General features: G+C 47.2%; 2 protein-coding genes and 1 non-coding gene across 11 annotated transcripts in view; all 3 read right to left on the bottom strand.

Moving 5' to 3' along the window:
• Positions 1-16673: 16673 nt before the first annotated feature.
• ASB1 (ankyrin repeat and SOCS box containing 1) lies at positions 16674-43887 on the bottom strand. Of its 4 annotated transcripts, none has more exons than XR_002735046.2 (6): positions 43477-43887; positions 36833-36979; positions 34533-34835; positions 24089-24474; positions 18102-22442; positions 16674-17141 (listed from the first exon to the last, which is right to left on the bottom strand). XR_002735046.2 is itself a non-coding variant. In XM_023228701.2 (5 exons), exons 1-5 carry the CDS (start codon positions 43806-43808, stop codon positions 22315-22317), a joined length of 1296 nt encoding a protein of 431 aa, XP_023084469.1. In that variant the 5' UTR covers positions 43809-43887; the 3' UTR covers positions 16674-22314. The 4 variants fall into 4 exon arrangements, 2 of the variants coding, with proteins under 2 accessions (XP_023084469.1, XP_023084471.1); XR_002735047.2 differs by having other exon boundaries at positions 22170-22442; XM_023228701.2 differs by having other exon boundaries at positions 16674-22442.
• A 12217-nt stretch (positions 43888-56104) lies between these two features.
• LOC111553797 lies at positions 56105-56207 on the bottom strand. The gene has a single exon (XR_002735065.1). It is a non-coding gene; the product is annotated as a U6 spliceosomal RNA (small nuclear RNA).
• A 12887-nt stretch (positions 56208-69094) lies between these two features.
• TRAF3IP1 (TRAF3 interacting protein 1) overlaps positions 69095-71318 on the bottom strand; it is an 82675-nt gene continuing 80451 nt past the window's right edge. For 4 of the 6 annotated variants that reach the window (XM_026446877.1, XM_026446878.1, XM_026446881.1 and 1 more), the window contains one exon: positions 70786-71187. In XM_026446877.1, the coding sequence (XP_026302662.1) occupies positions 71022-71187 (166 nt within the window). In that variant the 3' untranslated portion in view covers positions 70786-71021. Of the gene's footprint in view, positions 71245-71318 lie in introns of all 6 variants that reach the window. The other 2 variants (XM_026446879.1, XM_026446882.1) reach the window with 2 other exon arrangements.

The raw sequence follows: 71318 nt of genomic DNA, 5'->3' as shown, positions 1-71318 counted from the left end.
CCCGAAGTGTTGAGATTACAGGCGTGAGCCACTGCACCCAGCCAATTAATTTCATTTTTAATTGACAAATAATTACACATATTCATGGGGTACATGGTGATGTTTCAATACATATAATGTGATCAGATTAAATAACATACCCATCATATGTTTATCATTTTTTTGTGTTAATAATATTCAATATCTTGATGAATATTTTAAAGCAGCCATCATAAAAATGCTTCAACAAGGAACTGGAAACACACTGGACATAAATTTTTTTAAAAAAATAGAAAGCCTTGGCAAAGAAATAGAAATATGAAAAAGAAACAAATGGAAATATTAGAACTAAAGAATACAATAACCAAAACAAAGACAAAAACTCACTGAATAGGTTCCACAACAGAACGGGGAAGACAGAGGAAGGAATCCGTGAACTGAAAGAGAGAACAATACAATCAATCTAAACAACAGAGAAAAAAAAAAAAACTGACTGAAAAACAAATGAACAGAGCCTCAGGGACCTGTGGGATTATAACAAAAGATGTAACATTTATGTCATGAGAGTCCTGGGAAAAGAAGAGAAAAAGGGAGAGACTGAAAAAGTACTCAAAGAAATAATGGCTGAAATTTCTCAAATTTGGCAAAAAACACAAACTTATAGATACAAGAAGCTGAGCAAATGCTAAATAGGATAACTTTGAAGACATTCACATCAAAGATAATCACAATGAAACTCTCGAGAACTATGAACAAAGAAAAATCTTGAAAGCATTAAGAGATAATTGGCCAGGCGCGGTGGCTCATGCCTGTAATCCCAGCATTTTGGGAGGCCAAGGCAGGTGGATCACCTGAGGTGGGGAGTTCGAGACCAGCCTGACCAACATGGAGCAACCCCATCTCTACTAAAAATACAAAATTACCTGGGCATGGTGGCGCATGCCTGTAATCCCAGTTACTTGGGAGGCTAAGGCAGGAGAATTGCTCGAGGTGGAGGCTGTGGTGAGCCAAGATCATGCCATTGTACTCCAGCCTAGGCAAGAAGAGCAAAACTCTGTCTCAATCAAAAAAAAAAAAAGGGATAATCAACATCTTACCTATGTGAAAGCAGCAATTCAAATGACAGTAGATTGTTCATGAGAAACCATGGAAGCCAGAAGGAAATGGCACAAAACTTTTCAAATTCTGAAAGAAAAGAACTGTCAGTGAAGATATCCTTCAGAAATGAAGGGGGTGATCAAGACCTTCTTGGATTCAAAAAACTAAGAAAATTTGGCACCAGAAGACCTGGCCTAAAAGAATGCCTAAGGAGGCTCTTGAAATGGAAAGGAAATGATAAAAGAAGGAACCTTGAAACATCAGGAATGAAAACAGAACAATAAGAAGAGTAAAAACACAATGGGCAAATACAAGAAATCAGGCTTTAGGAAAACATTTTACAAAACATGTATGTTTTTTCAGACCATTGCAATGGTTACTATCAACAAGTGCATGGATAATGAGTACTTGGGAAATCACTAATTCTTTTTAGGTTGTCTGAAAAAGCTAATTTAGAAGGGGTTTATTTAGGTTTTATAAAGAAAAAAAATGTCTTCCTGATTACTTTGTTTGCTTTTCAAAATATCATCATCCTTATTTATGAGTCAGATTTCCCACAGAGAGCATTACATACTAATAAAAACTCGAATTTTATTCCTGAGCTTATTCCAAATACAGTTTCCAGATTTAGCAAATAAAAAATACAGGAGGCCCAGTTAAATTTAAATATTGCATGGGACATAATTATAATAAAACGTATGGTTTATCTGAAAGTCAAATTTAAGTGGGCATCATTTAATCCTACAGTATTTCCTATAGGATTTAAATCATCAGCAACTGTAGAACAGAAGCTCTTCCTGATTAGACAGAACAACTCTTCTGGAACCTCCTCCTCTCCCGACAAGCCCTGCCAAGGGACCGTCCATCCTACTATCATCAGCGTTGGACAATAAATAAAAGTCTATCTTCAGAAATGCCTCATTGCCATGATCCTGTGGTTTGAATGTATATGCCTCCCTACCAAAAATTCATATAGTGGAACCTAAGACCCAAAGTGATGATATTAAGAGGTTGGGTCTTTAGAAGGTGATTCAGTCATGAGGTCTCCCTCCCTTCCTTATAAAAGGGCTCCAGGGCTGAGCACAGTGGCTCATGCCTGTAATCTCAGCCAAGAGGCTGGGAGGCTGAGACAGGAGGACTGCTTGAGCCCAGGAGTTTGAGACCAGCCTTGGCAACATAGTTTTTTAATTATCCTGGTGTGGAGGCACATGCCGGTAGTCCCAGCTCCTCAGCAGGGCGGAGGTGGCGGGGATCACTTCAGCCTGGGAAGTCAAGGCTGCAGTGAGCTGTGACTGCACCACTGCACTCCAGCCTGGGTGACAGAGTGAGATTCTGTCTCCAGAAGAAAAAACAGGGGGGTGGCTCCAGCAAACTAGTTAAACCCTTTGCCCTTCCTCCCCCTCTGCCATGTGAGGACACAGAAATGAGGTGCCACAGTAGCAGCAGAGGCCAGGCCCTCACCAGCCACTGAACCTGTCAGTGCCTTGATCTTGAACTCCCCAGCCTCCAGGACTATGAAAAATAGCTTTCTATGATTTTTAATTACCCAGTCTCAGGGGCTGTGTTACAGCAGCAGGAATGGACCAAGACATATAGATGAGGATATTGTGGGGGCTTTTTTAAAGTTTTAACTCAGAAAGGTAAAACTTATCTGCTCCTAGTGACCGTAAGAAATAGAAGGCTTCAGGCAGAGATCAGTTACGGGTCTCTGCACACAAAGGACCCACCACACCCACCCCAGCACCTCCCTACCCTGGCTGTTGACCTACACTTGTTCACTGATCACCTCTGCCGGCCCTCCAGGCATGAAGATGACAAACCTGTACTCAGACGCTTCCCACAAATGTTTGTTGCTAGGCATGTCTAAGATTACAGGCCTCTGGTGAGAGATTGGGGTGGGGTCACCACTCAGCTGGGAGGGGAGGGAAAGGCTTCCTGACAGAAGCAGCATCTTAAGTGGGGCATCCAAGAGAGAGGAAGGGCCCGGCACAGCTGTGCAACGAGCAGGCCATGTGGTCAGGGGAAGTGCACAGCTCCCTATGGCTGGGGCCAGGAGCTGGGTGGCCACAGCAATGGGTTGGGCAAGTCCTCCATCCTGTTGTTACCTGGTTACTGGGACATCAGATGTGGTTTGCACACCTGGAATTCCGATTGGGTTTTACAAGCTGTGAAATGTGAGCTCTCAGTGCAGCACAACCTCTCCCGTCCAGGCCCCTTGGTCCTCTAGAGCCGCCCTGGAGCCCAGAGCTCACCACAGCTTGGCTCAGAGCCCAACTGCGCCTTCTGACACAGTGTGGATATCCCATTTGGGATTTCAAATCCATAAATGCACATTTTCTAAAAACCCCTTCCCAGGGATGCTGGATGGCCAGACTCCCAGATACAAGACCTGAAGGGAAAGCAGCCTGGGAGAGCCACAGGCAGCCCGGGGCACACGGATGGCTGGGTCTCTGCAATGGGCTCCTCTCAGCCTGGGGCACGCGGATGGCTGGGTCTCTGCAGTGGGCTCCCCAGAGGCTATTTTAGTCTACAACATAAATTCATTTTTGCTGAAAAACATCATTTACTCATTCCTTCACTGACTGGCATTGATAAAACACCCACAATGGGAAGGTTCTGAGAGCGACAAGGACGCACAGCAAACAAACAGGCTGCCTCATTCCAAACCCAGGCCGCTTGCTTCTGTAGAAAGCATCCGTTACTCTTCTAATCCACTCCATCTTAGTTCCTCAACCAGCAGGCTCCTCTTCCGCTCAGAAGGCACAGGGCACGGCATGAGAAAGGCCCTGGGCTTGGTCCTGGCACCGCCAGGGCAGGGGGGCCATCACAGCCAGCTGTGTCCCCTCACCTCCCCGAGCCTCAGTGTCTACAGTGAAAGCCGAGGCTGAGCTAGACTCCACTGGCCGCTCAGGGTCTGAAGGTCAAAGCTGGAATACATTGGAACTCAGGTTTCCAACTGATAATCTAATCTTCAGGGACCCACCTTGTGTATAAAGTTCTCTTTCCTGTAGGAAACAGTTAAAGAATAGCTTAAATACTCGAGGCCTTGATTCCGTTAGGCCTGAAACATCTCCCGACCTCCATCAACAGAAGTTGGAGTACCTCAAGTTCACAGAGTGCTTCTCTCCTAATTTTTTAAATGTACATGAAAGTGAGTCACACGAAAAAAGCCTGCTGGGACTGTCCAGGCCATGCACTATGTGGAAGAGGCAACTGTGTGACAGAAATCTTGCATTTCTGCAATGCCGAGAGACACACGGGTCCGCATTTTACCACCTCTGATGCCCGGTGCGCCACACCAGCAATGGCGGTGTCAGCTTTGATTGGCATAGTCAGTGATGTCATTTATCAACACTGGTTTCCTGGATGCAGTGAAGCGTGGGCCAGACATGATGCTCCGCGTCGGAGCTGCATTGTGTCATTTATCCCTCACAACATCCCACAAAGGACATTGCATTGGCAGCCCCACTTTGCAGATGAGGAAACAAGCTCAGTCAGCTACACTCAACTACACAACACTTCTAAGGCCCCTCAACTAGGGCATATTAGTGCTATAATCTTAGCCCCGCTGGCTCCGAAGCCTCAAGCTCTAACTAGGATGCCATAGCACCACCCTCATTCAGGGTCCTCGGTGGGGCGGGGAGCGGGGAGAGAGGAGGAGGAAAAGCCACGACGACCAGTGCACACTGAGCATCTCTTAAGACACAGGCGTCGTGAGGCGCCTGCCTGCTGGCCCATCCAGCTGTCCTAACAACCCTACCAGGCAGGCACTGTTATGCTCCCCATACTGAAATGAAATTAAGGAAACAATCCCATTTACAATAGCATTAAAAGGAATAAAATACTTAGAAATAAATTTAACAAAAAAGAGCAAGACATGCATCCCCAAAACTATAAAACATTACTGAAAGAAATTAAAGAAGACCTAAATAAACTGGAAGATATCTTGGGATAATGAATTATTAGACTTAATATTGTTAAGATGGAAATATTCCCCCAATCAATGGATTCAACACAATTACTATAAAAACCCAAGAAATTCACAAGCTGATTCTAAAATTCCTATGGTAATGTAAGAAACCCAAAATAGCCAAAATGATCTTGAAAAACAACAAACTTATAGTAATCATGCTTCATGGTTTCAAAACTTATTACAAAACAACAGTTACCAAGACAATGTTGCATTGCCGTAAGGTTAGAAATATATCAATAGAATTGAGAGTCCAAAATAAACTCTTATATTAATGGTCAACTGATGTTTTTTGTTTTGTTTTGTTTTTAAATGGAGTGTCCCTCTGTCGCCCAGGCTGGAGTGCAGTAGCGCACTCTTGGCTTACTACAACCTCCACCTCCTGGGTTCAAGCAATTCTCCTGCCTCAGTCTCCCAAGTAGCTGGGATTACAGGCACCCATCACCACCCTCGGCTAATTTTTGTATTTTCAGTAGAGATGGGGTTTCACCATGTTGGCCAGGCTGGTCTCAAACTCCTGACCTCAGGTGATCCACCTGGCTCGGCCTCCCAAAGTGCTGGGATTACAGGCTTGAGCCACCACACCCAGCCATAGTGAACTGATTTTTGACAAGCGTGCCAAGACAACTCAATGGGGGAAAGAATAGACTATTCAACAAAAATAGTTGCTGGGACAACTGGATATCTGCATACAAAAGAATGAAGTTAGGCCCCCTACCTTATACCATATATACACATTAACTCAGAGCGGATCAAAGACATAAAAAGTAACAACTAAGATACTAAAAGACTTGGAAGAAAGCATGGGAGTAAACCTTCATGATCTTGGATCAAGCAGTGGATTCTCAGATCTGACACCAAAAGCACAAGTAAAAGAGAAAAATAGACAAATTGGACTTCTGCAAAATTAAATGCTTTTGTGCTTCAAAGAACATCATGAAGAAAGTTAAAAGAATACCTACAGAATGGGAGAAAATATTTGCAAATCAAATATCTGATAAGAGAATCGTATCCAAAATATATAAAGACCTCTTCTAAGTCAAGAATAAAAAGACAACTCAATTTTAAAATGTGCAAAGGATCTAAACATACAGTTCTCAAAAAACATATGTAAACAGCCAAAGAGTACATGAAAAGATGTATGGTAGTATCACTCACTAGGGAAATGCAAATCAAAACCACAGTGAGATACCAATCCATCCCCACTAGGGTGACTAAAATAGAAAAGACAGACAATAACAAGTGTTAGCAAGAATGTAGGGCAATCAAAACCCTTGTGCATTGACAGTGGGAATATAAAACAGTTCAGCCACTAAGAAAACCAGTTCAGCAGTTCCTCAAAAATTAAACATTGAGTTAATGTATGACTCAGCAATTCCATTCCCAGGTATATACTGAAGAAAACTGAAAACATGTATCTACAGAAAACTATACCCATCATAGCAGCCTTATTCATAATAACCAAAAAATAGAAACAACCCAAATGTCCATGGATGGATAAATGGATAAACAAAATGTATTGTTTCCACACAGTAGAATATTATTTGGCCATGAAAAGGAAGGAAATTCTGACACATGCTACAACATAGGCAGACCTTAAAAACATCATGCTAAGTGAAAGAAGCCACTCACAAAAGGCCACATATTATATAATTCCATTTACATGAGTATAAATGGGATAGGTAAATCCATAAACACTGAAAGCAAATCAGTTGTTGCCAGGGCCTGGCAGGGACAGAACTGGGGAGTGAGTGCAAATAGGGATGAAGTTTTTTGTTGGAGGTGATGGAAATGTTCTGGAATTCAGACAGTGGTGATCAACGCACAACTTTGTGGATATGCTAAAAATTGTTACACTTTTAAATAGCACACTTTGGTGAACTTTATGGTGTGTGATTAGATCTCCACAAAGGCATGTAATTCTCTGCCACCTATGGCATGGCCTTGCTCAAGAACTCTGGAGGAGGTCCAGGCATGGTGGCTCACACCTGTAATCCAGCGCTTTGGGAGGCCAAGGCAGGAAGATCACTTGAGGCCAGGAGTTTGAGATGAACCTGAGCAACATAGTAAGATCCTGTCTCTGCTAAAGACAAAAAATTTAAAAATTAGCCAGATGTGGTGGTGAGCAACTACAGTCCTAGTTTTCTGGGAAGCTGAAGCAGGAGGATCGCTTGAGCCCAGAAGTTCAAGGCTGCAGTGAGCTATGATCGTGCCACTACATTCTAGCCTGGGTGGTAGAGTAAGACCCTGACTCAAAAAAAAAAAAAAAAAAAACAACTCTGGGGGTGGGAGGTGCTGTTCTGTGTGTCTTGTACTGTGGCTTCATCTTGTCCAAAATTCCTCAAAATATTTGTGTATCTCCTTTACCCCAGTGCAGTACTCACTTAGTGGACATTGATCCTTCTGAGGAATGGCTGGCAAAACCAAGACTGCCTTGATCCCCAACAGCTGTCACTTGTCCACTGACTCAAGTCCCATCACAATCCTCCCTCCCCCACCAGCCCACCCCTGACAGTGTAACTGGAGCAGTATTTCTGAAATACAGATTGGGCCGCATTACTCCCTTCCGTGAAGCCCTCCAGTTGTTCCCCATAACCAGTCCTAGTTAAATGGCCTCATAATAGAATCCACTGGGAAGGTTTCTAAAACTATTGAGGCTCAAGTTCAACTCCCAGAAATTCTGATTTTATGGCTGTGGTCAGCAGATAAGAGGCTCCCGGGGATGTCCACAGCCTAATTCACAGAAGCTGTGATTATGTTGTGCTAACTGGGGTTGCTGATGGAATTAGTGTGGCTATTCAGCTGCCTAGTGTCATCACAGGGTCCTGAAAAGTATAGGAGGGCGGCAGAGTGGAGGTCAGAGTGATGTGCTGTGAGGAGGACCCCCAGCCAGGACTTTGTTGCTGGCTGTGAAGATGGAGGAGGGGGCTACAAGGCAAAAAATGTGGGCAGACTCCAGAAGCTGGAGAAGGCAAAGAAATGGAGTCTCCCCTGGCGTTTCCAGAAAACACACAGCTCTGCCCACATCTTGATTTTGGCCCAGTGAGGCTCGTGTGGGGCTTCTGACCTACAGAACTATAAGATAACAAACCTGTGTTGTTTTAAGCCATAAAGCTTGTGTCATCTGTTAGTAACAATAGGAAACTAACACACGGTTGATCCAGACAATGCCCGGACATCAGGAGTTTTTTAATACACCTCAGTCACTGTGCAGCCAGAATTAAGAACCACTGACCAAGGGCAATATTCCTGAGCTTTCAGCATCCACAAACACAGACTTCTCATTTTAAATAGACATTTTTAATGATCACTCATTTTTATAAATAAAGCATTTTTTCATTATTGTCAACCACCTCACTTTCATGTCTGAGAGGGATGAAGGGATGACCTTTTTGCACTCTTCACCAAAGCATGTGTGTCTGGTTCAGTGATGGCTAAGTCCAGCTAAAGCACAGGTCTCACTGCCAGGCAGTTTCTTTGCTTATCCTTTTTTATTCCTTTCTTTAAACTAAATCCGAAAAGTTTAGCCTACAATTACAGGTTTTCAGAAATAACACCCATCTGTGAGACGTTCTGAACATTTGGATCAGACGTGAATGCTAAACCTTTGGAGCTACCCCTGAGGAAGACTTACAGCGCCATCAGACAGCACACCGGCCCCCCTTGCAGCCTGGGAGACTGGGACAGAGCGGACCAGGGGAATGGCAGCAGATGGATTCCTTGTTCACTCTCTGTAGCATTTCACTCTAGAAAATATTTTCTTCATGTTCTGCAGCCGCATTTGGACATGATTTTAAAAATATGTCAGTAACATCAATTTCTCCAACAAAAGGCAGGCAGTGAATTGGAAAAAACCCTTGTAAGAAATCGTGGTACTAGCCAGGCACGGTGGCTCACACCTGTAATCCCAGCACTTTGGGAGGCTGAGGCAGGTGGATCACTTGAGGCCAGGAGTTTGACACCAGCCTGGTCAACATGGCGAAACCCCATCTCTACTAAAAACACAAAAATTGGCCGGGCATGGTGGCTCACATCTGTCATCCCAGTTACTCAGGAGGCTGAGTATCACTTGAATCTGGGAGGCAGACGCTGCAGTGAACTGAGACTGCGCCACTGCGCTCCAACCTGGGTGACAGAGTGAGATCTGTCTCACACACACAAAAAAAATCCCGTTACCTGACATCACCACCAACTGTGGTCTCTCGCCTTGAAACAGAAGGTTCACACCACTCCAGGTACTGGATCCATCGATGAGGCACACCCCAGGAACAAGCCACATGGCTCTTACTGCTTATTTGATTGTTTGACTGAAACTTGAACTCAGAAATCATCTACACTTAACAAGGTTGAGACGCTAGAGTTTTCCTAGTGTGGAGGAGGCATTCCAGAGGCGTAGGGAGATGGGAATGTTGCACTGGGTTTAACACGTGTGACCCGCACACCTATCTCTCAACTACACACTGCAAGAAGGCCCCAAAGCACTCCTGCTTTCACTTGGGCACTGAGAAATGCCTGAGAGCACCTGTATCCCTGAGAAGCTTTGCAACTGCTCTCCTTGGCAGGCAGGTGCGATGGTGGGGACGCTGCCACTGAGCTGGGCTCTCTGATTTCAATGGGAATGATAGGGTTCCAGAGGAGCAGAGACCAAATGCCAGTACTTGACCAGCAAAGACCAGGGGGCTACGTCTGTCAAGGGAGGGAGCAGACACACGCTGGGGATCAAAACACCTTGGTCCACAGGGCTCTTTGCCAGTGGCTAATTGAATATGGTGTCCCTAGGAATACAAGAGGACTGACTGATGGAAAAAAGAACAAAACTTTAGGTCTGGGAGCCAAAAACCTGACTGGAGTCACAACTGTGGATAGCAACAGCCTCTGTCCCAGTTCCCAGACCTAGCTCAATTCACAGGCCAAGATTCTTGAAAGGAAGGCTGGGTCCCCCGAGGAAGCAGCCTGCAACACTGCTTCAAGCACATGACACGCCTCCTCCTCCGGCCTGCAGATCCGTTCCCCAGTGCTCTGCCGGGACCCGGGAGCACACCTTCCTTGCCAGCTGGCACAGGGCTGATGAGCCTGTCGGTGGGCGGCTCTGGAGGGACACTGGTAAGAGGAAGGGGTTTCTCTTCTTAGTTCCACTGTGCTTTCCTTCCTTCCGACTCCCTTCGCACTCGCAGGTAGGCGACACACCGGTGGGGCTTACCTCTAGCAGGTTTCAGCAGCACCCAACAGGGAGCATCCTGGCTGAGTTCTGCAGTTGTCCCAGCTGGCTTCCCAAAAAGTTCAGCTGCCCCACAGGCAGCCGCCCAGCACTCCCCAGAAGCCCAGCCTCCTCCAGCTTCCCAGCAAGTCCAAAAGCATCCCCTGCAAGCAGCTATCCTGCAAATGTCTTTGGCATCCCAGCAAGTAACTTCCTGCCCACAGCTTTACCCTACCAAACATGCAGCCCTGGCCCAGGGCAACCCAGTGAACTTCTCCACCCTGGACTAGGCTGCTTTCGATTATTCACTCTGCCCTAGAGAGTGGCTGAGGGACACAGGTCTGGAGGTCCTGAGCATTTCTGTGCACTGTCATCCCACAGAGGAGCTACTGAACATGCGTGAATGCCTGGTTAGAAGGGGCACTTCCCCTAGGTTTGCTGCAGTCTCCCCAACTCCCAACGATTCAGACCTAGTATTTCTGCACTGTAACTCCTACATGGCCCCAGCAGGTCTTACCATCAATGGCACCGCCCACCAGTTTCCGTGCTTCAGGGCACGTGGCTCCTGGCAGTCCCAGGGAAAAGTTTCCCCACACGGAACTGGAACGTGTGAGACATCCCTGGATACAAGGGACCAAGCTCAGGATGCCCCAAGACGTGCTGGGACTGTCCTGCCAACCACTCTCTCCTCAGGGTGGCGTGGGCCCAGAAACAATCCTGACATCCAACCAGGCCACGGCACTGAGCTGCACACAGAGCCCTTCAGTCATTCCAAGGTCTTGCACAGCAAAACTTCAGCCAAATGGACTGAGAGCTCTTCCCTGTATCCTGCTGCCTCCACACCCCATCCCTACCTCCAATGATAGCCGACCCCACTTCTGTTCTCAGCCACTCCACGTAATAAACAAAAACCCCCAAGTTAAAGGTGGCCTAATGAGGCAGGCATTTCCCTTGGAAGTTTGAGTTGGAAGCCAGACAAATCCACCCAGAGTCACATGAGGCCAGTAACATCCATGAAAAAAGGTAAACCGTCCCTGTGAGCCACAAAAAGGCCCTGGCTAAGTTCCCCTAATCGAAGCTAGGTCATGGCCATGCCCTATCCATCCAATCAGGGAGAAGGGAATGAGGGCTCAGGCTATGTGGGTTTCCCTCAAGGGACTGGAAAGAGCATAGTGGGGTGGCTCAGGAGTCCCTGGCAGCTGGTAGAGGTGGCTTCTACCGCAGGCACTGACAGTGACATGACTCTGGCAAGGGCTCTGGGCAGGCTGGAATACGCCACGTAGCTCCTGCAAGCTTCCCACAGACCCAGAACCATGCACGAGCAGCACCCAATGTGGACGTCTGAACAGAAGTTCAACTTCTGACTAAGGCCATCCCCACAAAGGCTGCTCTCAGACTCCTCTCTGGCACGCGCTCTTAAGTCAAACAAGGACAGTGCACATTCCCTGCACACCTAAGGTCCTCCTCCAGCCAGAACTTTCTAGTGCAGAGTGAGGTGGGGCCCTTGGCTGAAGGTTTCCTCACACTGGCTGCACTTGTAAGGACTGGTTCTCTGGTGCACATTCCGGTGCTGAATGAGGAGGTCTCTGTGGTAGAAGGCCTTCCCCTATATCTGCATTCATGAGGTCTTCCTTGGGTGGGAGTTTGCCGAGGGTGAGAGGCTGGACCTGCAACTTAAAGCTCTTTCAAACAGGCCGTACTGAATGGCTTTTATGCAGCACAAGCCTGGGATTTGGCAGGAGGTTCCTTCCGTTCACTGAACTCCGAGCGACGTTCTGGGTGATGCACATTCCAGGGCTAAATCATCAAGCATTTTGAAAATTCCATTCTATTCCCCCCTGCCAAAACCCCCCAAGTTAAAGGTGGTTAGGGTTAGGGTATGGTTCTCCGTTGAGAATTCTGCTGTGAGATGAAACAGAACTCCATTAATTTATGTTATTTATGTTATTTGCTGCTTTTAGGATCCTCTTTTTGTCCTTGACCTTTGAGAGTTTGAGTAAGTGTATGCCTTGGGGTAGTCTTATTTAGGTGGAATCTGTTTGGTGTTCTAGACCTTCCCGTGCCTGGATGTTTAATTCCTTCTCAAGCTTTGGGAGGTTCTCTGTTGTTATTTCTTTGAATCTACTTTCTACCCCTTGCCCTTGCTCAGCTCCCTCCTGAACACCCGTGATTCTCAGATTTGGTCTTTTGAGGTAATTTTCTATCTCTTGTAGGCGATCTCCATTCCTTCTCATTCTTTTTTCTCCTCTGTGTATTTTCAAAGAGACAGTCTTCAAGCTTACTGATTCTTTCCTCTGCTTGGTCCACTCTGCTGTTGAGAGCCTCTAATGAGTTCTTCAGTTCAGCAAATGTATTTCTCAGTTTCAAGATTTCTGTTTATTTCCATGTTTTGTTAAATTTCTCTGATAAATTTCAGAAGTGATTTTCTGTGTTCTTGGTGATCCCCAAGTCTCCGTAAAACTGCTATTTTGAATTCTTGGTCAGAGCGCTCACAAACTGTCTTCTCGTTAGGATCACTAGATTTTTGCTTCGTCCTTTTTGAAGAGGTCACAGTTCCCTGTTTGCTGTTGTTTCTTGTGGGTACACATCTGTCTTTGCATTGAAGGATTATTTATTCCCGTTTTCTCTGTCTGGCCTGTTTTGGTTTTTATTGGATATTTTTGCTTAGCAAGTCTTTACTACTAGGTCACTGCCTCCTTTTCAGCTCCACATGGCACATTAAGCCCAGGCTCACCTCAACTCCAGTACATGATGGAAGCTTTGCCTGTCCTGAACTGGCAAAAAATTATCCCAGCAGTGTGAGAAGGCTGGTGAGGCGTTTGTGCCCAAGGGACCTGGGAAACATACCTCCTCCAGCGTGCTGCTGCTGAACAGCCGCTCTGATTTGGCGTCTCCTGTGGCGGTTACAGAGCAGTCTCTCCAGGGCTGGGGATGGTAGTTCCCCCTCCTCCATTTGTCACTGTGTCCTCAGAGATTTCTCTCTTCAGGCAGTCATGCTGCTGCCTGTGGGTTAATGCAAGGACAGGTCTCCTGCCAGGGATTCTAGCATGGTGGGAAAGCTGATTGACCACCTCAGTCTCACTTTTCCCAGTGTAAAAACCGGTGAGTCAGTGCTATGGTTTGGCTCTGTGTCCCCAGCCAAATCTCGTCTTGAACTGTAATCCCCATAATCCCCGGGAGTCAAGGGAGGGACCAGGTGGGAGGTGATTAGATCATGGGGGTGGTTTCCCCATGCTGTCCTCGCGATAGTGCGTTCTCATGAGATCTGATGGTTTTATAAGTGTGTGACAGTTTCTCCTTCAAACACACTCTCTCTCTCCTGCCACCTTGTGAAGAAGGCACCTGCGCTTCCCCTTCCATCATGATTGTAAGTCTCCTGAGGCCTCCCCAACCATTCAGAACTGTGAGTCAAATCAAAGCTCTTTTCTTTATAAATTACCCAGTCTCAAGCAGTTCTTCATAGCAGTGTACTAATACAGTCAGGGAAAGATTCTCCACTCAATTGTTGCTAGGCAGAATCCGGGGAAGGGGCATCATGGATGCAGAAATCTGGTTCTCCTACCATTTGCCTGGAGTTTTTTCACTTCTCTGTGGCCCCAGAATCTGTCTCACTATTTGAGTCCTAGGTTGTTGCTGGTGAAAATCTCACACTGTATATTTATTTTGGTTTTCTGTTGGGGGTGTGAAGCCAGCTTGATTCTATACCACCATTTTAAAGCTGAAAATCCTCCAGGGCTAAATCAGAGCAGATCTTTGGCGGAACACTTTCTGTGCATTTGTAAGGACTTTCTACAGTGTGAACTCTCTGATGCTGAATGAACTTAGTGATACGGCTACAGGTTTTCCAACCTTTCTTGCATTAATGAGGCCTTTCTGTTGTGAACCTTCTGGCACCAAAGAAAGGTGAGTCCTTTGCTGAATGCTTTCCCACATCAGCTGCACTCACAAGGCTCAGCACCACAGCGGACTCCCGTGTTCAATGCAGCTGGAGTTGCAGCTAAGAAACTTCCCACACTCACTGCACGCATGAGACCTTTCTCCAGCACTGGGCTGCCCGTCCTCGGGTTCTCTGGTGCTGAACTGTGCATTTGCAGCTCACGGCCCCCTCACATGCCATACTTCCCAGATGAAAGGTTCCCCCAGCTTCGGTGCTCCCGCGTGGCTCCGCTCACCGTGATGGCCTCTGCTGCTGCTGCTGAAGAGGCCAGTGCTGGGTCCCATCCTTGCCTCACACTAAGGACTTCCACGATGTGTGGACTCCACAGCTTTCCACGAGGCCCTGCCCTCGGCCCTACTGCAGTGTTTCTCTCCGCTGTGCTGCTTCTGGGCTGGTTTAAACTGAAGCCAAAGCCTCTCCCACAGGCCTCTCACGGGTATGCTTTCTGCCTGGGCTGTGCTCTCTGACACTCAATCGGGGCAAAATGCTTTTCAAGACTGGGCATTTTCTCTTCACCTCTCCCCATGGAAATGACGATTATTCAGCTTTTGCTCGCACACATTTCCCATCAGCCCTCCTCCTGCCCTCCATTCTCCTAATAGGGTCCTATCATAATATAGTTACTGTTTAGTGCTTATATTTTAGGACTATATAAATACTATTCATAACTAAATTATATAGTAGTATTGCTGTGGTAACTTTTTCCTACCTAACTTGTTTTCCTTGGAGTTATGTCCCTTGGTTTCCTAGGTACTTGTCAATAATTCAATCTTAGCTCCTATGTAAACCCTCAATATGTTCAGAGGCAACAGGTGTTTTAACAGTTAAGCCATCTTCTCTAGAGCCAACACCAAACCCAACCTGGCTGACTTCTATGCTGAGTGCACGGCTACCATCCTGGAATCTCCTTTTGCTGTGCTCCTGGGGAGTCACCTTGCTGTTCGCGTTGGATCTCCCATTGCCTTTAAGCCATGCTTTCTCCTTTCGGAGTACATTATCTAGTCCTTTTATTTAAAAAGCTGTGTAAAGGCCGGCGCGGTGGCTCACACCTGCAATCCCAGCAATTTTGGAGGCCAAGGCGGGCAGATGGCTTGAGTTCAGGAGTTCAACACCAGCCTGGCCAACATGGCAAAACCCTGTCTCAATAAAAAAATCAGCCAGGCATGGTGGCACACGCCTGTGGTCCCAGCTACTTGGGAGGCTCAGGCAGGAGAATCACTTGAGCCTGGGAGGTCAAGGCTGCAGTGAGCAGTGTTTGTGCCACTGCACTCTAGCCTACATGACAGAGAGACCTTGTCTCAAAATAAATAAATAAATAAATAAAAAGGTGTGTGGAATATACATTTTTCAAGAGCCTCCAAGTCTTTTGGCATGACTATTAATCTATCTGGAAATAATCTTCCTTCAGAATTCAAGAAGGCCCACATTCCCTGTTTCCTATGTGGCATCTGAGGCCTGCAAAGCTATTGATTGCTAATACTCTGCATGTGTACTGTTCATTCCCTCCAGCAGTTCCCCGGTGTTCTGAAATCTCACACTCACGTGCCTGGATGTGCACGCTGATACGGAATGGAAGAAGGCAAGGGGCTTTCCCCTTCCATTGTGTTGGCACTAGGTTCGCTGAGCCCTTGTAATCTGCAAACTTACAGCCTTCATTCGCAGAATTCTTTTGTTCGCTGGGATGCATTGAAAGATGTGTGAGGGCATGTCCTAGGCCACGTTATGTATGGGTAACTTTAGGTCTTTCCTTTTAGGCTGGTGAGATTCCTCAAAGAAGTGTATTTCTGCTTTATTTCTTGCTAAAGGATACGACTGAGCTATGGATTTGAGATACTGGAGGCTGAAAGCGGCGAACCTCCTCTGGTCTTTCACTGGTTTGAAGTAGGCACAGTTGCCCAGTTGTGTGGAATGGGGAGTTTAATAGCTTCTTAAACAGGCCTCAGCTTCTAGTTTTACCTTATCTCACAACTACTTCCAGAGGTACCTAGAAGTGCCAATTCCAGAGCCTCTGGGAGCTCTGCAAGACAACTCGGACGCTCAGATGTTCCCATTTATTTCTTACAATGTAGATTTCTCAGGTGTTTCTAAGTCAACTACCATTCACCTATTTTCTGGAGAGCTTCCCAATTTCGTTGCTATTTTTAATCATCCTAGTGGATTTATGCTTTAAAAAAAAAAAAATTCCCTGTCATATCAGTGGGATTTCAGGAAGGAGCAATGGTAAACAGTTACATCTAGCTGTACAGGAGGCTGGGAAATGAAGCCTTTATTCTGGGAATCCAAGTGTCCAGCTAAAAACTGTGAGTTGTATTATCACAGATGCAGACAGTGGATGGTGAATGGAAACTAGCAATCTCTGCCACATAAATCCAGCTAGTTTCGAGGCAAAGAGAGACTGAGACTGCTCGTGATAAAAAGCCTTCTTTGCAGGAGAGTAGGAGAGATGGCAGAGGCTCCGGGACAAGGAATGAAGAGGCAGAACACACAAGGAATCGCTGACAGATGGATGCATGTCTTTATTTAGTTCGTTCATTCCAGGTTCATCCCGAATCTTCACATCTCACCCTCCCACCATGAAAACAGGTCCCATGTAACAACAGGAGGCCAAAAGCAACAGGCTTGCCCACAGTCTCCATCACCCCCCACCCCACGGAACACTGTGGGGACAATGGCACCTTACTTGAAAGCCACAAGTTTCAAACACTTTTAGGGGCACAACTCTCTTCAAACTGGAAACCATGAGCCACTAAATAAAACAGGCTGTCAGGGAGTTTCAAACTGGGCAACATTTGGGGTACGTCCCTGGAGCCCCAAGCTCCCTCAGAGCAGGTGAAAATTCCTGCTTCAGAGTCCTTCTCTCTATCCAATCACTTGAAACGTTCCATAGAAAGAAGAAAGAAAAAAAACTCCCTTCTTCTTGAAATGTGCACACCAAGATTTCACACGACCAACACTTCCACCTGTTGAAATAAACAGTCCACAAAATTAAGGCATTTGAGGGCAATTAGAGGGAAATAAAGCATTTATTAAAGTTACAATAGCATATCAAAAATGTCCATTATGCTTTTGAAGGCTCTTAACTAGGCACAAGGGCAGAAACAGTCATGATCCCGGCCACTGCAGGCAAACACGTGTTGATTACCAAAGCAGAAAGGGAGACAGAGGGCTGGTGGCGAGCATTCTCTTCAGCAGGTCCCCAGGCACCAGGCCCCCTCCAAGTCATGCCTCACATGCCCAACAGCAAAGAGAAGCAGTGAGAGCTGTGCAGACACCGCAAGGCAGGGCAGGGCACTGCCGGCTAAATTACAGCAGCAACTGTATGCACGAAACAGCTTCTTCATAAACACCATTCTCAAACCGGATTTATGCACATTCATACGCTACCTAGTATATCTAAGAGATCTTGAAATCAAAGCAACATAAAAAAGAGAGACCCGCCTGCATTCCAGGCACTGAGCAATGACATGTCAAGGCAACAGAGGTCCCTCTCCTGCCCCCATTCACTTCTCCATCCCACTGTCTGCTGAGAATTTACAGTATTTATTCCACACATCACTGTGTACTTCAAAATCCGCACATTCCTCTCCGTGGGATTGTCCGTGGGATTCTCCTGGAATGTGAATCCCACCACCGTGCATCATGTACGCATCTAAACTACTTCATTCCACACTGAGAGACTCGGGTTTGGAGCGGGAGGAGGGAAGTGAGGCGTAAATGAGAAAGGAGGTCATGTGGCCCAAACAGATACTTCCAGGAGTCCAATGCCAGCTGGCAGGGATCCAGACCTGCTTGCCGAGTACAGACAGCCAGGTGAGGAGGCAGAAGCTGTAGCCCCAGAGCCAGAAGACCCACACTAGTGTCATCACCAACATACAGGGAGCCACAGGCTCCCAGAGTCCAGGTCAAGGGGCAGTCCTCACCGAGAAGGCACACCAGCTTCCGGTGAGCGTGTCCCATGGATCCAGGGGTGGCTAGAGGCCCATCACCATGGGTGTTTGCACTTCCTAAAACTGCACACAGCGATCTCCAAACTCGTTCTTCGTCGGCGGCAGTGGAAATGCTGCAGTGCTGTCCGCCAGTGTACAGGCTGTTCAAGGACCCAAGAGGAATTTCTCACCAATACGTAAACATGCACCACAGCTAGACTGCGGTTCCCTGACTTTGGGATTTCAGAGACAGGCGAACTGAAGAAGAAATTCTGGGGCTGACAAACAGCAACCAACATTTTGTTTTGCAACCAAGAGCATTTCAAAAAGCAAAAATATTGCCCTCTACTTTTACCTTCATTACATAAAAGGACATTTTATCATCCAAATAAGGAAGAAAATAACCTCAAAACAAAAAACAATCCTTTAAGTTGAACAAATGTGACTTCATCAATTATTTACCATGTTGTTCTCATACACCTCACCTGCATAGAGCGCTCTGTCCCCTGTGCTATGCTGTGGGCCACAAGGACTCTGGCCCATTGGGGCCCACAGTCCAGCCCGGATCTCCCAGGTCACAGGCTCACCCAGCCCTGTCATCACCTCAAATGTGTTTCCACTAAGAAGAGGGACAAATCACCAGGACAGCGGTTTACATGCACATGGGGACTGCTTGCGTAACACACTGCTTCCCATGTGACCCCATAAAACCCTGCCGGAAAGGCAGAGCAGGAAGCCTTGTCCCTGTCTAAAGTGGAGCCGCCTCTGTTAACAGGGACTTGGCCAAGGCCACACGGATGCCAGCGAAGCAAGGCCAAGCGTCTCTCAGACAGACTCTCCCTTAGCTCAGTTCTGTGCCTGCTGTATCTTCCTCTCTTTCTCTCAAGAGCTTTTCATTTGAAAAATCAATTCATGGAAAAAGGAAAAAGAAAACTTACTTAAAACAATTGTTCCTTCTCTTTAAAATTACCTGTTTAACAAGTACATTTTAACTAAGTTTTCAAATGCCAAAAGAAAACACAAAAAAACAAGCATTGTGGCCTTAAACACTTTTCGGGAACAAGGCAGAATATAAATAAATAAATAAATATATAAATAACGCGAGTGATACAAAGAGTCACAGAATGTGGGTGATATTGATGGGTTCATCTAAAACCCCTCACCCGGGACTCCAAAGCTGAATTCTCAGAGGTATCAACGTTGTCCCCACTCCACCACGGCCCGGCCCAGCCCAGCCCATCGGTTGACAGTAGCCAAGGTCCAGGGCCCAGGACTCTGTTCCACGGCCAGCAGCTGCCCTGGCAGTGGTGACAGTCAGATGCTCCTGGGATGCAACCTGGGGCAACCTTCAGGCTCCTTTCCCCTGGTCCATCGAGCCCCTCTCCTGGGGAGGACTCTGGCCAGCCAGGCAGCAGCCTCACTGAGATGGGACTTGGGTGCCCCAGGGCTTAGGAAGGTGATTTCCTAAAGTGTTTAGGTGGAAAGTGCTACTCTTTCCTATTCTGTACCCTGTCCTTGCCAACAGAAGAAAAAGGGAGCTTTAGTGAAGGGACTGTCACTAAAACCAGGAGGAATGACCTTAGCTACCCACCCTGTTTTCAGATTCATATTTGGCAGCTTTGAAACAAGACACCGAACCTCCAATTGTTTGGATTCTGAAAAAATTGGCAAAGGCCGCCTGGAACAAAGAGGAAGTTGAACGTGTCCTCTGCAAATGAAAAGCTGAGACCCTAGACACCTGCAGGCCAGCCAGGCCAGGCCACAGGCCAGGGAAGGGCTGCGAGAGGCCCCCTCCTCCAGCTCATTCTCTCCCCAGACACATCATTCCCTGGCCGGGTCTGAGTGAGGTTCCTCTGCAAGGATTCAGTCCATTCCTCCTAGAGAGACCAGGGGCAGTGACCTCGTCCCTCCGAAACAGACACTGGGCTGTGCAAAGGAGCGTGACACCCACGCTACCACACCTGGGTCCTTGCCTCTGTGCAGCCGGAAGGTCACACCAGCGCACTCATGCATGGGACTCCCACGAGGCAGCATTCCCAGGTGCCACTTCCCAAAAGTTCCAAGAACTGAGCCACCTCCTGCACCGGGCAGGGCTGGGGAGGCCTCATCCTTAACAGGCCCCTGCAGGAAGCACTCAGTAGAGCAGACAGAGCATGTCATGTGTCTACAACACGGCTCACCTCGAGAAAAGTCACCCTCCTCTCCTGCACTGAGCCCAAAGGGTGGCAGGAACAAGACACTCGAGGTGGGAGGAGCTAAATACTAAGCCAGTAAAAAGCCAGAGTGCAGGGAGCTAACAAGCCTCCCTGAAAGCCCCTATCAGCCCACCAGGGTGATGAGCCACTGCCTACGCCCTCCAGTGACAAGGCCCAGTCCACTGTGGTGGCTCCAACTTCCATATCATCATCCTTAACTCCCTACAGCTTCTGCCCTGGCCACAGCCCAATTTCTGTCCGAGTCCCACTTTGGGAGCCACAGAGAACATGGCCACTCCCTCTCCCAGGCTGAAGCCCCCGCAGCACCTGGCCCCAGCTGTCCTGGCCCTCCCCCGCCACTCACCTGCGGATCCGCTCCTATCTGGGGAAGACCCTCCTGGCTTCAGCAGGACCCAATCCCAAGCTCCCCTCAGGAACAGCACGCAGCCCACATTTACACAACCATCGCAGCTTCTAACAGTGTCACCGCAGCTGAGGAAACACCTCCATTTACCCCTCTGAATCCCCTGAGGACTGTTCTTCCCTTCCGAACTGCATCTGCACACGCACGGGTCAGCGGGGGCGACCCACAGAGCCCATTCGTGACACAGGGGGTCGGGGTCTAGAATTCTATCCTCAGGCTGTAGAATGCAGTAATGGCCAGACACTGCCTGCCTGCGAAAAGACGCAGCGATGCTACTAAGTAAATAAAACAATATCGTTGTTCAATTTTTACAAATTGGAATTCTCTTATTACAGAAAATCTAAACACAGATTTGAAATCTGCTCCTTCCTAAATATATCTGAAGTCCAGAATCACCACGGATCCACACAATGGTCCTCATGGGCTTCAAATGATGAAATGTGATTCACTGGAAACAGCAGCAACCTGGGAGGGCTCTGAGGCTGCAGCCACCAGCCTACCTGCCAGTGACCCTCACACCTGGCTGTGCAGCCCTGGGTGAGGGGAAGCCCCACCCACACAGCCAAAGCTATCAGCAATGATAACCCAGGCCATCTCTCTCCGGGGAAAGCCTTCTGACCTCAGTGCTATCCCCTTGCATGGATTCTAGCAGCAGCTACCAAGACAAAAGAGCAATCAACCAACCGCCAGATGTTTTGTCCACTGGACAGCATGCACCTGGAGGCTCAGAACCACCCAGAGGACTTGCTGCATTTTTCACTTTCTGGTATGTGTGGGGGATAGAAGACAGCGCCTCGGGCATTTCCTCGCCTGTTAGAACTGGCAGTGAATGCTGTTGGAACGGTCCTTGGTCCCAAGGAAGGCAGTCATTTCCTGGGGAGTTTGGGGTGGGCCTCCTAAAATCAATCACTGGAAGCTCCCTAAGGTGAAGTGGCAGAAAAATCATGACACCTGATGAGAGGCACAGAAGGTATCGGAACAGGTGCTATGCAGCCAGGAAACCACCCCTGAAAGAAGACAATCGCTATGAGACCTCCACCACAAAGACAGAATACTGAAGCGGCAAGGAAGGGGCGTGTATGACAAGAGCACGTGTTACCCCAGGAGTGGAGAAAAAAAAACAGCAAGTTCATGTCTGCATTTCTGTCCTCTATTTTGCTTACAAAACTCCCTTTTCATTGAGATACTAGAAGGCTTTAATCGAACAATCAAATTGAGAAGTAGAAAAATAAAGAGAAGCACAGTTCCAGAAGTGCTAGGAGTCCTCCCTACAGGGAAATTCGTAGGCCTCCAACCTCAGTCCCTACATGTACACATTCCATGGCCCGTTACATTAATATGCAACTGAAAATCCAGAAAAGAGAATTTGGGAAAAACAATAATAACTTTTGTATGAGCCTCTCAGCTGACAATGACCCAAGGACTGTTCGGCGGCCCAGGCACCTGAGGAGCAATGACAGTCCACGACGACATCTTCAGTAGCAACAGCCATCAGGATACCACCAGCAGCACAGCACTCAGGGCTCGGTGTCCACCTTCTCTGCAGATCACCTTCTCCCTTGCTGGAATCAACTGCAGCACTCGAAGTCTACTCATGAAGTAGAAACTTCTTTATGGGGTCTGGCAGAGGCAGCGAAGGAATCAGATGAAGCCGGTTTTTGCCAAGAGCTCTTCTCACAGCCACACGGCACAGACACAGCAAGGTTCTGGGAACACCTGGAGGCCGTGGGACGAAAGAGAGGGATAAAGGAAGGTTCATTCTATCCTAGCTCTAGAGAGCAAAGGCAGCCTGGACTGGCAGCCAGAAGTGCAGAAATGCTCACTACCAACTTCAAAATGCTCAGCGAAACACAAAGTGATGGCTTTTCCTGATGGATGAGGAGAGCAGGCCCCAGGGAGGAAGGTCTCATTATCTGCTCCTTCTGTTGGTGGAAGGAGCCAAACCTTTCCAGCCTCATTAACTCGGGGCATCTGCTCCCTGGGTCACAACTCGACCATGTTGAATGCACTAGAGAAAGAAATCAGAGTGGACCACTGAAGGCCCCAGCAGGTGCAGGCTGCTGACACCCAGCCTCTGTCAGCCTCTTCCCTTAGTCAATCCCTGAGGCTCCACCAGAGCCTGGGGAACACAGGCCGAGCAGTGCTTGAGGGGCACAGGCTGACGACTTTGCCCCCAATGAAAAGAGCGCAGCCAAGTTCTGTCTCAATTAGCGAGGAAGCTGAGGAGTGGAATGGTCATAAATGCAAGCTGCTTTTTCTATCAGTATAGTTCCCAGCTGACCACTCATTAACTATTTGCAGGAAGGCTACACAGGAGCATGCTTTAATGAACTGGTTTAGGGAAATCCAGTAACAAAAACACAGTGAATCTCAAGTCCTTTGAGAGGCACAGAGAAGGAAGAGGTTATCAACTTGGATGTCTCAAGACCCAGACTGGGAGCGGCGGGAGGGGCTGACACGCGGGCAGGAGGTCAAAGACGACACATGAGGTCAATGTCTGAATCCCAGAGACCCTCGGACAACAAGACCTAACTACGGATCGATTCCAATCTCTCGTGTGATTAATGCATTAATCGCTAACAAAATCTTTGTTCATAAATAAGCAGACTAGGAACTTCATTGTAACAAAACTTAGGCTTATCACACAGTCCTAAGTAGCAAAACTTCAGTGGAATTGAAAGGAGAGTGATGAACCCTAGAAAGCCCCGCTTGCAATTTGTTTTAAGGGCTCACTTAAAAACCAGCATAAAAGAAGTCACTGTCTATAAGAATCTGGGGCCACAAATCAGAGCAAAAGGATAAAGAGAATATAATTTTAGACTAGGGCAGTGGCTCATGCCTGTAATCCCAGCACTCTGGGAGGCTGAGGTAGGCAGATTACTTGAGCCCAGGAGTTCAACACAAGCCTGGGCAACACAGCAAAACATCATCTCTACGAAAAATACAAATACTAGCTGGGCATGGTGTGCACCTACAGTCCCACCTACTTGGGAGGCTGAGGTGGGAGGATCGCGTGAGCCCAGGAGGCCATGGTTACATGATTGTGATCGCGCCACTGTACTCCAGCCTGGGTGACAGAGCAAGACCCTGTCTCAAAAAAAAAAAGAGCGAGAGAGAGCAGCATAATTCGAGGAGTTCTGACAATACACATGTACTTTTAGAGATTCCCTGATGCCAGTTCTTGGTATTCAGGAATTTAAAAAGAGAAGATCAATCTGAACAACCATCTGGAAAACTGCGAGTGCTAACTGAAGATTCTGGCCAAGTGCTCAGTTGGAGGTTTTTGTTTTTTGTTTATTGCTACATCTTGATTCATTCAATCAACCCAGCCCACAAGTCAGAGCTGAACTCAAGCCACTTACTTCTGGCCTCTTTAAAGACCTGCAAGGCCTCAGGGTCCACCTTTCTTCTTCCTCTCGACTCTGGGCCCAACGATTCCCACTTCACTAGATTCAGGTTGGCTCCAAACTCCACCAGCAGGCTCACGAAGGCTGCCTCACAGCCGTGACGCAGAACAGCATCCATGACGCACCCAGGGGAGCCCCTGTAGAATCCCTGTGTGTTGACAGGACCATTGCAGTTGAAGTCGGGGTTCGCTCCTGCCAGGAGGAGCAGTCGGAAGCACTGGAGGTTGTGGTAGGCTGCGCTGATGTACAAGGGGCAGACCACCAAGGAAGTGAGCCGCCGGGAGAATCGGGGCTGGACATCAGGAGTCAGGTGGTGGTTGACGTCAACATCAGCCCCGTATCTGCAGGGAAGAAAGGGAAAGTCAGACCGTGCAGGGGACTGACCACAGCCCACAGATCCCACAGATCCCACAGCCACCCTGAGCAGAAGGCCTTGATTCAGTGACACCAGCTGCTACAGGAGACTCCACAGATCAGATAGCTTCATTACATCCTGCAAGGTAAGGTAGCAGGAAAGAACTTGGGATCCCCAGACATACAAAAATTCCTAAGGGAAGTCCTTCAAACCTTTAAAGGTCCAATAATCCCAAGGCTATTTAAACTATTTCAGAGCAAAGAAAAAGAAGAGAAACTTACAAATTCATGTGATGAAATTGGCACAACAACCCCAAAACCGGACAATGGCCAAAGCATAAGAAAAACTCCCAGCTAATTTCATTTATGAGTGTCAACTTTTAAATCTTCAATAAAATTTTAGCCGAAAAGAATCCTTAAGTATATTAAGAAAGAAACATACCATGATCTCATGGGAGTTATCCCAAGAATGCACATGTAGCTCCAATATTAGAAACTGTATTAATATAATCCATTGTAAAATGAGGCTGAGGGGAAAATCTTCTGATTATCTCTGCAGATGCAGAAAAAAAAAAAGAAGAAGAAGGTGGGCATATGACAAAACTCAAGAGCTATGCATGTTTAAAAATTCTCAATAAAACAGAAAGCGATGGCTTTTCTTTAACATGATAAAACATACTCCCTCAGGCCAGAAGTCAGCACCTCATGTAACAGGGAAAGGTTTGAAGCACTCTGGCTAAAGCTGGAGCAAGACAGTATCCTGCTTTCCAGCCTCCTATGGAACACTGGTGTTAAAGGTACCCAGTGCAATCAGGCAAGAGAAAGAAATTAAATGCATAAAACTGGAAAATAAGAGGTAAAAATTTCCTATTTTCAGAAGATACCATGTGTCTGAAAAGCCCTAAATAATATGAAAAACAATTAACAAGCAATGAGAGAAATGACTGAAGTAGCAGGTTGTCAAACCAACAGCCTTCATATAAAAAGTAGAAGGGAAAATTCCATTTATGATAGCAAAATAAATTTTACAATGACATATCTAAGCATAAACTTAACAATCAATGTCCAAAATCTGCATAAGGAAAATGATAGACTACTACTTAAAGTCAACAAAAGCAGACCTAAGAGAACGGAAAGACGTAGCACAGCACTGATTCAGACTCAACATTAAGAAGATAATTCTCCCTAAATTTATTTTACAAATGAAAATGTCATTACTAGAACTAAGTAAGTTGATTACAAATGTAAAAAATAAAAGTAGCATCCCTGAAGCTACATTAGTTGATTTATAAAGTTCATCTGTAAGATCAAAGAAGATGAAAAAGTCAAGCAATAAGGGGGCAAGGGGTGGGCGGTAGCCACACCGTAAGTGAAGTTTATTATAAAGGCTAAAAATAAAACTGTGGTATTGGTATGTGTTGCGGGAAGTCAGGGACCCCGAACGGAGAGACCAGCTGAAGCTGCAGCAGAAGAACATAAATGGTGAAGATTTCATGGACATTTATGAGTTCCCCAAATTAATACTTTTATAATTTCTTACGCCTGTCTTTACTGCAATCTCTGAACATAAATTGTGAAGATTTCATGGACACCTATCACTTCCCCAATCAATACCCTTGTGATCTCCTATGCCTGTCTTTACTTTAATCTCTTAATCCCGTCATCTTCTGAGGAGGATGAATGTCGCCTCAGGACCCTGTGATGATTGCGTTAACTGTACCAATTGTTTGTAAAGCAGGTGTGCTTGAACAATATGAAATCTGGGCACCTTGAAAAAAGGAACAGGATAACAGCAATGTTCAGGGAATGAGGGAGATGGCCTTGGACTCTGACTGCCTGTGAGCCGGAGGGAACAGAGCCATATTTCTCTTCTTTCAGAAGCAAATAGGAGAAATATCACTGAATTATTTTTCTCAGCAAGGAACATCCCTGAGAAAGAGAATGCGCCCTGAGGGTAGGTCTATGAACAGCCCCCTTTTACGGTTGAAGCCGAAGGGATGAAATAAGTCCCGGTCTCCTGCAGCGCTCCCAGGCTTATGAGGAGGAGGAAATTCCCACCTAATAAATTTTGGTCAGACAGGTTGTCTGCTCTGAAACCCCGTCTCATGATAAGATGTTATCAATGACAATGCGTGCCGAAACTTCATTAGCAATTTTAATTTCGCCCCATCCTGTGGTCTTGTGATCTCGCCCTGCCTTCATTTGCTTTGTGATATTTTATTACCTTGTGAAGTATGTGATCTCTGTGACCCACACCCCATTCATGCACTCCCTCCCCTTTTGAAAATCGCTAATAAAAACTTGCTGGTTTTACGGCTCGGGGAGCATCAAACGGAACCTACCGACATGTGATGTCTCCCCCAGACACCCAGCTTTAAAATTTCTTTCTCGTTCTCTTTCCCTTTACTTCTCAAACCAGTCGAGATGCTTAGGGAATAGAAAAGAACCCACGTTAACCATCAGGGGCAGGCTCCCCTGATAAGCATGTGAACAAAATGGCAGAATGATGAAACTTTAAGAAAATCTCAAAGCGGGCCAAATTGCATATAGAAATTTGATATATGATAAAGGCAGCATCTCAAATGAGGGAGAGTGTAGATGTTTTACTGTTTTTTGGGGTAACTGGACATCCATATGGAAAAAGGTAAAAATATATCCATTCACCATAGCATATACCAGAATAAATTCCAAACTGACCATAACTTAAAATGTAAAATATGAAACCATGTAAAAACTAGAAAAAAAACTCCAAGTAAAATTTGCGTAATTCTGACACAAAATCCACAAAGAAAATGCTTTTAACATGAAAATTTTTAAAAGAAAAACTCTTGCATAGCATAAGAATGACAAAACAACATAAGCAAAAGTAAACCAAGCAATGAAAAACTGGGGAAAAACGTTACAAAGGGGTTAATACCCTTAACATATAAAGAGCTTCTAAAAGAAAAAGATCAATAGCCCTATAGAAAAATTAAGAGAGATGGGGTTGGGCATGGTGGCTCACACCTGTAATCCCAGCACTTTGGGAGGCCAAGGCGGGCGGATCATCTGAGGTCAGGAGTTCAAGACCAGCCTGGCCAACATGACGAAACCCCATCTCTACTAAAAATACAAAAATTAGCCAGGTGTGGGTGTGCCTGTAATCCCAGCCAGTTAGGAGGCTGAGGCAGGAGAATTGCTTCAACCCGGGAGGCAGAGATTGCAGTGAGTTGAGATGGTGCCACTGCACTCCAGCCTGGGCCACAGAGCAAGACTTCGTCTCAAAAATAAATAAATAAAAATAAAGATAAAAAAAAGTTAAAGAGATGGACAGCTACAAATGGCTCCTAGCCACATAAAAAGACGTTCAGCCTCACTAGGAACAGAAATGCAAACTAAAACTATTCTGAGATATCACTTCTCACCTATCAGATTGGGAAAAATCCAAAAATTTATTGACCAGGCTTTTAGGAAACAGGAAATCTCATTCATTGTTTGAGCAATGGAAAATGAACTTTCCTCTCGTTGGGGGGGGGGGGGAATCTGTCAATCACTAGTAAAATTACATATGCATTTACCCTTTGACCCATCAATCACACTTCTTGGGATCTACTTCCAAAATACATCTGCAAAACTATGAAAAGATGTATGCACAAGGCAATTCATTAAAGCACTATCCATAACAGCCGGACACAGTGCACCATCCATGTGTCCACTAACGGGACTGGCTGAATGAACCTGCAGCTCATCTGCACTATGCAGCCCTGTACAGCTCTGAAAAGGAGGAGGGTCGCTGTACACTGCTCCGGAACGGCCTCCGAGCATAGGAAGAGGGAAAGGAAGCAGCACAGTGAAAGTGTACAGTCCACTACTGTTTCTATGGGGGAGGAGGTTACAGTGTGCTTATGGTAAACCATGGAACTTTTTAAATGCCTATCTACTAGGGAGGGAGAGAACAGGACCAAGGAGGCAAGGATACAAGCTAGATTTCCAAAAATTTATACCATGGCCAAGCGTGGTAGCTCATGCCTGTAATCCCAACGCTTTGGGAGGCCAAGGTAGACAGATCACTTGAGGCCAGGAGTTCGAGACCAGCTTGGTCAACATGGCAAAACCCAGCCTCTACTAAAAATACAAAAAAGAAAAAAGAAAAAGAGCTGAGTGTCATACATACACCTGTAGTCCCAGCTACTTGGGAGGCTAAGGCACGAGAATCACTTGGACCCAGGAGGCAGAGGCTGCAAGGAGCCAAGATTGTGCCACTGCACTACAGCCTGGGAAACAGAGCGAGACTGTCTCAAAAAAAAATTATAACTTGTTTTACAATTTGTCTTTGGAACCACGTAAATTTTTTATGTTGTAAAGCAAAATTAAGTAAAAAGTAATCCTTAAAAACTGAAAGCAGTAGGATGTGGTGGCTCATGTCTGTAATCCCAGCACTTTGGGAGGCCAAAGCAGGCAGATCACTAGAGATCAGGAGTTCGAGACCAGCCTGACCAACATGGCAAAACCCTGTCTCTACTAAAAATACAAAAATCAGCTGAGCGTGGTGGCGGGCACCTGTAATCTCAGCTACTCAGGAGGCTGAAGCAGGAGAATCACTTGAACCTGGGGGGTAAAGGTTGCAGTAAGCCGAGATTGTGCCACTTCTCTAGCCTGGGTGACAGAGCAAGACTCTGTCTCAAAAAAAAAAAAAAAAAACTGAAAGCAAAAAGAAACACATGAACTCAATCAGGTATCCAGCTGGTGCCATGATGTGCTGCCCCCTAGGACATCTTTCTTTTCAGGCACACTAAACATCCAGACTCCCATGATTAGCACAGACCACTCCCAGCATCAGGTTCACCTGGAAGGCCCCAGGCCAGGATGCACAGCTTGCCGGCAGGGCAGCGTCACACAGCTCTTCACATGGGCGTGCACACAGCCATGAGTGAGGTAACCCCTAGGCTGCCCCTCCTGATCCCCACTGACAGCCCGATGGGAGGAAACGAAATTCACATAGGGCAGGTGCAGGAGCCATCTGACGTAGAAGCCTCACTCTCCACCAAAGCCAATCTCTAAATGACTCCATTTACTTTACTTGCCCTTGTCACTGTACTCAGAGATGACCAAATATGTGGCTCTCTATCAGACATTTAGGGTTCTTCCAGGCCAAGTGCAAACTCCCATTTTTACCCTAAACAGGGATCAGTCAATGAGGGGGCCCTGGCTCAGAGTCAGAGTCCTGACAAGGTAAGAAGGCCACCTGGCATGAGAGGTGAGAGTCCAAACAGGTCAGGAGCCATGCATGGGAAGGGGCAGCAAAACGAGGCTGGCTGGTGCCACACAGGGGACAACACGGACAACAAAGGCAGTATGTGGAGGGATGTGGAGGGCAGGGGAACCGGGTTTCTCACTGGTGAAAGGACAATAATAGATGCGGAAAGGAAGAAAACTAGGATGAATCCTGTGGTGTGAGCCTGGATTTAAGGTAGCCAGGTGAACTCCCATCAATGTATAATAAAGATATATAAACAGAAATGTGGAATGTACATACAACCTTAGCTTGGTCCAATAGGAGGGCGTGAAAACAGTGATACCCCAAAAGCAACAGGCACTTCTAGTGTCCAAAGGCAGGTTTCCGCACACCATTCTTCACTAAAAGAAACCAGGACTTCTTGGAGAAATAACTTATTCCAGGACTGAGGCAGTCCAAACTGAGTTGACAAGATGAGCCAAGAACATCTTGTTACAGGAGAAAGCAAGGAGCTGCTCATAGAATGAGTAAAGACATGTCAAAAGGACAGAGATGGCTTGAAGCAGCTGTCAGTAGCCAAACTGAGACAATATGAGTATCAAAATAAGTAATAATAATAACGAATTATAACTCATTGGACAAATCAGAAACTATGAATCTACACTAACAAATAAATAAATGAACAAATTAAAAATCTGAGATGAACAGGACATATACATGGTTGTAAAGCGCCCCTCCACAAAATACTACTCACAGAGGAAAAGGAATAGCTTTACGCTAGCGAAACACGGCAGGCACCACCTTAATCAAATAACGGAAGTGAGTATCGGCAGTAATGGGCACACGGAGATCATATGCAGCCTGATAGGATGGGAACGTGAATCTCACTTCGAGATTCCTGACCAAAACGCACCACGTGACTCTAATCTGAATCAACGTTAGAGTCGGCACCTGTTTTCTTGAGCTTTCATCAGCCCACACGGTCCCGCAATGTCTCACAAGATTTGTCACCACCGAAGTATATCATTTGTAATAGGAAAGGGCAATATGTGGGGAGCAGCGATGACAGGGCCAGAACACACAGGGTGCAGGGAGGACAGAACAGCGTCACCTTCCGTGCTGCAATCACAGCGCTCGCCAACAGGTAAGGCCAGCAACCACACTTTCTAACCGTCTCAGCACCACCCTCAGTGTCCAGAGAAACGTTCCCCTGGAACCAAAACCGCTGCTTTCAGGCAGCACAGGCCTGAGGACAACGAGCACATGGACCAACACACTCACACGACAATGAACTTCCCCTACCAACACAAACACCACCCACTCGCCAAGACATTCTAGGAGTGACAGGGGAAGCATTCTAAAGCACACAGAGCCAATGAGAAATTGATACTTTACTTCATACACGCAACCAATTAAGCAAAGGAAAACTAGATCTCAAGCAGTGATGGTGTTTTCCTCCTTATTCTTAGGGAAAATCTTCCAAAACGTTTGTAGTTTTGGGCAATATGACAATCTGGTACTAGCTGAGCTATGGGAAAGATAGCCCTTCATCCACTCATAAAAATATCCTGGATGAGATCCAGTTAATTTTAATCCTGAATATTTTCCAAATTCCTCTATTGCTTTTAATATCACTGGCAAGGAACCACTGGAAGAACTCAATAAATCAATATAACTTTTGCACATACAGAAATACCACTCTGTACCTTTTTTCTAAAATATGAGCAATACATATCAAGGGAATTTACAAATAACACAATGGAGGTGACTTACGGAGGGACAGAAAATTACAACAGTGAAAGACGAGAGCCCTGAGGGGGAACTGGCACAGGGAAGGCAGAAGCTAAGTTATTTCCAGATAACATCACTGTTGAGTAACTTAACCACATCACTCTACTTTCCAAAAGTCAATTATCTTGGAATTTAGAACATAGAAAACTTTTTAATAGAATAATACATGTTCTTGGTACCACCTTGTAAAAGTAATGTCCTGTGCTCCGGTGAGGGAGTAAGATGTCTCGTTAACATTTTCGCAAGAAGGGCATCTGGGGCCTTCCAGCGGTGGCTCACGCCTGGAATCCCAGCACTTTGGGAGGCCGAGGTGGGGGGATCACGAGGTCAGGAGATCGAGACCATCCTGGCTAACATGGTGAAACCCCGTCTCTACTAAAACTACAAAAAAGTAGCCGGGCGTGGTGGCAGGTGCCTGTAGTCCCAGCTACTGGGGAGACAGAGGCAGGAGAATGGCGTGAACCCAGGAGGCGGAGCTTGCAGTGAGCCAAGATTGTGCCACTGCACTCCAGCCTGGGCAACAGAGCAAAACTCCATCTCAAAAAAAAAAAAAAAAAAAAAAAAGAAGGGCATCTGTGTATGTACTTCTCAGGTAGCCTGCAGGTAACTCAAAGCAGTTGTGCATCATGAATTGACTGAAATATCCAAAGGGATTTCTGGACCCAACATGGAATTTCACTGATTGATCCTACTCAAAAACATTTCCAAATTAATAGCTTGCATTCTCCAAGGTGCAAAGACATGGGACTGAGGTAACTTAGATAATCAGGTTAGAAATCCTTAAAAAGAGGGAAAAAGCCTCACAGCTTTATCATCCTCTAACATAACAACCTTACCACTCTCATTTCTTTATCCTCCCAAAAGCCAATTGTGTAGCTATTTAATTCATGAAACCCTTCAACAGGAAAAACACATTCTCAGTACCTAATTTAAAGACCATGTTCTGTGCAGGGTAAAGGGAATCCCAGGTCCCTGCTCATCAGAGCCACCCTGGCTGCAGCGTATAACAACAGAACCCTTACCTAATCCTTCTCAGTATGGAAAAATTTCCCTGAGAACCAGCTACCTAAACTGCACCCTGTCCAAACACAAAGCAATTTGGTCTCCAGAGTAAGACAGGGAAAAAAAGCATCTTTGCTGGAAAGAAGTCACTAGAAACATGAAAAATAAAAACAATCTGGTTCAAACAGAAAAAAAAAAAAAAAGGTAACCATTAGTATGATTAAAATAAGACTGTAGGCCAGGTGCGGTGGCTCACGCCTGTAATCCCAGCACTTTGGAAGGCCGAGGCGGGTGGATCACGAGGTCAGAAGATCGAGACCATCCTGGCTAACACAGTGAAACCCCATCTCTACCAAAAATACAAAAACTAGCCGGCCATGGTGGCGGGCACCTGTAGTCCCAGCTACTCAGGAGGCTGAGGCAGGAGAACTGCTTGAACCCGGGAGGCAGAGGTATGCAGTGAGCCAAGATCGGGCCACTGCATTCCAGACTGGGCAAAAGAGCAAGACTGTCTCAAAAAAATAAAATAAAATAAGACTGTAAACCTAATACAATGGAAGGGGAAAGCAAAAAAAAATATATATATATATGAAGAAAAGATATCAAATGGAAATAGTTACAAAACAGAAAGATAACAGAAACAAACCCTAACATCAGCTATAGCAATAATGTGAACTGTATTAAAAAACAAAACTTGGCCGGGTGCAGTGGCTCACGCCTGTAATCCCACCACTTTGGGAGGCCGAGGCGGGCTGATCACGAGGTCAGGAGATAGAGACCATCCTGGCTAACACAATGAAACCCCATCTCTACTAGAAATACAAAAAAAAAAATTAGCCGGGCATGGTGGCGGGCGCCTGTAGTCCCAGCTACTGGGAAGGCTGAGGAAGGAGAATGGCGTGAACCCAGGATGCGGAGCTTGCCATGAGCTGAGATCACGCCACTGCACTCCAGCCTGGGCAGCAGAGCGAGACTCTGTCTCAACAACAACAACAAAAAACTCCTAGACAAATAGTTCCACACAAGCACAAATAGAACTTCTGAAACTCCCTAGGATTAAAACTAAATATTACATAACACCATGTAAATGGGCCTTAAATAAAATTAATAGTACTTTTGTTTCGATAGAGCATAATACCTAAGCAGGAACTTTTATGAGCTCAATTAGCATCAAAATTTTCAAAGCAAAACCTATTCAAAGTACAAGGGGAAAAAATGGCAAAATCACAAATGTGATGAGAGACTAACAGGCTTCTTTAAATTTCTGGCAGATCCAATGACAAAAATGTTTAAAAAAAAAAAAAAAAGAGAGCGAGCAAGCTAACCTAACAAAGTGTAATATGTAAATAAAACACCCATGGTCATGTACCTGTTTCAAGCATTCACAACAATGTAGTGTGACATTAAAAAATAATAATGTCAGCACTGTGCTGCATAGCTGTAGTGTCAGCTACTAAGGAGGCTAAGGCAGGAGGATCACTTGAGCCTAGGAGTTTGAGGCTGCAGTGAGCTATGATCACCCCACAGCACTCAAGCCTAGGCAACAAAGTAAGACCCCATCTCAAAAACTAAACAATAATAATAATAATCTTTTTAATTCAAAGAATCCCCCAAATGAAAACTATCTTAGCATAATACAATAAAAAGTGTTATTAAAACCTTATCTTCCATAACTCTAAGAACAAAGAGGAAATCAACTTCAATTAGAGCTATTTAAATAATAAGGAAAAAGCTCAGACAGGATGGTCAAAACGATAGTAAAAGGTAAAACGTTGCAAGTTTGCATTCTTAATCAAGAAAAAATGAATAAGCAATCAACTCAAAAGGGAAAAAAAATTAGAAAAAGATAAAAGTGACATAAAGGAACAGGTAAGCAGAAAGACAAAGAGAACTGATAAAGTCAAGAGGCAGCTCTTCAGAAGACCAGCAAAACAGGCCAGTCATCTAAAGAGCCGAATTCTAAAGACAGAAAAACTGCAAACACAGAGAAGAAAAATGAAGCGGCTGCAGGAGCCAGGCAAGCTCCGCAGTACTGACCTGATAAGGGCCTTCAGGATGTCGGCCCGGCCCACGCGAGAGGCATGGTAGACGGGGGTGCTGCGATGGTGCCGGCTTCCGTTGGGGTCCGCGCCAGCTTCAAGAAGGATCTGGGTACTCTCTAGGTGCCCGTTCACCACAGCCACATACAGGGCCGTCTGTCCTTTTACGTCCACCAGATCCACCTCGGCCCCCTTCCGGATGAGGAAGTCCACACAGTTCCCATGGCCTGCAGTGGCCGCGATTCGCAACGGTGTGCAGGGGAGCCAGCCACAGCACCAGACAGACTTCTCATTGATGCGGCTGCAGGAGGAACACAAGGGGGCTCATGAGAGGCAGCCGCAGGACAGGGACGGGCTGCACTGCCCCCCTCACCCTGGCAGCATGGACACGGTCCCCCTCTGGTTAATAACACCTCCACCTGGGCTCTGCCTTCTGAAACGCTCTCACACATTTCCCCTATGGGACCTGGGCATGGCAGGGCAGGCATTACGAGCCCCATTCCAGGGACAGGAAACTCAAGGCACCAGCAGAATGATCAGCACCAAAACTAAGATCTCTAGTTCTTTATTTCCCAACTGCCGTCCGAAGTGCCTTCCTCTACAAAGGTGGGAAGGGTCTGCCTGGGAGGCAGTGCCAAATGAACAGGAGTCTGGGTAAGAGCCCCTAGGCTGCTCTTCCCCAGTTACCATCTGTGAAGGCTTGAGGCTGGGCCTCTCTCTGGGCCTCAGCATCCTCACCAGGACTAGCTGACTATGTAGGCCCCCAAACTCTAACACTGCACAAATCATGGCCTGAAGGAATCACTAAGGTGGCACGGGGGCTACACCCCTGGCCAAGAGCAGCAGAGGAACCTGTCCACACTCAGCTCTCGGCAGATGTCACAATCAGACTGCAAATGCCTGCCCCACCCACCGACCCAGCAAGGCAGCGACCGCAACGGGTTCACAGCGAGCTCCCAGTCTCACTGAGAACAAAGCTCAGGGGCCCAGAGCACCAAACCAGGGCCCAGGAACATGCAGCGGAAGCAGCTCCCAAGCCAGCCCTCGGGGCTCCTCCACCAGCTGTGCGTAGGCTCTGACTGCCCAGGAAAGTTGAGGAACACTCCAGTAACTCATCAACGAAGAAAACAGCAATGGGAAAATGTAAAGAACCAGAGATGCCCTGAGCCTGAGTAAAAGGAGGAGAAACAGTGCTGGGAAATGCAATGTGGAAAGACTTGGACTGAGACCTCACCGAACTCTATTTCATTCTGTTACATCTGCAAGTTGAATTAAGGTTTCCTTTGGGCTTGAGTCATCCACTTTACATATCTGTGCGTAATCCATCTGTCTTCCTATGACAGTCCTTTCTGGAATTTTTCTTTTAAATACTGATATCTGTTCTGATTAAATACTGCTAAGACACTAGAAGGAAATGAAGAAATACATTCCTGTACTGTTAGAAATCCTTTTCTTGGGAACTATGCAAAGAAAAGTTGTGGCATTAGTCTCGGCACAAACATGCAGGCACTGCTTCTATCACTGCACTGGCATGTGGGTCCTGAAGGGAAAGTGGAAACACAACAACAGCATAGATAGTTCCTGGCTGCCGCTGAGTTTAAGCTGTAGCTGGGACTCCCGACCTTAGACCCGCAGAACAATCAGAGAACACTCCAGAGAGCAGGCAGACTCTGCTCTCCCAGGCAGCCTGAGCAGGGAGAGGGAGGGGCAGGCGTCACCTGCCGCGAAGGAAGGGCTGGAGACGTTTTGTGAGGACAGGCAGAGTTTGGCAAGGCCAGGGCAGGGGACCACTGATGAGGGGAACAGTAAGGAGAAGGCTGATGAGGTAAAGGGCCTAAGGCTGAGGCCCAGGTCCTGGGGACAAATGACTGAGGGCCTGAGAAGCTACAGGAAAGGGCACCAGGGAGGCTGGTGAAGCAGGGTGAACGCACAGAAGCGCCTGCAATCGAGAGCCACGAGAGACCCAAGATGGGGCAGGGCCACCACTGAAGAGGGAAACAGTGGTACCTTCAGGAGTGACATCAGGAGGCTGAGGCCCACAGAAGGCCAGAAGTTGCCGGAAGACACTAAAGTCAATGACAGAGCAGGACCCGAACTCAGGGCTCCCTGCCCACACTGTCTGGCTGTCTCTTACAACTCTGCCCATGCTGCCTGACTCTCCTTTATCCCTGTCCTCTAAAGCTGGAACACATCCCTCCCAACATCAGGGTGTGCATCTGCACAGGGACTATGGGGCTCAGGTTCGTGCAGATCTGCAGGGCCCAAGTACCCGGACCTGCCCCGGGGCAGGCCACTCACCTCCGGTAGCTCTCCTCTTGCAACAGGCTCCTGAGGGTCTGGAGGTCCCCGACGTAGGCTGCATCATGGAGCCTTGTGTCCTCACAGTGCTCCAGCGGGTGATCACAAAACTGCTCCCTCAGCCACTCCTTCAGATTACGACCTGCACTGAAGAGAGGGGCTCCTGTTAGCTCGGGGAGGCCCTGCCAAGATGAACCAAAAGCGGGTGCCATCTGCAGCAAGCCTTCCCTCTCCCAGCTACAGGGCACCTTCAAATGCTCAAGAAATAAATCACAAGCTGGGCATGGTGGCACGTCTATAATCCCAGCTACTCAGGAGGCTGAGGCAGGAGGATCACTTGAGGCCAGGAGTTCAAGACCAGCCTGGGCAACACTGCAAGACCCTGTCTGTAAAAACAAAATAAATAAATCACAGAAAATGGTAGAAACTTTCCCTTACTTAAACTAGCACACTCCTGACACCAACCCTGATAAAAATATTTTTAAAAGTTGATGGGGCCCAGGAACTATAACCCAAACCTACTGAAGAATAAAGAAGCAAGATCCTAAAGAAAATATCAGCAGATTGAATCAATATTGTGTCAAAGAATCTACTGATAAGCCAAACCTGAAGAATACAGATGCAAGATCCTAAAGAAAATATCAGCAGATTGAGCCAGGCAAGGTGGCTCATGCCTATAATGCTAGAACTTTGAGAGGCCAAGGCAGGCAGATCACCAGGTCAAAAGATCAAGACCATCCTGGCCAACGTGGTGAAACCCCGTCTCTACTAAAAATACAAAAAATTAGCTGGGCGTGGTGCCGCGCACCTGTAGTCCCAGCTACTCGGAAGGCTGAGGCAGGAGAATTGCTTGAACCCGGAGGCAGACGTTGCAGTGAGCCAAGATCGCACCACTGCACTCTAGAGCCTGGTGACAGAGCGAGTCTCCGTCTCAAAAAAAAAAAGAGAATATTAGAAGATTGAATCAATATTGTATCAAAGAATCTACTGAATAAGCCAAACCTACTGAAGAATACAGAAGCAAGATCCTAAATATCAGCAGACTGAATCAATATTGTATCAAAGAATCTAGCAAATATCTTAATATTGGGAAACTATGAAGGAGAACCATAGTCATCTCCTTCACTACAAAGAAGACATACGGCAAAATCCAAGGGCTGAGCAAATGCTGCTATCTGCTACACGGTGACTCCCTACCATGCTGCCCTGGGCAACGGCCACAGCAAGGCCTGCCTAAGAAACTCCTCAGACAGGTGCACTTGACCATAGAGAAATCCCACCTCAATAAAAACAAAGGTTAAAAATACATGTACATAAATACAAATCCAGCCCACTTAATGAAGACTATAAAACTCAAAGACAGCATAAAAGAACAGAATAAGCAGAAAAAAACAGCAAGTACTTGGATTAAAAGATTCAGTATTTAAGGAATTTTAAATAAAGTGTAACCCATTTCTTTGGTGTTTTGTTATCAGATGTCACAAAAAATATTCCAAAGTTTATTTGAATATATAAAGGAGAAGAACTTTTTTGGTGTAGTAAGTGTACAGAGAAAAGACCTACCCTACCAGGTAACAGAACGCTCACCAGAATAAAAAAGATAAATCAAACCATCAGCTGCCCAGAAAGACCTCAGTATAAACAACTTAATACCGGCAGCCTTCATTTCACTGCATTTCACTTTATCAAGCTTCACAGGTAATTGGTTTTTTTTACAAACTGAAGGTTTGTGGTAATCCTGTGCTGAGCAAGTCTTTTGGTGCCATTTGTCCAACAGGATGTGTCCATTTTGTATCTTCTGGGTCACAATCTAGTAATTCTTGCAATATTTCAAACTTTTTCATTATTATTTTATCTGTTTATGGTGACGAGTGATTTGTGATGTTACTATTGTTAATTGTTTTGGGGTGCCACAAACTGTGCCATATGAGACAATTAACTTAATCCATCAACGTGGTTTGTGTTCTGGCTGTTCCACCAACCAGCTGCTCCCTCTCTCCCCTCAGGCCTCCCTGTTCCCCAGACACAATATTGAAATTAGGCTAATTAATAACCCTACAACGGCTTCTGAGTGTTCAAGTTAAAGAAAAAGTCACACATCTCTCACTTCAAAATTAAAAGTTGGAAATGATTAATCTTAATGAGAAAGGCATGTGGAAAGCTGAAAACGGTTCAAAGACAGGTTTCTTGTGCCAAACAACCAAGTTGTGAATGCAAAGGAAAAAGAGCTTGAGGGAAATTAAAAGTGCTACCCCTGTGAAGACACAACTGATAAGAAAGCAAAACAGCCTTATTGCTGATATAGAGGAGGTCTGAGTGGTCTGGAGATACGATCAAACCAGCCACAACATTCCCTTAGACCAAAGCCTAATCCAGAGCAAGGCCCTAACTCTCTCCAATTCTATGAAGCCTAAGAGAACTGAGGAAGGTGCAGAAGCAAAGTCTGAAGGTAGCAGAGGTTGGTTCATGAGGTTTAAAAAAGCCATCTCCATCACACAAACGTTCAAAGTGAAGCAGCAAGTGCTGATGTGGATGCTTCAGCAAGTTATCCAGAAGACATGGCTAAGATAATTGATGAAGGTGGCTACTTGGTGTTTTTTCTGCTTATTCTGTTCTTTTGTGTTGTCTGAGTTTTACAGTCTTCATTAAACAACAGATTTTCAATGTAGAAGATGCCATCTAGGACTTCATAGCTAGAGAGGAGAAGTCAATGCCTAGCATCAAACCTTTAAAGGACAAGCTGACTCTTGTTAGGGGCTAATGCAGCTGGTGACTTTAAGTGGAAGTCAATGCTCATTCACCATTCCAAAACTCCTTCTGCCTGTGCACTATAAATGGATCAACAAAGCCCAGGTGGCAGCACATCTGTTCACAGCATGATTTAGTGAATATTTTCAGCCCACTGTTGAGACCTACTGCTCAGAAGATTCCTTTCAAAATAGTACTGCTCGCTGACAATACACCTAGTCACCCAAGAGCTCTCATGGAGATGTACAAGACTCATGCTATTTTCATGCCTGCGAACACAGCCATTCCGCAGCCAAAGGATCAAGGAGTCACTGTGACCTTCATGTGTTATCATCATTTAATACATTTTGTCAGGCTACTGCTGCCATAGATAGTGGTTCCTCGGATGGATCTGGGCAAAAATGAACTGAAAGCCTTCTGGAAAGGATTCACCAATCCAGATGTCATTTTTAGAACATTTGTGATTCATGGGAGGTCAAAATATCAACAGGAGTTTGAAAGAAGTTGATTCCAACCCGCATGGATGACTTTGAAAGGCTCAAGACTTCAGTGGAGGAAGTAACTGCAGATGTGGTGGAAATCACAAGAGAACCAGAATTACAGCCTAAAGATGTGACTGAACTGCTGCAATCTCATGATCAAACTTGAACGGATGAGCAAAGAAAGCAGTTTCCTGAGATGAAATCCACTCCTGGTAAAGATGCTACGAACACTGTCATAATGACAACAAAGGATTTAGAAAGCCACATACACTTCGTTGATAAAGCAGCAGCGGGGTTAGAGAAGACTGACTCCAATTTTGAAAGAAGTGCTACTGTGGGTAAAATGCCATCAAACAACATCTCATGCTACAAAGAAATTTCATGAAAGGAAGAGTCAGTCAATATGGCAAACTTCATTGTCATCTAAGAACTACCATAGCCCCCAGTAAGTCAGGAGCCATCAATACGGGAGCAACACCCTTCACCAGCAAAAAGATTGTGTCTCACTGAGAGCTCAGATGATGGTCAGCATTTTTCAGCAATATTTTTAAATTAAAATGTGTACATTTTCAGACATAATGGTATTATTGCACTTTTTTTGTTTTGTTTTTTTGAGATAGAGTCTCATTCTGTGGCCCAGGCTGGAGTGCAGCAGCAGATCTTGGGTCACTGCAAGCTCCGCCTCCCGGGTTCATGCCATTCTCCTGCCTCAGCCTCCTGAGTAGCTGGGACTACAGGCGCCCGCCACCACACCTGGGTAATTTTTTTTGTGTGTATTTTTAGTAGAGATGCAGTTTCACCGTGTTAGCCAGGATGGTCTCAATCTCCTGACCTTGTGATCCGCCCGCCTTGGCCTCACAAAGTGCTGGGATTACAGCGTGAGCCACCGTGCCCAGCCTATTACACTCTTAATAGACCACAGTATCATCATGTAAACATAACTTATATATGCACTGGGAAACCAAAAATTTCATGTGATTTGGTTTATTGCAGTGTTCACTTTATTACAGTGTTCTGGAACTGAACACACACACTATCTCTAAGGTATGTCTGAATGTGATAAACTGGCATCACAATCAGCAAGAATGGAAGAGTATTCAACAAATGGCATCTGTACAATTAGATACTTATTAGGAAAGAGTTATTCAACTCACATCATAACCCAAAATAAACCCCTGAAGATTTAAGAGTTTTGTAAAAATAGTTACACAGATTTATGTGTAAGTAAAGAGCAAAAACTCAGACTGCTTGGATTCAAGTCCCTGCTCTGCCTTGCTGTCCTAGTGTGAGACCAGACAGGCAGGTATAAAGCACCCCCTCCACAAGGGGGCTCTTTCCAGATGGTGACATTGTTTTTTCTATTAAAATTAAATCTCTTTTGAGTACTACTGTACATGAGACTCAACCACAGGTACAATGGAGGTGATGAGTAAGTGTCCGTACTCTCCAGGGTTTGACAGTCCATTGAGTTGCTCATGCTGATCCCACAACCAGACCAGCCGCAGATCAACAAGCAGGCACGAACAGCTCTTTAAGCTACCATCCCAATCTTCCTTCAGTAATTATCCTTCCCTGTAATTACTCCACAGTTGCAGTTACTATAGGGTGAAAAAGTTCAAAGTCGGAGTGGGAAAGATTCCGGTATAGGGCAACACCCAACAGGTAAATGGTGGCCACGGGACTTTTGCTGAGCCCTCTTCTGGGCCCCCTCTCCTGGCCTCTGTGCTATCCATTCCTGGCCCTGCTCAAAGTAGACTCAATCTTTCCCCAGCTCCAGATTCAAAAGCAGCTTCAAGTTTGTGTTTTGCTGATCAGCTACTCTAAGGACAACATAACTGCCCCAGGATAGCACTTAAGCTTCAACTGAAAATCGGTTGCCCCTCTACCCCAGCCCTGAAACACACTGAATAACGAAACAGCAGTGCATGAGGATATAAAAAGGAGCCCTCAGCCGAGTGTGGTGGCTGCCGCCTATAATCCCAGCACTTTGGGAGGCAGAGGCGGGCGGATCACCTGAGGTCTAGAGTTCGAGATCAGACTGGCCAACATGGTGAAAACCTGTCTCTACTAAAATACAAAAATTAGCCGGGCATGATGGCCAGCACCTGTAATCCCAGCTATTAGGGAGGCTGAGGCAGGAGAATCGCTTGAACCCGGGAGGCGGAGGCTGCAGTGAGCTGAGATCACGCCACTACACTCCAGCCTGGGCAACAAGAGCGAAACTCCATCTCAAAAAAAAGGAGCCCTGTGCAGCTGACAAAGCCCATGTTTCTTCCCCAGGACCCCTCTTTATACTGGGAAGTAGCTGTTAGTCCTCTTTTTCCCACGAACACCTATCATTCCGTCTTTCACTCTCACAAGAGATGACATCCTAGACCCTAAGGTCCTGGCTGTCTCTGAAGTCAAAGTCAATGCCAACCAAAGCCCAGGATGGTAGATGCTTTGTCTGGCTTGTTCTGGTCACTGCAGTATTCTCCGCTGGGTCTAGCCAACAGCGGGTCTTCAATACAAGTCTGTTAAATGATTGGAAGGAGGTGGGGAGGGAAGGATGGATGGAAAAGCCTATCTGCACCAGTCTCCAAGTCAATCTTTTGAGATTTTTAAGAAATTTATTGGTTTATTACTAAGAAGGAGAGGGACCCCTCCAAAGACAAATACAGACATGTAAAGAAAGCCCAGAGCACATGAAACTATTGGCGCGAATGGCAAGCTCAGAAATTCGGCAAGAAGGAACTCCCACCATACCACCGGGAAAGGGGAACCTGTCCTGACAGCTTCCTTCACATCTGCATGGTGGGGACACTTCAAGGTGGAGACTCTAAGTAGGACAGTTATTTCGGAAGGTGGGTGTGAGCCTTTCTGTCTGCCTCCTTTGCTGGTGGGCCAAAGGCCCCTGGACATGCTGTGTCACTGACGAGCTCGCTGGAGACGGCGTCCCCGTCGTCCCTGGTCTGTGCCTGTGGGAGGCAGGAAGGCTGCCCCGCTGTACCACCAGACACGCCGTGGGCGGCAGAATGGTGAAAAGGTGCCTGCCCTCCCTACGGCTACCCTCTGGCTGGCTTTCCTGATCCGTGCGCTCAGAGCTGGAAGGTGGCCCACTCCTACTTTTGCGGTTGGGTCATGTCAAATCCGTATCGGCTAACGGGAGGGAAGTTACGAGCAAGTTCCACCGGAAAGAATATCTAGCGCGAGGACGACACTCGAGACCGAGGAGCGGGCAGCGCGTCCGTGGTGGGGTCGCCCAGCACTGCGAGCCGCGCTTACCCTGACCCCCGGCCCGCGGGGCGCGGCTCCCTGGCTCCCCCGTGGACCCGGCCAGGACGGGACCAGGACGCAGGGCCTCGGCAGGTACGCCGGAGCCAGCCCTCCGCCATCCCCACAAGCCCCGCGGCCCAGCGGCCGCGCGCACGTTACCTGCGGAGCCCGGCCCTGCCCGCCCGTCTGGGCTGCCGCCCTCCGCCATGGGTGCTTCGGCCTCCGCGGCCGCCCCGGGCCCGCGCGCGCCCCGCGGGCAGGAAGGAGAGCGGCCCACGACCACTTCCGGCGCCGAGAGCGAGGGGGCCACGTCGGGGTCGCGTCTTCCGGCGGGCGCGCGCCGGCCTCACTAGTTTCCGGGGCCGCGCAGGGGCCGCGCCTCCGCTTCCGGCCTCGCTGCCGAGCCGGGTGCTGGCTGGTCTCGATGTCTGGCTAGGACTTCGCCAGTAACCGACTCTCAGGATGCCGGCCACGCTGTGGCTTCCCCGCATAAGAAGCCAAGGAGTCGAAAAGCGCGTTGCCTGGGGCAGCAGCCTGGGAATTTCGGTCGGGCGGGCACTCCCCACCCCACGGACGGGGCGTGGCTTCTCCAGATGTGGGCGGGGCCCCGAGGGCAGTGGCTGGCGGGACCCGGGCCTCGGCCGGCCGGGCTGGCTGGGTCCCCGCAGGTGGGCCCTAGCCACGAGCAGCCCCCGGGAGGGTGGATTCGGAGGCGCGGGGACTGGTGAGGGACCACTGTAGGGCTGAGCGTCACGGCGTGCTGTGGTTTTAGATGAATGCTCCCCCAAACCCTGTCTCAGGCCTTGGAGCCCACTGCGGAGAGTCAGGGTGTTTGCCCCAAGCTAGGGAGCCAGATCCACATCCTTCCAGCTGAGTCATCGGGGCAGGGTGACTCCTCTGAGCACCAGCTGCCTCCCTGTCAAATGGGGCTGATAATACCCACCTGGCAGGCTTTGTAAAGACACAAAATCCCGCAGAATGTGCCACAGGCTTCCTGGGGCAGAGAGAGCCTCAGTACACAGTGGGCATCAGTGTCACGGCTGCTAATGCTCACTATGGTATGGCTTTGCTGAGTGCAGCCAGGCCCGCCTCCAACCTCCCACCCCACCCCACCCTGTCCTAAATTGAGCCCATCTTCTCTGCCCAGCTAGGAACAGAGCAAGGCTCGGGACAGAGGCAGTGTCCAAGCAGGCCCTCAGCTTGGGGCTGGCGGGGCTGGGCAGGGCCCAGGCAGTGAAGTTCTTTGCAGCCCTCGAAGCCTCCCTCTTCCAGCCAGGTTGGCCTCTGGACGTGGTTTAGCCTGGCAGTGGAGGCCCCTGGGGAGGACTGGGGAGCCCCTCTCTCAGTCCCCCTCACAGGTGCCATGCTGCCTCCCTTGGTGTGACCGAGAACTCCACTAGTGTCAGGAGGCCACGGCGCTCACTGAGACCATGCATTCTCGGCCAGGGCCTGCGTCTCTCCAGGCAGCACCCGTGGAAAGACCTACTATGTGCTGGTCACTGCCACAGTGGGAGGAGGCAGAGGTGAGGAAATCTCAGTTCCAGAGCAGGGACTGGCAGCAGAGACAGGAGATTCTTAAAGACTCTTCGGCCGCAGGGGGACCAACAGCCCAGCTTGCCCAGCACTGACTGCGCCCCAGAACACAGGGCTGCCAGTTTTCAAAGCAGGGTGAGTGGAGACCCTATCCCAGCCCGCTCCCTGCCTGTCCTGCTGCAGTGCTGGAGTCTTTGAGCTGGCCCCACCATGCCCTCCTTACCGCCAGGTGAACTTTTCCTGCCATACCAGTTGGTCCCTGTCACTTGGGCTCACAGATTCCTTCATGGTCCCCTGAATGCCCATCTATAGGCTCTTCGAGAAGCCTGGCATCTGGGGCCCTTCCCAAGAGGAGCCCCAACCTCCCTCCCCTCCTCCAGCTCCCAAGCTCCCTGCCTAGAACCTGACCCTCTAGGGCCAGCACGCTCTCCCTGGGGTCTGCACACAAGGCTCCCTCCCTCCCACACCCCTGTCCTGGGGACCTCTCCCTCCTCACGAGATGCCCCCCACTCCCACCACGCCCGCTTCCCCCACCACAACTGGGGCCTTGGCTCCAGGCCCTCCCGGCAACATTTATCTCTCCTCACCTAACCGCAGCTGCCAGAGGTGCTGGCCTATCTCTCCTGGCAGACACTTAGGTTCCACGAAAGTGGCTTCTGGTGGGACGGGTATTTTGATTCTCGCAAGAGCTGGCCCAGGCCTTGTTCCTGAACCAATGGATAAAGTCATTCGTGCTCTGAAATTGACAAACTGCCACACCAGGGCACCGGGGTCCTAGGGTTCAGGTTAAGCAAAGCTGGACGCCATCCCAAGGAACCTACAGAACAGCATGGGGGCGTTGAATGGCAGCCCCCAAAACAGAGACATCCATGGCCTAAGCTCTGGAAACTGTGAATGGGACCTTATTTGGAAAAAGAGTCTTTGCAGATGCAATTAAGGATCTTGAGATGAGATCGTCCTGGACTTAAGGCAGGCCCTAATCCAATGGCGGCTGCCTTTACAAGAGAAAGGCACAGGCGGATTGGAGAGAGAAGGCAGTGTGGAGACGGGTGGAGAGTGCAGTGATGCGGCCACAAGCCAAGGAACACCTGGGGCCCCCAGAAGCTGGAAGAGGCAGAAAGGACCCTCCCGTAGAACATGGGGGTTGGGGGAGCACAGCCCTGCCCACACCTAGGCTAAAGATGGGTCTATGGTGAAGTGTTTCCGCAACTTGAGGGCTCACACGTCCAGTAAAGAAACTGGAATTACAGTTGCTCCTTGAGGCAAGGACCCAGCAGGAGAGCCCGGGGCTGGGAGCCCCGCCGAGGGTAGGAAGACCTAACTCCCCTTAGTCCTGTTACTCAGAAGCACGGCTTTGCTAACAGTTTCTTTTTCAGGAACTTTTCTCATGTTTGGAATGTTTTTTCCCCTAGGTTATCAGCAGAAAACACAGGCCCAAATGGGCACGTCGGTGGAACTGAGCCTGTCGCCTCATCCAGTGCCACTGAGGAGTCCTCGCGGTGTCTCCCTGCAGAGGTCACACTGGGGTCAGAACCGAGGCTGCCCTGGGCAAGGGCCAACCGCAAGGCTGTTTCTGAAACCATCAAGTACCAAGAGAATGCCCTGTGTTACAATTAATAAATAGCATTGTTAATTGACGTGAACAAAGCCGGCCTTCATTGCTTTATTTGGTGGCCCATTTGGTGAAGCACTTAAGAAGAGCCCTGGCCAACATACACACATCATGGTTTTAATTACATCCTGTGAATTTATTTTTCCAGAGAGAAATATTTCTCAGGGAAATGTCCATAAAAGCAACTTTAGCAGAGTGTGATGGTGTGTGTGTGTTTCCTCTAGGAAATCTGTTTAGTTTAAGTCCCAGCTTTGAGCAGCACTTTTTACAAAGACGGGACCTGAAGAAGGCTGCCGACAGCCGGAGCAGGCGGTGTCCCGGTGCAGAGGAAATCTCCAGGCTGCTCTGCCCTTCGTCTCTCTGGGAACTTGCCCCCTCCCCTTTTCCACATAGGGACTCTGAATTGCTCTTGAAAGCCCGAAGGGGGCTGGGCTTTTGTCTAAACCCTACACACTTCTGCCCCCTCCCCCAGCCGAGATCCCTCTGTGGCTGGCATTTCTTAGTGGTGTCAAAAGGACATTTTTGAAAATGGAATCCTGTTTTCACCACTCTAAGGAAAGTCACAACTTCAAACTCTTTTCCAGTGGTTCCTGTTGTCCCTCGAAAACATCTGTTTGAGGACTAGGTATTCTCCCCCAAACTGCTGGGATTTTTTCTCAGGTTGCCCTTCCAATGTTAAGGCATTTAGCCCCCATACCACTACTGCATCACCTAGCTTCGTTTGCAGGCCACTGCTCACTGTGTACATAACCAGCATCACAAGCACAGGGACTCAGGACTGGGCGCTTTCTAATCTCTTCAGTCTCTGGGTCTCCTGCTTCCAGGACAGGGCTGGAGCCGAGGACTCACTCGCGACTGACTGACTGCATGGCTGACGAAGGGAGGAGTGCATTTTTATCAGGAAAGTAAGTTGTCCCCATTACACCAATCTAAGAAATGACCACTTTTCCTTTCTCTACGTAAACTTCATGTCCTTATTCACAGGCACATAAAATTACAAAATCATGATCATGGTGTAGACACACATTTACTCTCCGCTTTCCTTTCTGTCGTGAACCTAATGATGCACTTAACTATATGGAATTCCTCAGGCTGTCTCAAACACAAGCAAATACTTCTGATGGCAGAGAGAAAAGTCAAGGCGAGGTCAGAAAATCAATGTCCAGGAGCTACGGTTTCTATAGTGTGGGCGATTAGATGGCTGACGGCCCTCCTGATGGAAACAGCTAAAATGCTGAAGAAAATGTAAAACTCATCTTGCTAGAGGCATCCTCAGGCTGCCATAGAGGCCAGAAGCAAAGAGAAGGCAGAAACCTTGGCAGCTTAGTGGAGCCTGAGCCAGCCCTCATCTCAAACTCTGTGCTGAGAGCTTGAACTTCTACCTGGATGACTACATAGGGTGCAGAAACCAATGTAGAGCAGGAGTCTAATACGAAATGCTTGCATAGAGCTGGCACCCCACAGAGCCCCACCCTCAGTGGAAAAAGTAATGAGAATAAGAACAACAACAAAAAACACGAATAACCTCATTTAAAAAACAGGCAAAATGACTGGAAACAGGGGCTCATGCCTGTAATCCCAGTGTTTGGGGAAGCCAAGGTGAGAGAATTGCTTGAACTCAGGAGTTTGCAACCAGCCTGGGCATCGCAGCAAGACCCTGACCCTACCAAAAGAGGAAACAACAGGCCAAAGACTTGAATAGACATTTGTCCAAAGATACACCAATACCAATAAGCATTTGGAAAGCTACTCAACGTCTTTAATCTTTACGGACATATAAATCAAAACCATAATGTAATAGCATTGTACACCCATTAGGATGGCTACTATTTAAGAAAAAAAGAGAAAATAACAAGTGTTGGCAAAGATATGGAGAAATTGGAACCCTTGTGCACTACTGGTGGGAACTGAAAATGGTACAGGCACTATGGAGAATGGTGTGGTGTGGCCGGGCGCGGTGGCTCAAGCCTGTAATCCCAGCACTTTGGGAGGCCGAGACGGGTGGATCACGAGGTCAGGAGATCGAGACCATCCTGGCTAATATGGTGAAACCCCATCTCTACTAAAAAATACAAAAAACTAGCTGGGCGCGGTGGCGGGTGCCTGTAGTTCCAGCTATAGGGGAGGCTGAGGCAGGAGAATGGCATAAACTTGGGAGGCGGAGCTTGCAGTGAGCTGAGATCCGGCCACTGCACTCCAGCCTGGGCAACAGAGTGAGATTCCTTCTCAAAAAAAAATAGAAAAAAGAAAATGGGGCCGGGCGTGGTGGCTCAAGCCTGTAATCCCAGCACTTTGGAAGGCCGAGACGGGCGAATCACGAGGTCAAGAGATCCAGACCATCCTGGCTAACACGGTGAAACCCCGTCTCTACTAAAAAATACAAAAAACCAGCCGGGCGAGGTGGCGGGCGCCTGTAGTCCCAGCTACTCGGGAGGCTGAGGCAGGAGAATGGTGTAAACCCGGGAGGCAGAGTTCGCGGTGAGCTGAGATCCGGCCACTGCACTCCAGCCTGGGCGACAGAGCGAGACTCCGTCTCAAAAAAAAAAAAAAAGAAAATGGTGTGGTGGTTCCTCAAAAAATTAAACAGAATTACCACATGATCCAGCAATCCCACTTCTGAGTATATCCAAAAGAACTGAAAGCAGGGACTTCGACATTTGTACACCCATATCTATTTAGAGCAGCATTATTGCCAACAGCCAAAAGGCGGAAGCAACACAGGCGTCCGTGAGTGGATGGACGGACAACAAAATGGGGTGTGTTCGTATAACAGAATCTTCTTCGGCCTTCAAAAGGGAGGAAATCCTGTTACATGCTACAGTGTGGATGATTCCTGAAGATATTTATGCTATGCAAAATAATCCAGACACAAAAGGGCGGACACTATATGATTTCACTCATGAGGTATCCAGAGTAGCCCAATTCATAAAGAGAAAGAACGGCAGTTCAGCCAGGGGCCGGGGGAGGGGAAACAGGGAGCTGGTGTTTAATGGGTACAGAGTTTCCGTTTTTAAGGTGAAAACTTTCTAGAGATCAGTGGCCCAACAATATGAACACACTTGACACTACTGAAATGTACACTTCAACGTGGTTAAGATGGGAAATTATATATTACGTGTATTTTATCACAATTAAAAAAAATTTTTAAGATAGCATTGAGGAGGAGGGGTGGAGGTAGAAGTACTAAGAACTAAAATATTGGCTCAGCAAAAAAGCCTGCTCATCTCAACCTTAGCCCAAGCTGGGCCTCACATGAAGTTTAGGTCAAAAATCCCATCCAAATTCACACTTTGGTGTTCTGAAAACTCTCAAGCATAGAACCTAAGTGGCAGGAGTTCTAGGTTGATAGGGCCCCAAGCAACTGGCAGAAGCAAATATCGTTCCTTTCTAGAGATGACTTCAACCTGGGCCTCCAAGAATTCCCACAGATAAAGTTCCAAGAAAAATGACCTCTCATTGGGGCAAAAACAGCAAAGCACACACGGAGGGAGAGTCAGCGAAAGGGTTCATCACAGGCTTCAGACACTGACGAGACACCGCATATGAAGCCATCATCTGTTCAACCAGTGCTGGCTTACTGAGCCCTGCAAGGAAGTAGACACAAAAGTGAGATAAACAAACAAAAGTCCCGGCTGCCGGCCGGGCGCGGTGGCTCAAGCCTGTAATCCCAGCACTTTGGGAGGCCGAGAGGGGCGGATAACGAGGTCAGGAGATCGAGACCATCCTGGCTAACACGGTGAAACCCCGTCTCTACTAAAAAATACAAAAAACCAGCCGGGCGAGGTGGCAGGCGCCTGTAGTCCCAGCTACTCGGGAGGCTGAGGCAGGAGAATGGCGTGAACCCGGCAGGCGGAGCTTGCAGTGAGCTGAGATCCGGCCACAGTACTCCAGCCTGGGCGACAGAGCCAGACTCCGCCTCAAAAAAAAAAAAAAGTCCCGGCTGCCATGGAGTTGACACACCTGTGCCCTGGAGACACACACAGGAGAAAGGCACAGGAAGTGCCAGGCTGGGGGGACACACGCAGGAGAAAGGTACAGGAAGTGGCAGGCTGGGGAGACACACGCAGGAGAACGACGCAGGAGTGCCAGGCTGGGGAAGGTGTCAATTTCAACTTTAGTGTTTAAGTAGTAAAAAGAAGCCTGAAAATGTGAACAAAGTTGATATGCAACAAGATCATAAAAAAAAAAAAAAGAAAATGTGAACAAGGGCCAAGAGACTTCACAGAAAGAACCAGTATATTTGAAAAAAAATTAAACAGAACTTCTAAAATGAAATTAAAAACACAGTGGTCGAAAAAAAAAACATTTAGTATAATAGTTGCAGTGAAAAGTATGTTAGATAAGTCTAAAGAAGCAATTGGTTGTGGACTTAAAGATGGTGCTCAAGAAATCATCCTAGCTGGGCAAGGTGGCTCACACCTGTAATCCCAGAGACTCAAGAGGCTGAGGTGGAAAGATTGCTTGAGGCCAGGAGTTCAAAACCAGCCTGGAAAGCACTTTGAATGAGACCCCATCTCTACAGAAAAAAAAAAAAAGAAAAAAAAATCCAGGTATGGTGGCATGTGCCTGTAGTCCTAGCTACTCAGGAGATTGAGGTGGGAGGATCACTTGAGCCCCGGAGGTTGAGGCTACAGTGAGCTATGGTCCCACTATTGTACTATCTGGCCTGGGTGACAGAATAAGACCCCATCTCTAAAAAATAAATGAAATTTAAAAATTTTTTAAAAATCATCCCAACTATAGGACCAAGAGACAGAGATAGAATATAGACAAGAAGTGAAGGACGTGGTGGCTGGGGTAGGAGGGTCTAAGGAGCATCTACTCTGGAGTTCAAGAAGGGAGTCAAGAGAGAAGAAAGGAAGCAATATTAAAGGAGATAGGAATGAAATTTTTCCAGAGTTAGAAATCCAGGTATCTCAGTAAATCCTTACCAAGATTTAAATAAAAGCACACTTCAATGCATGTTGAAGTCCTGAGGCTACAGGACACCAAGGAAAAATTTTAAAAAGCAGCCAGAGAAAGAAGAGAGATCACATAGGAAACAAATGTAACTGAAAGCCGACTTCTCGACAGCATCAGTGGATGCCAGAATGCACTAGAATGACATCTTCAATGTGCTCTAAGAGATCAATTGTCATCCTAGAATTCTACACCCAGTGAAACTACCCTTCCGGTATGACGACAAAATAGACAAAGTTTGTCACTAAAAGGCACTGTCAAAAAGGTGGGTCTCTTGGTGGTCACCACTTGCCAGGAAGCAGATCTTAGATGATTTCCCAACAAAACACAGGATAGATTAAGGAATAAGCCTTATCAGGGAAGTGATAGCAGAAGGAGGTAGACAAATTCTTAGGCAGACTGGGGGCAGGTCCCTAGTGAAACCCCAACTTCAAACCAAAGACAGTTTAAAGCCCGAAAGCCAAGCTACCAGTCTTGGATAAGTCCACACACCAGACTAACCTGTCTTCCCATTTGGCACACTTTCCTCTGATTGATCCCCACCCTTCACCTATTTTACATATACCGACCCTTCCCTAATTGGTTTTTTTACACTGTCATGCCCTTCTCTGAATGCTGCCTTTGTTTGAGCCTTTTTCGCATACACATAAACCAATCAGCACACACACCCCGATTCTGAGCCCATAAAAGCCCCAAACCCAGCCACACTGAGAGAGAGACCACATGACTTCTGGTGGGAGACCATTCTCAAATCTCATCTCTGCTGAGAGCTATTTCATCACTCAATAAAACTCTTCTCCAGGCCGGGCACAGCGGCGCAAGCCTGTAATCCCAGCACTTTGGGAGGCCAAGACAGGCAGATCACGAGGTCAGGCGATCGAGACCATCCTGGCGAACACGGTGAAACCCCATCTCTACTAAAAAATACAAAAAACTATCTGGGCAAGGTGGCGGGCACCTGTAGTCCCAGCTACTCAGGAGGCTGAGGCAGGAAAATAGCATAAACCCGGGAGGCGGAGCTTGCAGTGAGCTGAGGTCTGGCCACTGCACTTCAGCCTGGGCGACAGAGCAAGAATGTCTCAAAAAAAAAAAAAAAAAAAAAAAAACAAACTCTTCTCCACCCTTCTCACACTTCAATTGTCAGTGTAATCTCATTCTTCTTGGATGTGGGACAAGCACTCAGGACCTCGCTGAACTCAGGTACAAAAAACTCAGGTAACACTCTAGCCCTCTACCCTCCCCACCCATGATTGGTGCCTAGCAGCCGCACCACACCAACAGGGAGCAGCAGCAGGGCTGGGCCAGCCCCAGAGCCATGGGCCGGAGCAGGGCAACAGGACTGACAAAGATTTTAATACACCCCTGTTTGTCGGGCTGCAGCAGGCCTAAAAGACCTGTTAGCACATGTAGCACGACCTCTGGGGCTTCAAGGTTGCAGCCCTCCCTGTTTCGATGCCACCACATTCTCCTCATCTGGACGCTATAATTCACTACAGGAGCTTGCAACATGCCTGGTCCAGCCACAAGCCCCACACAGGGCCTACTCCTCTGCCAGTGCTTGGAGCAGCTGGCCGGACCCCCCACTCACTCGCCCACACACACCATCCAGCCGGGGGCTGAGCGCTCAGTCATGGCGGCCATGGGGTCTGCACCAGTGTGCAAGCCACGTGCGGGCCAGCGGACTGAATGGGTAGGGCACCTCCTATAGCAAACCTGGGGCTGAGCAAGGCCTGGGCAGAGGTGTAGCTGACCAGAGGTCTCCAGCTGGCAAAGCAGCCAAGAAAAATCCTGCATCAGAAGCTTACATGGGCAAGTAGCAGCAAGAGACACAAAAGCAGGGAGCCTGCAACCCCAACCTCGCCTCAATCTGCTCACACAGAGACAGCTCACCTTTCAGGGAGAAACACCAGCCCCTGTTGCTACCCTTCTAAGGCAAATAGGAAGTGACCTATTAGGAGGGGGATGACTTGCTGAGGCAGCAGCAGTTGGGACTTGGGTACCAGCTATTTTCATTGCTGTCTGAGAAGCCAGCTGCCCCACACCTGGGCCCCATGGGATGTCGAGCTTGCATCACTCCCCTCCACTGAAAGAAGGCAGGCTGAGTGGGGGCAGCGGTGGTTTTAACTGACTCTTTATCCAGGCCACCCTGAGTGAGCTTCTAGGGCTAGTTCCAGACAATTCTGCTTGTCATATCCTGTATCCCTTAAAGGAAATTCTAAAGGATCAACTTTAGAAAGATGGAAAGGGATCCCAGATGAGGGTATTTGATGCAATATGTACCCATAAAAATTAAAAGAAATGATAAGCAAATATTGGTAAGTAGGTAAATTCTGACAAACCTTGGCTGCCTAAATAATAGAATGTTTAATTTGTGAGTTTAAAAACAGGATAAAATGGAAACACTGGACAATATAGCATATAAATTGGGATTGTCCTTGTATTATTTGAAGAAAGCTAAAGAAATTAAGCTTAGACTTTGTAAACTACCAGTGTTAAAGTAGCTACTGTAACTATTAAAATAACAGTTATGTAATGTACAAAATCCAAACTAGACAGATCTAGGAAAAAGAGGATAAAACCTTTCTGTCTCCCAAAGAAGTTCAGAAAAAATGAGGTTGAGGAAAAACAAAAAGTGGGAAAAATAGCACTTAATAAGACAATGTAATAAATCCAAATGTGATAAACTCTCCAAGTAAAAACAAAGACTACTGACTCAATGTTTTTCTTTTTCTTTTTTTTTTTTTTTTGAGACAAGGTCTCTATCACCCATGCTGAAGTGCAGTGCCACGATCTCAGCTCATTGCAACTTCTGCACCCTGGCCCCCTCCCATACCCACTCCCGGTTTGGATTCAAGCAATCCTCTCACCTCAGCCTCCAGAGTGGCTGGGACTGCACAGGCATGTACCACCACCCCCAGCTATTGTATTTATGTGTGTGTGTGTAGTGTGTATATTTTTAGTAGCAATGGGGTGTTGCCATGTTGCCCAGGCTCGTCTCAAACTCCTGAGATCAAGCAATCTGCCTGCCTCAGCCTCCCAAAGTGCTGAGATTACAGGCGTGAGCCACCACACCTGGCCCTGACTCAATGTTTATAAAAAGACATAGTTAAGGCCAAGCACGGTGGCTCACGCCTGTAATCCCAGCACTTTAGGAGGCTGAGACGGGTGGATCATGAGGTCAGGAGCTCAAGACCATCCTGGCTAATATGGTGAAACCCCGTCTCTACTAAAAATACAAAAAATTAGCCGGGCATGTTGGCGGGCGCCTGTAGTCCCAGCTACTCGGGAGGCTGAGGCGGGAGAATGGCGTGAACCCAGGAGGCACACCTTGCAGTGAGCCGAGATCGCGCCACTGCACTCCAGCCTGGGCAACAGAGCGAGACTCCGTCTCAGAAAAAAAAAAGTTAGTTAAAATATAAGAATTCAGAAAGATTTAAAGCAAAAGATGGAAAAATATATGAGCCAGAAAAAACTACAAGAAGAAATAAATTGTTCATTGTAGTACTCAGGAGACTTTAAAACACCTCTCTCATTAAATGATGAATCAATAGAAAAAACATCTGTTAGCATATCGATTTGAACGAAATAGTTACAAGCTCGACAGAATGGGCGTATATAGATGTAACACTGTGCCCAACAATGTGAAGGTACAGATCCTTTCCAAAGTTCTAGGGAACACGAAAACAGCACACGTTGGTGAGGATGTGGAGAAACCAGAACTTTCGCACATTGCTAGTGGGAATGCAAAGTAGTGGAGCCACTATGGACAACAGTATGCCAGTTCCTGAAAAGATTAAATCTAAAATTACCACGCAATCCAGCAATTCTGCTTCTGAGCATACACCCAAAAGAATTGAAAACTCAAAGAGATATTTGCCTATCCATATTAACAGCAGCATTATTCAAATAGCCAAAAGGTGGAAATAACCCAAGCTTTTACTGATGGATGAATGGATACATAGAATGTGGCATATACATACAATGGAATATTAGTCTCTGCCTTAAAACGGAAGGAAATGCTGACCTATGCTACAATGTGATGTATCTTGAGGACATGATGCTTAGTGAAACAAGTCAGTCACACAAAAGATAAATACTGTATGATTCTATTCATAAGAGGTTCCTAGAGCAGTTAGATTCATAAACACAGAAAGTAGAATGGTGGGTGCCAGGGGCTGGGAGTAGGGGAAATGGGAAGTTACTGTTTAATGGATACAGAGCTTTAGTTTTGCAAGGGGAAAAAGTTCTAGGGATCAGCTGCACAACAGTGTGAATGTACTTAATGCCATTGACCTATACACTTAAAAATGGTTAAGATGATAGGCCGGGCAGGGTGGCTCACACCTGTAATCTCAGCACTTCGGAAGGCTGAGGCAGGCGGATCACCTGAGGTCAGGAGTTCAACACCAGCCTGGCCAACATGACAAAACCCCGTCACTACTAAAAATACAAAAAAATTAACTGGGTGTGGTGGTGCACACCTGTAGTCCCAGTTACTCAGGAGGCTGAGGCATGAGAATCGCTTGAACCTGGGAGGTGGAGGTTGCAGTGAGCCAAGATCGTACCACTGCACTCCAGCCTGGGCAACAGAGTGAGACTCAGTCTCAAAAAAAAGGTTATTTTTGTTATGTGTATTTTATAGTAAAAAAAATATAATGATATGTCAAAATATTATTATCTTTTAATTATATGGAATGCTTCAAAAATTTTGTGCTATCCTTGCCCAGGGGCCATGCTAGACTTCACTGCATCATTCCAATTTTAGTACAGCGAGCAGGAAATGCTATTTGTTAAGCCCAATAAAGTAATTAAGTTGTGAAAAAAAATATGGAGCTTTTATGAAAGTCACCACGTGCTGGGCTATCAGGGCAGCCTCCACACCGTTCACAGCATCAGTATTAGGCAGGCCACATTCTCTCACCAAGATGCAATCAAATCAGAAATCAATAATAAAAAGATAACCCAGGAGAAAAAAACAGAAGCATGTATTTCATAATGCACTAAAGAATAAATCATTATAGAAATGACAAAATATACGCAACTGAACTAAAATAAGGTGCCCATTCAATGAAACTTAAAATCATGGTTAAGAGAACATCAGTTAGTGACAGGGAAGAAATGTAGTAAAATTGTTTATGGAAAATAGAAAGAAGTCAACATTACCTAACACTGTAAGCAGCACAGTCCCAGTGGTGTAAACGGGTGCTTCTGTGTATGTTATACGGACAACAGATTGTAATAGACAAGATTGTAAACACACACACACACACACACACGCACAAACACGATGAGAAAATGAATACATACCAGCAACTGGCATTATAAATTGTGGCCAATTTTGGAAGGTGGGATTTACAAGTGATGTTTATTTACTTCTTCGTGCTGTTTTCTAGATGAATTAATACGAATTCGGTTATCAGAAAGGAAAACAATAAAGGGAACAAAGATAACAGCAGCAGAGGCTTGGGAAGCACAAGCCCCCAGGGCCCACCTCTTGTTCTCTCAGTGCTGCTGCAGGACTGACGCTCCTAACATGAACACAATAAACCACAGGACACCGGGTACCCAGGAAAAGACACCAGAGACGCCCCCAGTCCTGCCTTCCCGGGTGAGGGATGCCACCCAGCAGGACCCTGGGTAGGTGCAGCCTGGGTTCTGTCCCTAGATTCACCGAGGCCAGTTCTGATCTGCCTGCAACGCCTCTCACCCTCCTTCCCCTATCCCCCCGCCCCCGTTCTCAGGCTCTTCGCTGGTTCTGGAGCCCCCAGCTGAAGCTGCTGGACCCCTGAGAACATCTCAGTACCCAGTTCCCTGGAGCCCGCTGAACCGAGGGGAAGAAGGCCATATCCAAAGCCCCCAAATGTGCCTGTTCACAAAAACAGAGCCTGAAGGAGCTGTAAACTCAGAGGCTGTTTGATGGGGAAGCAGGACAGGTGCAGTCATTTGGAAAGCAACCAACATACCTTCCATCCACACCCCCAGCCCAGCCCTCCCAGATCCAGGGAAACGGCTCTTTACACGGGCTTGGGGACTCGGGGAGAAATGTAACTTGAAGAACCTGTTATGTTAGGAGATGATCTTGGAAAGGAGGACAAATCCCCAGCGACCCAGAGGATTTTCAGGGGCTGCTCTGGAGCGGAAGGAGGTTTCACTTCTCCCGGGGCCTGAATTCCTTGACCCCCCGCAGGGGTGAGGGCTACAGCTTTCAATGGCGCTCTGTCCCAGCTCTCCAGTAGGAGAGGACCAAAACCAGAGACAGTGTCCTCCCCTCCTGGGAGAAGGAGAAATGTCTGTGTGTGTATACACACACACACACACACACACACACACACACACAGACACACATATAATTTTTTTTTTTTTTTTTTTTTTTTAGACAGAGTCTCGTTCTGTCACCCAGACTAGAGTGCAGAGACGTGACTTCGGCTCACTGCAACCTCTGCCTCCCGGCTTCCAGCGATTCTCCTGCCTCAGCATCCCAAGTAGCTGGGACTACAGGCGTGCACCACCACACTCTGCTCATTTGTGTATTTTTTTAGTAGAGATGGGGCTTCATCATATTGGCTAGGCTGGTCTCAAACTCCTGACCTCATGATCCGCCCACCTTGGCCTCCCAAAATGCTAGGATTACAGGCGTGAACCACTGTGCCCAGCCTAGAAATATTAGTAATAAATATGAAATTTCACCAGTGTATACTTACAAAAACCTAGATGGTACATATATTCCTATTTGTGTATATATTTTTTCATATGGAAAACCAAATGTCCCAGCACCATTACTGAATGTCAACCCTAGTTGATCTGCAATGCCAGTATCAATTGCAATATATCAGGTTTCTAGATTTGCTCCTTTATGGCCTTAAGGGGACCACCACCCTATATGCTATCCCTTGTTCACTGAATTGTGTGCCACATGATTATGACAAAATATACAACATTCTTTATTACAAATTCCATATAGCTGATTCTCACAGAATGCTTTCAGTTTTTGCTGAACTCTTCTATTCACGGCCAACCTATGGTTCCAATTGACAAGTTTAGTTTGGACACGAATGCTGGTTATTTGCTTTTAACAGGTAAAAGTGAAACAACAAAGACTTACATAGGAGCTGCACTTGTTTGGCAATGACCCGAGGGACTTCTTTGTTGAACTGGGTAAGTTTCTGAACATTGGAAGAATTTTCTTCCATTTGCTTTGTGCTCATCACAATGGAATGGCTGTGGACATGGTTGTGACTTTTTTTTTGAGACGGAGTCTCGCTCTGTCACCAGGGTGGAGTGCAGTGGCGTGATCTTGGTTCACTGCACCCTCTGCCTCCTGGGTTCAAGCAATTCTCCTGCCTCAGCCTCCTGAGTAGCTAGGATTACAGGTGCCCGCCACTATGCCCGGCTAATTTTTTGGTATTTTTAGTAGAGACAAGCTTTCACCATGATGGCCAGGCTGGTCTCAAACTCGTGACCTCAGGTGATCTGCCTGCCTCGGCCTCCCAAAGTGCTGGGATTACAGGTGTGAGCCACCGCGCCTAGCCGGATGTGACATTTACTTCATGTTTACCAAGCAGTCCTTCCACTCACTTTCACACTATCACCCTCTTAAAATTAGATAAACAACAAAACAACAAGTCAAGCCCTGACTTGTAGCATCTGTCGATTTCCATGGTGTAAATCCTCTCACCTTGGGCAATGTGATTTCACCCAACTTGGAGTCATAAGAGATGCACAATTGCACACACACAAAATAATTACTTTTCGGTATTCCTTACCTGTGTATTTTAATGTAATGGCTTGTAACATTCCTGAACGTCTAACTCTCACTGTACAGCCAGTCCCAGCCCACCAGTGCCCCTTGCGTCCTGTTCCTGGTGCCTAGGCCCTCGCCATGCCAGCCAGTAGCAGAAGGCTTTGGGGGTTGGAGAGGAGAGTGGGTAAGCATGGCCTGGAGGCCACCATGCAGCCGTGGATGTGCCCCACTGGTTGCATCCTGCCAGGCTCATCTTGGAGGTTACAGGGACCTTAACTCAGCCCAACTCACCCCAGAGGCCACTCTGCTCTTTATATAAATCACAGCCTTTTTCATTTCACTGCTAGGGAGTCCAAGTATTTTACCACCACAAATGGGTGTTTTGGCAGGTGTAAAAATAGGGAAAATGTAGAAATAAATGGGTGTGCAGTTTTACAGGCAATGGGAGAGAGCCCTTGTGGAGGAATAAAGGCCTGGCTCACAAGTTCACAAGCCTCGCCCATGTGACTATGCTCTGAACTGGGGCTAAGAAGCAACCGCAGCTCAAGAGGCGTATGAGAGAACTTCCCTGCATAGCATCGCGCGCTGCAAGATCCAGGTCGACGTGCTGACGGAAGGTTTTGATTTTGCAACTATCGAACGAGTTTAATGCTTAAAATCCATGGTTTAAGAGATTTTATTTGAAAGTTCTATTTTTAAAAGCATCCTGGTGTTTGTATTGAAACTGTCCCAAAGACGCTTTTCTTTAGAGCCATAATCCCTGGAAATGGAAAACCCACCAGAAGAACGAGAGCTTGCTCCTCTCCCTGCGTGCACGCTGGGCTGGAGAGTGGAATGAGGTCAGCTTTGCGGTGGGTCCAAGCCACACGGGGGATGGCTGCGAGTCCAAGCAACCAGCCAAGGCTCGGGGCTGCATTACGACTTTCAGGAGCCCTTCCTCCATAAAAAATATTAAAAATTCTATTTTACGATGGCATTGATATAAAGATGAATATATTAATATTGTATATTAAAATATTTATTTTGACCTAAAAGTTCATTTTTTTCTTCGGATTATGAAAGAAATGAAAACACTTCCGAGGGCTGTGAAAGCGCCGTGGGGGCTGGCGCCGCGCCTGCTGAGCTTAATGGGTCTGGCCACGCGATGTGGCGGACACTCCCACACTGAGCGGCTGCAGCCTCGGGGCAGGATGGGCCAAGTAGCAAGGTCTTGGTTCAGGTGCATGGTTTGGGGCGAGCGGAGGCCATGGAGCCCAGTGGAATTGTTTAGGGCAGGAACGCCTGTCTGATTCTGTCCTTTCAAGTGTCCTCACTCACCCACAGCCCTTGCTGTGACACCCGTCAAAAAAGTGGTCACGCTGATCTCAAGTCACCAACCTGCCCTTTCTCAGCTGTGTGCTCATGCAGATGACAGAACACTCAAGCAGAAAAACCTCAGGGACAGGCAGCTGTCGCCCAGGCTGGAGTGCAGTGGCCGGATCTCAGCTCACTGCAAGCTCCGCCTCCCGGGTTTTTACGCCATTCTCCTGCCTCAGCCTCCCGAGTAGCTGGGACTACAGGTGCCCGCCACCTCGCCCGGCTAGTTTTTGTATTTTTTTAGTGGAGACGGGGTTTCACCGTGTTAGCCAGGATGGTCTCGATCTCCTGACCTCGTGATCCGCCCGTCTCGGCTTCCCAAAGTGCTGGGATTACAGGCTTGAGCCACCGCGCCCGGCCCTCCAGGAGGCTTTTCTTTCTTGCCTGTGGCTCCAACAAAACAGCAGAGGGACTTCCCCGACAGAGCGAATTTCAAGTCCTGACCAAGGTGCCAAGCCCTGGAACACTGCAGGGCAGCTGCGGCCAACACAGGCGGCCAGTGTCAGGCACATGAGTCACAGAAGGCAACTTTGCCCAGGGTTTGAAAAAAATTTTTGGAAGACCCCCAATTCTGAAGGGGTCTTAAATAGGTTCCTTGAAAGTGAAGTAGGAAAACTGGCAAATGCAATCTGTTCTCAAAGAGGCGCAGGCCCCTGAAGGCTGCCTGCAAGGTGGTCCCATGTCCTTGCACCATGGGGAACCTCCCCAAAAGGTGGTTTCTATTCAAAAAGGAATGATGATATTCATTCCCCAGCTTGAAGAAGGACAAGTTAGGGGCCGGACAGGACTCCCCGGGCTAATGCTGAGCAGTGAGGCGGAGGACTGGAGACTTCAGAGGCCTTCCAGGGGTTGGGGAATAGGGGCAGGCAGGAACTGCAGCCCAGGCTCCATCTGCCTGGGGGCTCCTAAAGGTCATGTCTGCCAAGGCCTGAAGCCCACCTGGGGGCTGACATGTTGATGCAGTTGGTAGAAAGTGCAATGGGGGCGTGGAGATCTGGCCAGCTTGCATGCCTCCTGTGACGAGGAGCTCACCATCTACCAGAGGAGGGGCTGTCCTGTCATCTTTGAACCCTGTTGGAATGGAGACTCCCTCCTTACACAGAGCCAAAGTCAGTCTCCCTTTGTCTCCCATGGGTTCCAGCGCCACAAAGAACAGCCTCAACCCTCCCTCCAGCCCAGATCTGTTATTTCAAGACAGGGGGCCATGTCCCTGCTCCAGCTTTTTCTTGTGCCAGCAAAATATTTCTAAATTTGAGAAGTACTTCCAAAACGCCCTCCAGAAGTCTCGCACAATTTACACCCCCACATCTTCAACCACTCCAAATACTATCAATTTTTAAATTTTTGGCAATCGAAAGATGTGTGCCACTGTGATAGTAACCTACACTACACAGATCACAAATCAGAGCCAGGGTCCGCCTGGAGCGCACTGTGTGCTGTGTGCTGTGTGCTGTGTGCTGAGGGCTGCCCTTCACGCTTTCCACCTGGTGCTGCACATATGCTCTGATGACAAGGTGAGCCCAGCACTCTTGGATCCAACCAAGCAGGTGGGAGAGGGAGGCCACAGTTAGGCTACCTGCCTAAGCCAACAACCAAGGCCAAGGGCGTGGCAGTGCCTGTCCTGCTGGGAAGCCCAGGTAACTCCTCTTCCAGTCTGGATTCCCACATCTCTGCTACCTTCTCTCTTGACAGCAAAGTTAAACATTGGTTTTTCATGCTTTGTGATTATTTGATTGCCTATTTATTCCTTTCCTCTATCGTTCAATTGAACTGTTTTTCTTATTAAAAAGTCTGTCTTTAAACAGAGTTTAAAATATATTGCAAGTTTACCCCAGTGTGTTGTTTGTTTTTTACTTTTGCTTGGAATACAGAAAGTTTCACTTATTAATGGAGCAAAGTGTCCATTTTTGGTTTTTTTTTTTTTTTTTTTTTGCATTTGTGGATTCTGGAAATTGTGTCTTTTTAAGGAAGTTCTTCAGCCCAGAAAGTATTTAGCACTAGCATAGGCTGGGCTGCAGGAGGGCGGGGTCCCTCTCACCCCAGGTCCCCTGGTCAGGGAAACAGAAGGGTCTGGGAGTTTCATGACTGCACGTCCACACCACAGGGTCCCCACATCAGAATCGGACACAGACACCGCCCAGTCCTCTCGGGAGTCTAGTCCCTCACTGCCTCACCTGAAGCCCCTCCCGCCTCCTCCTCCTTGGGCTATCCCTCTGCCCAAGGTGCAGGGGAAGCTGGCCCTAGGCACCCTCTCCCCACAGCCATCGGCCCCGCCTGTCCTCACCGGTTGGTCTGGCAGACAGTGGGCGGCCTGGGGAAGCATCTGCAGCAGCACCGCCAATTTCTTGCTGCTCAAGTCAGAAGGATTTTATGCACTTTATGAAAATAAAACAAATGCTTCCCAGAACTGTCAGGGTCCATTAGCTCTAAAGAGTCACATGCCCAGCTTTGAAACCACAGATTTCTAGCAGGCGCCTCTCTCATCCCAATACCACTACCTAGGAGGCCCAACCCCCTCCCAAGAGGCCAAGCCCCCGACCCACAGGCCTGAACCCCCCACCCCACCAGAGGCTGAGGCCGAGACAAACTTGCCCATCCCTGAGGTTCGTCAGTCCTCAGGGGTGGGGCCTGGGCTCTGCTTTCCTCATGTGACCTCAGCTTAGACTGTTTCCGTCCCTCACGGGAATATGCTAATAGCAAGCTATTCAAACGTGGCAGAGGCGTTTCTGAACATCACTGTGTCTTTATGGCACATTTCAGCCATTGGCTTCTCTGCCTAGGAGATGAGATGTGAGACCATCCACCAAGACGGGGCCACGGGCAACTGGTCCTGAAGGGTCAGAGCTGAGCAGGAGACCCAAGGCCCTGCCAGCCAACCGCTGAGATGAGGGACAGTACACGCCGCCAGCACACTACACACCAACACTCACCAGGCACCCATGAGCCACATGTGCTCCCCGTGGCTAAGATGACCCATCAGTGGACAACAACCGAGGCTCAAAGAAGACATAAAAAGTCCCCAAATCACACATCCACACCTGACAGGAAGGGGGTCCTGATCCCACACTCCGTGTTCTTCCACACCACCTCAAGAAGGGGCCAAATTTACCCTGCAGAGGTGCGGTTTGGCAGGGGAGAGGAATGAAGTCCAAAAGGTGAAAGAAGGCCTGAAGCTATGCCCACCACCCACAAAACTGGGCAGGGGAGGAGGAGTCTAGCCGTAACCCCCAGAAGGCGGGTGGTGGGACGGGAGGCCTGGCGGTCAGGGCCTGTGCTGTGGGCTCCGCAGGGCACTCACTGTGGTTCTTGCCTCAGCTACTTCCTGTTCAGGCTTGAACCCCACGTAGATCTGCCACTTACCGTTGATAATAAACCTCCTTTGTGCTTCAGAAACAATGCACATGACCCATGAACGAGACACAGAGGCCAGGGTGAAGAGTGAGGTGCCGCTTCGGGCCAGGCTTTCCAAGTCAATCTGCGTGAAGGGCCTCTCAACCCAGTTTGGGTTAAGACCTAGGAAACACCTTCAGAAGTAGTAAGCAGAGGCTTCAGAATTTCCACTCTGGATTTTATCTTTTTTTTTTTTTTTTTGAGACAGAGTCTTACTCTGTCACACAGGCTGGAGTGCAGTGTCATGATCTCGACTCACTGTAACCTCTGCCTCCTGGGTTCAAGCGATTCTCCTTCCTCGGCCTCCCAAGTAGCTGGGATTACAGGCGCGTGCCAATATACCTGGCTAATTTTTGTATTTTTAGTAGAGACGGGGTTACACCATGCTAGTCGGCTGGTCTTGAACTCCTGATCTCAGGTGATCCGCCCACCTCAGCCTCCCAAAGTGCTGGGATTACAGGCGTGAGCCACCGTGCCTGGCTAGAATTTCTTCAGATGAAAAACAGCTGGACAAACCTAAGGACAGATAGCCAGGGGCCAGAGGAGGGTGGGGAGTGCAGGCCAGCCTGGGGAGCAGAGCTGAGTGGGGTGGCTGCAGGACAAGTATGCTCCAGGAGAGAGAACGCAAAGCCCCCGGGGCCTCAACAGGGGTCAGCTGCCTCCCCAAGGCTGTTTCCACAAAACCTCTCAGGAAAGACTGGAGAAAGTCTGAAGTGTCCCTTGCCGTGTGTGCGCACCTGAGAAAGACCCTTCTTCCCTATGGGCCCTGTCTCCTACTCCCTTCCCAGCTCCAGCGGATGTCCCCATGCCCTAAGGCTGACAGGCTTCTCACCTGCCCCTGAATGGTGTCTTCTGTCCCACAGGGGAGAAGGTTCCAACAGTAGTCATTGCTGGAGGGCACAGAACTCCTGCTGGAATCTTCTGAGCCCCTCAGAGGAGCCTGCAGTGGTAGAGGTGCCATGAACAAGGTTATTTACTGTCTGCACTGCAACCCCTCTGCCGGCTGACAAGCACTGGGCAGCAAGAAACACTGGACTCACGCATGTGCGGCAGAACTACGCAGCACGACGGAGGAACAGCCTGCCTGAGCACACAGGACTTCATCTATGAACGCAGGATGTTTTCATGTTGGGTAATCAAGGATAGCACATTACTAAGCCAAAGAAGGGAAAATGCGATCACCTTAACAGACAAGAACAATTCAGCATCCATTCCTGCTAGAGGTGTCTGTAACCAGGATCAGAAGAGTCTGTTTTCAACATGAGAAAAGAGCCATGGCCACCATTCCTGGCAGCATCGGGCCAATTGTAAAATCACAAGGACTGTCCGTATTTGTCCAGCATCGCACTAGGGGAAGGAAGCTATAGCACAGTCAAAAGGCAAACTGGGAATAATATGAACTCAAAACACGAAGTGCTTCTAGAAATCCAGGAGGGAAAACCAAGAGTCCAACAGAGTAAAGGGCAAATGAGCTGCTGGCCAGTCAGCTCACAGAACAGAAAAGCAAACAAGCAAATGGTCCTTAAACACATCGAGAGGCTACAACTCAGTCAAAATGCGAAAGCGCAAATGAAAACCACGCCGAGATCCTCTTTCTCGCCTGAGTAGCGGAAATCTCTACGTGTGGCCGTCTGCTGCTGGAAGGCTGCAGGGAAAAGGCACTTCCACATATTTTCTGGTGCAGGAACATGGAACCATCCCACAAACAGCATCTGGCAACACCCACCAATAATGGTGACACACTGTGCTTTGACCCTGCAGTCTCACTTCTGGGTATCTCTCCACACATAAGAAATGATGGGGGAACAAAGCTATTCGCGGCGGCATTGCTTTTAATGGTGGAAGAATAGAAACCATGCAACTGAGCACCAGGAGCCAGCGGCAGAAGCCAGGCGGTCACAGGGGGAGATCCACGCAGCCTGGAGAGAAGTGAGGACAGTGTCTAGGGTGGATGCTCTGAGGTCCCCACAGACTGCATAAACCCGAAAAGCCAAGGTTCAGAACAAGGTTCAGAACTATGACCTTTTGTGAAACTGTATGTTGGGGGGTTATAAAAGTAAATATTCATATCTGCTTATACAAGAGTCTAATGCAAATGGCTGCCTACAGGGGCAAGGAGAAGCAAGGCAGACAGGGACCGCAGGAGGGGACTTCTAAGTGAGGACCCTTTCAGCTAACCGTGATTGTGGATCCATGCTACTATATTACCTTTTCCATTAAAAGCCCTTTAAATAAGAAGAAATGAATACTTTAGGAATACGAATTAGTTATGCCCACATGAATACCAGGCACAACTAAGGGTGATATTGATACATGATTGACAGTAAGGATAATTTTCTTTAAAAACTTACACATAGCACTATCCGCAGGGTGTCATGCCTGGCTGCTGGAGAACATAAATCAGACCCTAGCATCTGTGTGCACAGTGGGGCAGGGCCAGCCCACCCTCCTTCCACAAGCATCTCCTAGAATCACATGGCTCTGGGTGCCCGGCTTCATCCGAAGACACCCAGAGGTTTCCATGGTGCTCTGGCCAACACCACATGCCCACCAACCTGGACACACACATTGACTACAGTCATCGACATGGATGTGATCCTGCCCTGGCTGACCAGAACACAACCTTCTTGTAACACGTGTACTTTAACTTTCTTTTGAACTCCATTTTCTTACCAGAAAGACCAATTTGCTTGGTTTAAGAAACTGATAACCGATTTGGAACTCAGCTCTATGTATGGATTTAAAAACAAGTTTTAGGTATTATTATTAATATTTTAGAGTGGATTTTGCTCTGTCACACAGCCTGGCATGCAGTGGCATGACTGTGACTCACCGCAGCCTCAACCTGCTGGGCTCAAGTGATCCTCCCACCTCAGCCTCCTGAGTAACCGGGACTACAGGCGCGGACCACCACACCCAGCTTTTTTGTTTTGATGGGGCCTCACTCACTATGTTGCCAGGGCTGGTCACGAACTCCTGGGCTCAAGTGAGTCTCACGTCTCGGCCTCCGAAAATACTGGGATTGCAGGTATGAGCCACCACGGCTGGCCAAAAGAAGTTTTATAGTTTTTTGTTTGTTTGTTTTAGACAGAGTCTCACTCTTTCACCCAGGCTGGAGTACAGTGGCACGATCTCGGCTCACTGCCACCTCCGCCTCCCTGGTTCAAGCAATTCTTCTGCCTCAGCCTCCCAAGTAGCTAGGATTACAGGTACCCACCACCATCCCCGGCTAATTTTTTTTTTTAATTTTTAGTAGAGACAGGGTTTCACCATGTTGGCCAGGCTGGTCTTGAACTCCTGACCTCAGGTGATCTGCCCGCCTTGGCCTCCCAAAGTGCTGGGATTGCAGGTGTGAGCCACCATGCCCGGCCAAGTTCTATAGCTTTAAAAGCCATTTAAATTTCTCTTGCTGAATTTAAAAGAAACCAAAGTCCCTCCCAATCTTCCTTTCCGAAAATACACATAATAATCAAAAAGGGGTTCTGACTAGGGGACTTTACTAATGCCCCGATGTAAAGCTTGCATAAACCATACTTATTGAAACACCTTTTTGAAAAATATAAAATGTTTTTATTAATAAAGTGTATCCTAGGATAGAGTTAAACTCAGAGCCCAAATGTAGCAAGTAGTTACATTTGAGAATCGCTGAGAACAGCTATTCCTTCCCCTCCGACTTAGGCTGGCTCATGCTTGACTTAGAATTTTTCTTACTTCTACTTTGCTATGTCAGTCTTTGCTGGAGAGCCCCTCAGAGGAGCCTGCAGTGGTAGAGGTGCCATGAACAAGGTTATTTACTGTCTGCACTTTTGGGTGTGGAAAGAAGAGTCCAGAAGGGGGAGCCAAGTCCAGGTCTGGGTGTTTAGTGTCTTCCCTGATGGTGACATGCTGAGCCTTGATCCTGCTTGGGCATGGCCTCCTTCTGAAGCAGGTTCCTGCAGAAGCTCAAACAGGCTGCTCATCCTGCTTGCTGCTGCCTCACACTGGCTACTGATCCAAAAGCTGCTCAAAGGCCCTGGCCATCTTTTCTCTTATTCGTGTGCCATGACACTATACACACCGACCAACAGAAGATAAACCCTATGAGTCCAGGGCAGCTCAGAAGAGCAGCACCGGAATAAATAGTTCAGGGGCACTCGCCAATACACTGACTAGAATTCCATATCACCCAAATCCTAAGTAGCACTTCATATCACCAAATGACATCATTTTTCTTCATTGATGTCAGTTTTTTAAAGTTGATTATTAAAAAGAAAGTAGGCCGGGCGCGGTGGCTCAAGCCTGTAATCCCAGCACTTTGGGAGGCCGAGACGGGCGGATCACGAGGTCAGGAGATCGAGACCATCCTGGCTAACACGGTGAAACCCCGTCTCTACTAAAAAATACAAAAAACTAGCCGGGCGAGGTGGCGGCGCCTGTAGTCCCAGCTACTCGGGAGGCTGAGGCAGGAGAATGGCGTGAACCCGGGAGGCGGAGCTTGCAGTGAGCTGAGATCCGGCCACTGCACTCCAGCCCGGGCGACAGAGCAACACTCCGTCTCAAAAAAAATAAAAAATAAAAAATAAAATAAAAATAAAAAATAAAATAAAATAAAAAGAAAGTAAGGATGAATATCAAAGTAGAAAGCTGCATTGTAGTCTTGAACTATTTCTTCCAAAGGTTTATTATGCATTTCCTTTGAATATAAATTATCATCAGCTCAACTTTTAAATTCAAATTCTGGAAGTATGACTCCAGTACTCCCTGAAAACTTATACACCAAAGTATAGAAAAATACTTAATAATCCCATTTGTGTATTTTCTCAAAATAAGAGAAAAATTAAATTTCTCAAATAAGATCAGGATCTGGTGTCTAGGATAAGATACAGTAACAATCACATGTAGAGACCTTCTAAAACTTCACAAATGATCTTACAAATTCAAGTAAATGCTTACCTATCTCATAAAACTTCATTTTATACTGAAAAGAGGTACGTGTCATAATATGAATGAAAAGATACATTTCCCTGAACTTTCCTCATGAGAAAAACAAAATGCACATATTTGAAAATAAAAAATCTAAATGCTTATGATTTTTCCATGTGTGAATTGAACTGCACAATCCATACACTTATGGAAAAAAATATGTGATTATTTTTAATGATTTACGTATAAAAGAAAAATAAACTTTATGATACAAGTTGACAGACTACTTCATAAAAAATTTTACTTACATATAATGTATGCAATTTTTTGCAATCCCCAAGTTCTATTCATATATACAAATTCATAAAAGGCAGACATCTTAACTTGAAGTGAAACAAGGTCCATTCAGGGTCATGGCTAAGTCATTTGATTCAGTAGAAAAGAGATTATAAATACACAAAGGACTACTTAACTAATGTCCCTCCACTGCCCCAAAATGTATTCAGTATAATCTGATCAAACAGAATTTTATGGTGCACTATAGGAAGGAGAAGAAGACCAATGTTTCAGAATGGCAGATCTTAATAATCTGCTCCTGAACTTATTCAGCTCAGAAAGTCATATAACAACCTTAGTACAGAATTTATTTTGGAAATTGTAGGAAGAAAAACCCAACAGTGCCATTTGTGCTAATCCTTAAAGTAACAAAACCTGGCCGGGCGCGGTGGCTCATGCCTGTAATCCCAGCACTTTGGGAGGCTGAGGCGGGTGGATCACGAGGTCAGGAGATCAAGACTATCCTGGCCAACATGGTGAAACCCCGTCTCTACTAAAAATACAAAAATTAGCCGGGCGTGGTGGCGTGCGCCTGTAGTCCTGGTTACTCAGGAGGTTGAGGCAAGAGAATCACTTGAACTTGGGAGGCTGAGATTGCAGTGAGCCGAGATCGCACCATTGCACTCCGGCCTGGGTGACAGAGTAAGACTCCATCTCAAAAAAAAAAAAAAAAAAGAAACAAAACCTTTTCAGGCAATCCTCACATTTTAAATGGCACTCCTTAGTTTACATAATAAACACACTATTTAAAAATAAAAGTATTAGGACCCAGACCTTAAGACCCATAAGTATGTCTTCAAACACAATGAAATGTTGTATACAATAACTTAAGACTCTGCTACGTATTTACAATAGTATATGTAAGTGAAAAACTATAAACCATTTTTTAAAAAAACTTTTGCTTTAAAAAACAATTTCCAAAAAAAATGGCTAACATCAAAAAACACTGTAAATCAGTGCAGCCTTGTAAGTCTTCCTTATGTCATTTTTCCTAAGCTACCTGTCTCTCAGGTGTGCACACCCATGCAAAGGAAAAGGCGTGATGCCAGTGCCTCGCAGAGCAAGACCCTCTTAAGGAGAACAAGGACTCAAGGGTAGCTGTTCTAGCCTCTGCCTGAGGAAAACCAGGGCAAAATGCTGAAGAAAGTGAGGATGTAGCCCAAGACAATTTCATATCCAGACAATGTCCGTAAAGGCCATCCTGAAATCTCCTTTTTAAATTTATGAACTTTAAGGACTAGAAACACAAGCAAAAGATAGTAGAGATCAAGAAGAAAATTACATAGAGAAGTACATGCAATTACAAAGAGGTCAAAAAACAAAAACGAAAACAATCCAGTAGATCGGTACCTTATATGGAGACAGGCTGAGATTAGCCCTTTCAAATGGAAATTAACTGAAAATATAATTTATTCATTTTCAGGCCTCATTCTACTTATCAAGTGCCTATCAAAAAGTATACAGTCATCCTTCATTCTGCATTGATCTCTGAAAGTCTTTCCACTAAACCAAAATAAAGGACTACTGTTCCCTTGGTATGCCCACACCACTTACCTGCTAGAGAGTTCTGGTACAGAACTAAACAGGTTACAGCAGAAACACAAAGAACAGGCTTTCAAAAAAACTTTTCACAGAGGTGTTTGGAAGCGCTATTTATAACTAGCCAGTATTCCATCTGGAAGGAGGTAAGAAAACATGGTTTTTTTTAATACATTTAACATGCTTACAGTTTTAAAGCTCTGAGAATTAGCTGGATAGTAACATTGTAAACTGTTCATTTTCTTAGCAAACTGGAACTTAAAAGAGTAATGATTTTCTATCTTCCTTTATGCTTTTAAACTGAGGTGACTTTTCATCTCTGAAACTTTTGAGTGTTCACCTTCTCGAAGTCAAATTGATACTATACACCATTTTCTGGATTTTTTCTTCATTCTTGAGGATGTTGGCCTTCACAGCGCAGATCTTGTCTTGCTGGTCTTTGATCAGCTGCTCCAGCTCCGCAAGCTCAGCCTTTAAGGGCTCCACAGCACAGTCTGTGATACTGAGGGAGAATAAAACCAGCGGCTCGTCACTCTCTCATCTCATTGTGTGTTGGCTTCTTAATTAAGACATTGAAAGACAACAGAAGTAAATTATTCATTTCATCCAAAGAAAAGAATAAAATTTATTTCT

Source organism: Piliocolobus tephrosceles, chromosome 11 (genome assembly GCF_002776525.5).
Source record: "Piliocolobus tephrosceles isolate RC106 chromosome 11, ASM277652v3, whole genome shotgun sequence".
Classification (NCBI taxonomy): Eukaryota; Metazoa; Chordata; class Mammalia; order Primates; family Cercopithecidae; genus Piliocolobus; species Piliocolobus tephrosceles.
Note: the sequence above shows the minus strand (reverse complement) of the source record. Positions and strands in the feature narration are given on the sequence as shown.

What these genes read in the sequence shown, in the direction of transcription:
- ASB1 (XM_023228701.2), bottom strand. Translation starts at nt 43,808, where the DNA reads ATGCGGGGAAGCCACAGCGTGGCCGGCATCCTGAGAGTCGGTTACTGG. An exon ending in GGCAGGGCCGGGCTCCGCAG is followed by an intron (nt 36,980 to 43,476) that starts GTAACGTGCGCG and finishes CCCTCTCTTCAG; the next exon opens with TGCAGGTCGTAATCTGAAGG. An exon ending in CAAGAGGAGAGCTACCGGAG is followed by an intron (nt 34,836 to 36,832) that starts GTGAGTGGCCTG and finishes TTCCTCCTGCAG; the next exon opens with CCGCATCAATGAGAAGTCTG.